Source organism: Micromys minutus (assembly GCF_963924665.1).
Source record: "Micromys minutus genome assembly, chromosome: 22".
Lineage (NCBI taxonomy): Eukaryota > Metazoa > Chordata > Mammalia > Rodentia > Muridae > Micromys > Micromys minutus.
In genome coordinates, this window is record NC_137957.1 from 34,174,494 (window position 1) to 34,246,582 (window position 72,089).

Genomic DNA, 72,089 nt, shown 5'->3' on the forward strand with positions numbered 1-72,089 from the left:
TTGGATATGATGTGTAAGAATTACAAAGAAACTCACAGTGCCTTCTAGATAGTCTGAGATAATACGCTTGTCTGCTCAGAAACGGTAAAATAGCAGGGAGGGTTCATATTTTGAAGTCATATTTTGTGGAGATCTCTGAGTAAACTGAACCTGAAGGCTCATCCCAAATAATGGGCACACCCCTTTTGATTAAAGCCAGGATTGAATTTTGTCTTATGATTGCTGACCAGAATACATCCAACTCTGCAGCAGAAACAGGCTATGCTCACTGGCTTTCCCAGGAGGTATATTACAAACACTCCAAGTCATAAATCCTTTAAGCTCTGCCGCCAACTCCTGACACATACTTAAACCTGAGTTGACAGCTATTTTGAAATCCAACTCAAATCTATTTTTTTTCCAAAAGCCAGTGGCTAACTAATGGAACAATCCATTCCTAATATATCAGTGCATGCAGAAATGTCTAGATAAACTGCCTGCTTGTATGTAGCTTTAGAGCTGGTATTAGTACTGGAATATGAATCAGCATACTAATAAGAGAGAATCGGCTTTGTGCTCTATAAGCCTAATCCTGGATATAAATAATACACATTGTCATTCTCACATGTAAATAACAATAGTAGAAATTGTGCTGAGAATTTGAAAAATAGATAATATTACTATCAACTGTCCACAAATTTCAAAAATACTTAGAATTAAACATTTACAAAATATCCATTTTGAATGCATTTTTAAATTTTATTTATTTCAATATGACAGGAAAATTTTACATGTTGAACTTATGTATTCAAATAAGGCTTTACCAATAATAGTACATGGCTAGAGTTCGGCCTTTGACTTTATGCCAAAGGAGTTAATTTAGCTCTATGAATTACAGTAAACTTTGTATTCTGCTCCTTTTAAAGCTTTACTAAGTGGCTGACATCTATGATTACACCACAATTGATACCTCAGTTCACATCTACAGAAAACTTTTAAAGTGATTCTGAATACTATAGGTAAAATATTTTTTATTGTAGACAATCATTCAATCTGCATATTTGTCTTGATACACAATAAGTCATGTGGAAAGGTGTCCACAGTATGCTTGAGTTTCCAGAATTCAGTATTATTTCTTTCTTTCTTTAATATTTTTTTTTCTTTTTAGCAATGATATTGACAGATTGGCTTTTGTTCCAGATTATAAACATGAGGCTGCTTGGGAGTTACTTGTAGTTTCCAAGCTGAATGGCAGCCCGCACATAGACACATCTGAAGGTGTTTGGAAAGATTTGCCAGTACCGGACAGGGTTGCTGTAAAGACTCACAGCAGAGTAGGAAGCCTTTCTAGAGGTGTATCCAGGTGGGCAGAAGTCATTCTGCCCAACGTCAGAGATGTTGTTGTTATGAAGGTAGACGACCTGCAACATGAAGTAGTGTGGGATGATTAATCTCCTTTTGTGTATTAAGGTTCTTCCTGTAAATACTATTTTAATTTGGACATTTTGCTATAAATGGGTGTCAATTATTTAAGTCAAATTCCATTTTCTGTCTTCCTTTCAAAAGTTGCTTTTCCTTCCTCCGTATGTCCTGTTTCTGTAAGCTGCATGTCAGTCACTCTAGATGTGCAAGCTAGAGACACCACACTTGCACTCCGCTTCCACACCACCCAGTTCTACCATCTTACCTTCAAAGTGCACACATGCAGTGCCCTCGCATCCCCATCCCTCCCTCATCCCAGACTAAGCCTCTGGGACCTCATCTTCAAGTATTGACATTGCCACCAGCTCTTCCTACTTTCTCCGTTGGTTTTCAAAGACACATTGTATCATTTTACATTCCAGAGAAATTCTGAGAAAAAAAAATATTTTTATAAGAAGGCCATGGCAAAGAGCAAATTGGAAAGAAGACTATCCATGTCACAGAGCCAGAAGCAGCTGAATCACACCTTGTCATTCCCCGCAGGAGATAAAATGCATCTGTACTAAGGGCCTTCAGGTCTTCCACTCTGTCTCCTTGCTTGGTCCTGTTTGCATACTATAACTGTGCAAGCCCACTCCACTGTCACATATAGGCCTCCTTACCTGCAGAAACTGCCCCAAGTCACCTGCAGGCTTGTTGCCTAGTTTCAGCATAACAAAAGAGCCTTCTCTTGTTTTCCCTTTCTGACACTCTTAATTCAGAATTATGTGTCTTTACCTATACTCACAGAAGTTATCACTATACAGTGCATTATGCATGCATTTGATTTCTTTCAGACACTGTATCTTGTTCACATTCTTGTCACCCCCTATCTTTTAGATTCTAGTTTTCTATAAGAATATGCAACCATACTCCAAACATCAGTGGATGGTTACCAGCAAATCTATCAGTGGATTGTTCATGAATATATGATCAGCTCAAATTGAACTCTGTGCTGTACACACACACACATACACACACACACACACTCATACTCACACACACACACTCACACTCACACACACACACACTCACACTCACACATATGGGTACAGGCAGGCAGACAGACAAATAGTGTGCAAAGAGCATATGATATTTGAGGGGATGAGGGTTGAGACATGGACACAGGGGCTTAGAGGGAGGGGGTGACATGGAAATATAATACATTTAGACAAAATACTTGGTCTTAGTGCACAAAATTCTCAATGAATTAAAACTATACAATGAAAATTAAAAGTAAATGTTTATAAGATTTACAAAATAATTGAACAAGAAGTAATACATGTGAAATCCTGAGGATCATGAAGGAAAGAAAAGGATGCAGGTTCTAAAAATTAGGAAGATGGAGCTCAGAAGGATTCTTTTTCAAATATGTGTTTCTGTGGCAATAATTTCCTTAAAACTCAACAGAGTTCAAAGCATCACACTTAATTGTCTTCTTCTGTGACTGACATAATAAAATAGGCTATCATGTGAAGCTGAGAGCCAAAATATATGAAGAAAATTATATGACATGCATCAAGAGTAAAAGTTATTTTCTACTGTGTTTTCTTCCTTGATGTGCCTGGTAAAGCAGTCCAATGCTCTCTGTGATGTGCACTCAGCTGATGAGAAAAACACGAATAGAAAAGGTAACAGTGGAGCCAAAACACAAACTAGCCTCAATGGAGACCTTAACAGCCCAAAAGGACAGCGAGTTTTGTTCAGTTTTCTAAGTTATTCTTTAAAAAAAATTAAAAAAACAGCAGCTAATTCTATTAATAAACCAACACTGCTAAGCACCCCTACTGGAAATAATCACCACCCAAGAAAACATGAAGGTTTTTGCTCACTTTCATGTCAAAAACTTGTCAAAGTCAGTTAATGTCACATTTGCTACCAGTTGAACTTGGAGTTTATACCACAACTAAACAACCATGAGAGAGAGATCAGTCCTTTGCTTTTAACATCACTGACAACAGAATAAAAAACAGTCCGTCTTGAGTCACCAACAACCCACAGATATTATGTGATTTTTACCTATAAAATGTCTCAAGATATTGTTTCTGAGACACAGTGATTGAACTTAACAACCATTTAAATGAAAGAAACTTTTAATTTTGTGTGTGTGTGTGTGTGTGTGTGTGTGTGTGTGTGTGTGTGTGACAGCTGAGTTTAACTGATTGAATTAAAATCCAATGCCTTCTACATGGCAAAATGCATTTGAATTATTTCTTAAGCTGACCTTTATTATTTATAATTTAAGGAATAAAAATCGTATTCATTGAATACTTTTTTTAAAAAAAAAGAATATTTTTTGCATTTACATTTTTTATTAGATACTCTGTATTTACATTTGAGATGTTATCCCTTTACCCTCCTCTGCCCCCATCTCCCCTCCCCCTCCAGTTGCCTTCACTAAGGTACACTCTCTTCTGATCTCTCTCTCCACCCCATTGCCTTGGCATTCCCCTACATTGAGAAAACCTACCCTCTGGAACAAAAGCCTCTTCTCACATTGATTCCAGACATTGCTATCTTCAGCTACATACGCAACTGGATCAATAGGTCTCTCAGAGTGCACACAGAGGAAAGGAGCTTTTTAATAGTGCAATGGCACATGCCTTTAAATCCCAGTACTTGGGCTGCAGAGGCCAGAGGACCTCTGAGCATTTGAGGTCAGCCTGGTCTACATACCAAGCTCCAAGATATCCATAACTACGTAATGAGATTCATTTCAAACATTCCCACACAAAACAAACCAAAATAAAAATAAAAAGTCTTAGCACACACACACACACACACACACACATGCAAGCATGCACACACACACACACACTACATAAATCCTCACTGAAAAATTATGGCGTAAACCCATTTAAAAGCACTGGATTTTTGTTGTGGTTTTATTCTTTTCCTAAGTGAGTAGCTTGAATAAACTTTTGTTTTTCAATTTTAATTTCTTAGAGCTGCACTGGAAATCTGTTATTATGCACAATTATTTTTGTCACTACTTAGTATTTTTTGTATATCTGTAGCACTATCAACCCAAAAGACCTGGTATTTCTATTTTTATCAATCTATGTCATTTGATAATTTATATAAAATTAACTCAGTGCATCGCTTTCTTTCAGCACTGCATTCGGCTTATTGTTAAACCTTGATTTCTCTACGTCACTGGTCACACTCTCAATGGTCATTGCCTTTTACAACAGGTACTTATGTGTTAAATTGATCAAAGACCTCAGATCAGGCTAACTGATGAGAAATATTCATTTTAGCGGTGGTTTTTATAAAATAATCCCAGTTGTCTTTATTTTTAAAATTAAAAAGTCAAACTTGTTTCCTGCAAAAGATTGTACATGTGACAATATTTAAAGTTCCTTTCTGTGCAATAGTTTGAGTTTTGTATCTTCCCAAGTTTATGTTTTAAAACTCTCAATAACAGGGATGCAGAATGGACCTATGGAAAGTGACCAGTCACAAATGGGATTGCTGCCCATAGAGGGAGGCACTTTCTACCATGTGACAATAAGAGGTAACATTAGGAGCTCAATATCAGGGAGACTCCCTCACCAGAAGCTTGCAATACTGCCATGCTGATCTCGGCCTATGAATGTTCTTCAAGCCCCTACCTCAGAGGATTTTGTTATAGTAGAGAGCCATGACATGGAAAACATTCTGTGGAAGGTTCCCTTCCTCTGAGAATCACACTGGGACTATTCTTCTCCAGATAGACCTCACAAGTAGGATCGGCTTTGCTTTACCTGGATATACTTATGCTGTGCCAGTCCGGCAGGCACCCTGAGGAGTTTGTTGTTGTCCAAGTGAAGTTCCCTCAGGTGAGGAACATTGGCCAGACTCCCATTTTCCACAACGGAGATGCTGTTGAAGCTCAACCCCAGCCTGCAGAGGAGAGAAGAAATTGGTGTGCACAGTAGTCAGGAATCTTTTTCTTATGGTCAGCAGGTATTTGAGCAACAAATACCACACTCATCAGCTCTGCATCAGCTGTGGCTATTCTGCATCAGAGCGTTTTTATTTCAACCTTTCTGGGCCTAGACAAAAGCCTGTGCTCCCTATGTGTGCATGAGCACGTACTCATGCAAATTGCTGTGTGTGTGTGTGTGTGTGTGTGTGTGTGTGTGTGTGTGTGTGTGTGTGTGTATGTTTAAGTAAAGGTCTGTTTGAGGGTACATGACAGATATATTGTGTGATATATTCTTTCGTCATTTCCCACTTTAAGTTTTGAGACAGTCTTCGCTGAACCCTGAGCCCATTAATTTGTCAAAAACTAGCTAGTCAGTAAGCTCCAGGGATTCTCTCATATTTTTCTTCCAGAATAAGTGCTGCCATGGCTAGGATTTGACAAAGGGAATCTGAACTCAGATAGTCATAACACTTCCTGACATAACCATAGCAATCGCTTTACTGACAGAAACATCTCTACCCACTACACACCCGACAGCCTGTTCTTAATTTTCAGTAAATGCTCTTCTGTAGCATCCTGAGAAGACCTTGGGGAATATAAAAGGCAGTGTCATGAATGGCTACTTGTATGTCTTTCCTTTGAAATATGTCTTGTAGCACATCCAGTCCTAGAATAGCATCACCATAGAATTTGACATATTTGACAAAAATTGATTTCTACACGTAATAAACATGCAGATTAGCTTATTAAAGGACATAAAGAAATAAAATTTTTTAGTCTCTTTGGAACTAGAGCAACTACCCATGTATCATACACATTTATTCATAGAAAATTGAACAATAACATTCTAAAACATTAATAAACCCACTCTCTACACTGACCCTTTGAAGGCATCAGCCTGGTGTGAGTTTTACTTCTTCCCTCTGAGACATCTGACTCATTTCTTTATGTGACATGTAGCTTAATTTTCTTGAGGTATTGATTTATATTTTTTAAATTAAAAGCACAATGAATGGGGATTCTGTTTTTAAATGGGATTCCAAGCCAGAAGCAGTTGGCTTGGAGACATGACTCATCCATTAAACACTAGGGATAAAAATCACCCAAAACAGAGAGATGGAAATACATAGTACAGGGAGCAGGAAGTGACAGAATAGTGAAAGAGATCGAACAGCTGCAAAGAGGCAGAATGTTTATCAAGCATCTTCACATGAAAAAAGAAAAGGTGGTCTGGAGATTGCAGAGTTGTTTCCCTAACCTTCAGGCAGGTCCAGGCTTCAACCCCTTAGAACATGGATACCAGCCTTACATAATTGAAGTCCTTATATACAGTCCTGCCTTTATTTTGAGATAATGATTAAAATGTGAAGATTTGGGGGCATAAATAGAATAATTAATTATTTTAACTATTGATTATGAATTTGACATCTTGCTGAGAACACTAGATTTTCCCTCCCTCTTAGATGTCTGTCTATTATTCATGGGCCTTACTTTTCTACTTCAGAATTGTGTCTCCTATACCTAGTGACATTCAAAATCTTTTTATTCTTTTCAATTTAGCAATGGGATATTTTTTAATTCTAAAATTACTAACATTTTCAAAATTAATGCTACTTTAAATGATTTCTTTATGTATTCAATCACCCAGTGTTTTTGAAGTTTTCTAACTCTCCATGGATTAAAGAAAACAGCAGCAAACCTCAAAAATCATGTCACCATTGCAAAATACTTTACATAATGAAGGACAAAATGATACACATGTATGTGTATGTCGTGTGTGTGTGTGTGTGTGTGTTAATATGTGTCCATGTATATTTTTGTGTCTCTGTGTATAACACCCATTTATATTTTATACAGAAAAGGAGTTAGTGGTATATTTTCCCAGTACAGTCCTGAAAATAAACAGAAACTTTGCCATGACAAAATGTTCTTGCTTTCCTTTCACAGGTTTAGATTTGTTTTTTTAAGTTTCAACACCAATACATTTATTGTGTTCAAACCACAGGAAGTGCAAAGATTTGATAGTTTAATCAAAAGTCTTTTCCCAGATTTTATTATGAAAGAAATATATTTGATAAACTCAAGTATTTAGTTGTTTGACACTACAGGTACAGAAATTATACGAAATTTAAAATGTGCTTAACAAGAAACCTGAATTTTTTGTCACTTTCATAATTTATTAGAAAGTTAAGCTCCTGCTAATAAGCATATGTCATCATTATTAGAGTTTAGAATGCCAGGATCTCTTTACTGCTTTTCATATGAGACAAATTTCTTTTCTAAGGAAATATATATATTACAAATATTGCCATTCCTGAAGCTTTAAAAATATCCCTCTTTATACTACTAATATTAATCATCATCAAATAATAACATGAATAATAAGATTGTAATGTCAAATGTGTATAACAAATAAGTCAATTTATCTGCCTCCTCTTGTCTGCAGCTAGAAGGAATTGTTTAATAAAGAAAAATAGGTGATATATGGTATAATGCTACTGTGAAGAAGAAGGTTTTTATATTAGAGTCTCTGGTTAAATTTTTCTACATGGAAACTTTCTTATTACTTGTCATACTGGGGAAGATATTTTTAGCTATAGTCAAAATGATATATTTATATTTTATCTTCATCATCTATGGTGTCATTGGGGCTTACACACAAAAACAGGGAAAGCTACCTCTTGTATTAACTTGGTCACTGACATTTCTCTACGATAAAGACATGTGCTTTGTGTATTCATTCATCGGCTATGTTGACTTGGCTTAATGCTACAGCAGAAACACTTCCTGTAAGAATATTCAGCTATATGCTTGTCAAGGACAGAGTATTTCTTGAAAACCACCAAACGAGCTCCTCCCATTGGCTTACTTTTTCTTATGTAATCAAGTTTTAAACACAGAAGGATGGAAAACAAATTAGAAAGCAGATATCTGGAAATATACAGAGAAAATGTAAGGTTAGGCTGGGTGACAGAAATTTTTCCCTTTAGTGTGCCTGAAGTAAATGTGCAACAGCATTTTCTGTTCAGCCATTAAGAGAATATGAATCAGAAAATTTTTTTTGCCATTACTCTCTAAGTAATATCTTGATGCCCATACAAATGCTGTTTGAATGCATTCTCAAGTTTGAGTCAAACTGTTTACAGTCTTAATTTTTTTTGGAACACATTGAATTAGAATATATTAAATGTACAATTGAAACCTGCTTTAACTGATCACCTGTATTAAAGAATGATGAGCAATACAATATTCACACAATATTCAAATCATATGACCAATTTTTTTGCTGTCTACAGTCATTATAATAGTTCATTGAAAAAAAACCAAGAAATCATCCGGTAGGCTGGAGTTTCAGTTAAAAAACAACAAAGTTGTAAGAGAGAGAGAGAAAAAAAGATAGAGCATTGTGTTTCCAAAGATGAATAACACCCTCCCCTTGCCATCCTCTGATAGACAATGATGCATTTCTTACTTAGACAAATTAACCAGTCCTTTCAGGCTGGGTGCATCAACCTTGGTGATCTTGTTGCCATCCAGATGCACTTCAGTGAGAGAAGTAGGCAGACCTGGAATAAGCATAAAACGATGCTGAATTGGCCAACAAACATTAGAAATACATAACACACTTCAGTGGCTAGACATGCTGTGAATTTCTAAACACCATCTCAAATAATTTTCATCTTCACCCTTTTCCTTCTTTCTTTTTATAAAATAATGTTCAATTTAAAGTGATGTGGTATTGATAAGGTTAAGAACTGTTTGCAGCATGTGATAGATTTTTGTGCTGTAACTGTAGAACCGAAGTCAAACACCGACCCTCATTGTTCTCGCCACTTGTGTCAGTGAGCTCACTGTGCTGTTATTATATAAAAAATTCATGATGTAAAAGCAGGAAATGAGGTTGACAGTGAAATTCTAGTGCACGTATTATATATCAGTGAATTAGTTAAGTCTATCTATAAATCCAAGCAGATATTTTATTTACGAGAATAATTCATCAGGAGTACTCGGTGTACTGTCCTGGTGTTAGCCCTTTGACAAGATGTCTTTGTGAGAGCATTTGATGTCTCTGTTACATGGCTTTGCAGCAATAGCTAAAACGTATGTGGACCTGTTAAATCCAGACTGTTTTCTCATAAGAGGGGGATGCCAAGCACTATAGTCAAGAAACCTGCCTGAGTAGAATACCTAGACAAATAATCCAAGCTCCAAAGGGCCCACTAAACTCTCAGCAATATTTCTTAAATGGTTGTGAAGTACAAAGATCTAGTAAAATAAATAGTAAGCAATATTTGAATTTTCAATTTCTTCCTGCCTTCTAAAGGACCATGTGGCTTCTAAAGGATGTATACGCCTGCCAATAGTTCTGTGTTCCACTTCGATGAGTAGCAATAGCTACAAGAAAATCGTGAATTGATATTCAACTAGATCTAGTACCTAGTTGATGTGAGTTTTGATTTAAATTATTTATGTTTGTAAAGACATAGAATTGGGAATTTACATATAACATTACTGTGAAGTTTACATTACTTCAAGCAAGTTATATTAATAATTTTATTTATTAACATATTTTTCTATGTTTGTCTTAAAATTACTATGTTTTTTTTTCAGGGAAATATGTTTTTAAATAGCTTGTTCTATGAAAACAAATAATAAATAACCAAATAGATAAGCTCCTATTTACCCTGTCTCTCAATTAAATTAATTTTTGTTTCAATGTGTAAAAAGATAAAAATCAACTCCCTTTCTTGGTAAGGAAACAGACTCAAAGATATACATTTGCTGATTTTAAACAGGAAGTGTACTATGCTCCCATCAAGAAAGGAGAGTATAAAATAGCATTCTCTAAGCAAAGAAAATTAAATAATTGAATTTTTCTCATGAATAAATATTAGAAAAATCACAACTGTGCTTGTAATGAAATAGTTAAGCCACTAGCTACTTCTGGACATAAATAAAGGAAAACTTAAAAGTCCTCTTGTAAGTGCTACAAGGGTTCATTTAATAAAGCAAATTCAAGATATAGTAAGTAGTTCTTCTCTACTCAATGAAGTGTTACTGTTGTTGTTGTTGCTGTTGCTGTTGTTGTTTTTGTTTTAAGCAGTGCTACTAAAATACCACTGTGTGGCTCTTCTATTACTGTTTCCTGCCCACTAAATGCTTCTCTTCTCTGTATCTCGGTTTTTCTGGAAGAATTTTGACTATAGGTGAAAATAAGCGACACTGATTCAGGATAGAGAACTTTAAACAATACTCTTCATCTTTCCCCACGCTGATATTTGGCCAAGGAGTCACTTCTCTAGTGATGTGGATTTTTTTTTTAACCTTGTCATTTTGGGGACAAAATGAAAGATCAGCTTGGTATAGAAATTTTATCTAAGGAGTGCACACCTTCTATTTATTAATCCATAGGGTAATGCTAAAATATACCTGCTATTAAAATTCCATTTGTAGTTGACTAAACTCATGTATTACAGATGTGAATATTTAATCTAAAGTCAAGGAATAACTACATGACTATGTTACACCCCTTACTGGATTGGTTTAACTCAAAACTACAACATTATAATCTCCACTACACCGAATTTACATTTCTGCAATTTATGAGAGAAAAGATAACCAGGCTCCCAGTGATGTGCAGTTGTTAGGTTTCCGGCCTAGTAATGATAGATTAGGGAAATACATGTATGTGTAAGGAAAAGAATGTCAGTCAAATAGTTGATCCTATGAACTCTGATGTTTCCCATCAAAAATCTCAGCCCCGACAATACTCATCTCTAAGACCCTGCTATTTACTTCAACATTCTAAGCCCTGCTTTTCTATAAATCAGGGACAGTACTGCTAGATAGGGACACCTAAATCTATAAAAGGTATTTGACACAAGACCTAGCACTTATGGGTGCTTAATTAATTATGTTTGTAATTTTCCTGTGATTAGGAGTAACTCAGTGAGAGCACACCTGAGGTGATAATAATTAATGCCCAGGATAGAGAGAAGAAATAAAAAGGGAAGGAAAACAGACACTTTATGATGAAATCTGTCACTGTGAGACATTTTGGGGGATTTCAAGGTCAAAGTTAAAATTTACAATTAATGCAAGTCACATGACAGCAGCCAGCACTAGGGAATTTTCAACTGATTCACTACCAAAACTTTCAGATGTTGTAGATATATTAGGTATTGTTCACAATATGCACACATAGTAGATAGATACATGGATACAGTGTTTGTAGATAAACAGTAAGTAAAGAAATGGTGAGAAATTCTGTATGCCCAAATATTCTGATGTTCAACCTTGTTGTATAAATAAAATATTTGCATCAAACTTATGTGTGTGTCTTTATTATCAAAATTACCTCAATATTATACATTTCATACACCTATAAAACCTTTTAAGTATTTTTGATCCACAGTTAATTGTATATATGAGGATATATACTGATTTTACCTTTACTTCATATAAAAAGATAATTAGTTGCATTAAAAAATAGATGTTCAAAATAGACATATCTTTTAAGTTCTGAATAAATATGTATTTACCTAGCTATCTCATTCTTTAATCGATTACATACATGCCTATGTATATATTATGAATATGTATGTGCCTTTGAAGAATGGTTTCTATGTTCTCATTACATTTAAGAGTAATTTTCTAAAAGCACAGGAGAAAAATAGCCAGTGTTTCTCATAAATGAGAATTTGCATCTAGTCCCAGCTTCAGAAAAAGACACCTGTACTTGGGGGGGGGGTCTGGGATGGGGACAGGGAGGAAATGATGGAGACACTTTTGTGAGACTGTACTTTGAGGTAGATAAAAACGGAAATTCAAGGCACTTTTTAAAAATGTTGTTGTTCACCTTCTATGGTTTACCAGAAACAGGCTTCCACATGGCCGAAAAAGCAGGTTTGGAACTGACAAGTTTGATCACCCTTAAATGGTTTGGCTATGGTGGACAGAAAACCAGACTCCTACGCACTCAAATTTCTCCAATGTACATTAGTTAAGCTTCAAACTTCAATACATTTTCAAATGAAATTAGGAGGCATTGTTAGTGCCCTACCTATATATAACACACATGTTTTGCTACTCAGTTTTGAGACTCTGAACCCTAAGAACCTCAGAGTCTTTGAACTCTCAAATTCAAGTGACAATTTGAATCCAAGATGTCGATGTCTACATTCTTTTTGATCACCATGACCAAGTAAGAAGTTAGGTCTTGTCATTGAGATGATGATGTTTTGCAGTGAGAAGAATTCTCTACAGGATTGGAAAATTAAGGTCACACTTGGCTTAATTTCAGAAATACTACCAGGAATTGTTTTATTTTTGTTTGTTTGTTTGTTTAAAGCATAGTAATAATGCACTTTCACTAAAGGTTGTCTTTTTTCTCTTTAAGAAACCATAAAGGCAGAATACAAATTTACTGTGTCTCAAGTTCTCTCTTAGAAAGGATTTTAGACTGAGTCTATGCATGCCTGCAAGACCGAACAGTCAACTAGGTTCTAAAAACACAATGCCAGGAATTGGGAATTCACTGATGTTAAGGTTTGCTACATGTGCGCCAATTTTAACCTCCACAACCATTTATTTAAAACGTATTTGAAAGCTGTTGTAACTTGATTTTTCAAAACATTTTGGAGAACTTTCTGTCACCTTGAGGAATAGCAGTTATGTTGGAGTCTGAGATGCGGATGTATGAGAGACCCTTCATCCCTTGGAAGGCTCCATTTTCGATTCCAGAGCTCTTGAGTGGGTTGCCGCCCAGTTCTACAAAGACAAAAGATGCAAAGCTTTTAGAGGGATTCTGAGATGTCATCCTGTTTCAGTGGAGATTTTAGGGGAAACAAAAGAACTTTAGCTTTGTGACTTCTTGAATGAGAAACCAGAAGCTTTCAGAGGAGCATCAAAACCAAGTAAAACTTTATCTTACTGAAACAAAACCTGGTGTTATGGAACAGACCATGAGCACATAACCCAACTCTGTCAGAGGCTCCCCATTCAAGGGCAGATTGAATCTCCTTTTCTGCATGAAACTGTGTATGAATGAAATAAGTGGTTAGCCAGTTACTTAAACAAATAATAAAAACAGTATGTATTTAAAAAACACACAAAAATTATTTTAACAAAAAACAGTTATGGCACTATTTGTAATTCTTCCAGAAGTCTAAGGATGTGATAATGCATAATACTTTATGTTAGAGATTTCTTAAGCAATTTTAAATGTTTCTAGTGAAAGCTATCAATTTGCAAAACGATTATAAAATTTCATTAAATAATATCCCCGTCGCTCTCAGTTGCCCTCTCTCTCTCTCTCTCTCTCTCTCTCTCTCTCTCTCTCTCTCTCTCTCACACACACACACACACACAGACAAACATATACCACACACTTAAACATTACTTTTAGAAGAGAAATAATCTACAGATGTGTTGTGCTCAGAACACAATAAAACTTTGCTATGAAAAGATTTCCCCAAATCTCTTTTAGGATGTAATGTGTATTCTATATCCTGTTCATCTAATCAGATATGGTCAGTCTTTCCTCCATGACAGATCATCAAGTGCAAAGAAAAAATAGTCTGGCACAGGTGACTTGTCTCCTTTCTTTGGGCCCTGAGACCAGTGGTCACACAGTCTTCTGACACATACAATTCACTTGGGCTCAACCCTTTCCTGCAGTTAACGATTCTTTGAAATCTCATGTGGCCTAGATCCCAATCCTTAAGCTATAATTCAGTCTGTACCTATGACAAGCATGCGGTTCAGTCCATTGAATACGGTTTTCCGTAGTTTTGTGATCTCATTATCATGGGCACGAAGTTCCTGGAGTGTTTTGGGCATTTTTTCAGGCAGTTCCTTTAGCTGGTTCTTAGACAGATAAAGTCTTTCCAACTTCACTAGAGGTTTAAATGCCTCTGGGTTGATCTTGCTGATCTTGTTGTTGACAAGGATCAAGGTCTGTAAAAATTGAAGAAATAATACCTGAAATCTGACAGCTTCCATACATATACACATGGCATACATGTAGCAAATTTATTCTTTTTGTGAAAGTAGTAAAAAAATTTGGGAAAAAATAGGAAGACATCCAGAAAAATATAGAATCAGATATTAACTATTGAACCTGGCTGAGAAAAATTTTGATGACAAAATTTAGGAACGACCATAAAAGGATAGCTAAGTATATAATTTTACTAAGTGTTCATAAAAACATAAAATTCCTTTGCTAGACAAACTTAGAATGTAAAAAATACAACTAAATATATAACATTTGAAAGAAATGGTATATATATATACTGGAGATGGTATCAGAAGATAGAAAGATCTCCCATGTTCATGGATTGGTAAGAATAATGCTATGAAATAGCCCTCCTACTCAAAACAATCTACAAGTCCAAAGGAATCCTCTCTTTCCTCATCAAAATTCCAACACCATTTTTCCCTAAAATTGAAAAACAATCTTTAAATCTATTTGAAATCACACACACACACACACACACACACACACACACACACACACACACACACACACACACAACAAGCAGGCAAGCCAACAAACAAAACAAACACAATAGCTGAAATAATTATGAGTTATAAAAGAACTCTTGGAGGTATCAGCCTCTCAGACATCAAGTTGTATTACAAAAGTATGAAATTCTTTTTGAAAAAAAACCTAATATTGGCATTAAAAACAGGCATATTAATCAACAGAAAAAAAAAAAAAAACTGAAGACCTAAGCATAAGGCTACATATCTACAGACACCTGGTTTTTTACAAAGAAACCAAAAATACACATAGGAAAGAGATACCATCTTCAGCAAATGGTGGTGGTCAGATTGGATGGTTGCATGTAGAAGAGGGAGAATAGAGCCATTTTTATGACCCTGTATTAAAAACTCAACTAAAAATGTGTCAACGTCCTCAACATAAGGCCAGATACATTGAATATAATAGAAGAAAAATTATGAATAAAGATTGAAAACATTGTCACAATAAAAGACATTCTAAACAGGACTCTTACCAGTCTTATTCAGGCATTAAGAAAATAATGGTACCTGATGATACTAAACACCCTCTGTAAAACAAAAGACACTATCATGTTGGACTTCAATAATCTGAGCATTATTAATTGGAATATACAAAGAATTTCTGAAAAACTAAACATGAAAAAAGCAAGTAATCCTATTTAAAATGGGATGTAGAGCTGGCCAAGGTGGTACATGCTTTTAATTCTAGAATCTATATGTTAACTAAAAACAGATCTCTAAATCAGAGGTCAACCTGGTGTACAGAGTGTGTTCCAGTACAGACAGAGCTACAGAGAGAAACCTTGGCTAAAATAAGCAAACACAAAAAAATGGGGTATAGAACTAAAGAAAGAATTTTTGAAAGCTGAAATACAATGGCTGAGAAGAACGTGAAAAGAGGTTCAGCATTCTTAGTCCTCAGGAAAATGCAAATTAAATCTTGAGATTTCATTTTACCCAAGTCAGAAGGTGCACGATTAATGAAAACAAATGAGAGCTTATGGTCTATAAGATGTGGGGAAAGGGAAAAGCTTATTACTTGTTGATGTGAGTGTGAATTATAAAATTTACTATGGTAAACTAGCAACAGACCTTCTGAAAGATTCAGCTATACCACTTTTAGGCATCCACCTGAAGGACTTTTCATCCTATTACACAGACTTACTGCCCAACTGTGTTTACTGCTGCTCTATAATATCCAGCCAGAAATTGGAAAAAACTAAGCTACCAAGTTCATCTGCCAATAAACAAGGGAAAAGATAAGAAAAATATAGCACATTTTTACAATGCAATATAAATAAGATGATCAGTAGGAATAAATATTTGCAGGTAAATAAATTAAATCACACTAGAAAAAAATCGCCATATCTGAAGTAACATACACACCAAAAGGCATATATGTTGTTTTGTTATGTACAGATGTCATGAGTTAGAGTCCAAGAAGCCAAATACCCCAGTCAAAAAGGGGGTTTAGAGCTAAACAAAGAATTCTCAAAAGAGGAATCTCAAATGTCTGAGAACCACTTAAAGAAATGTTCAACTTCCTTACTTATCAAGGAAATGCAAATCAAAATGACTCCAAGATTCCATTGTATACCTGCCAGAATGGCTGAGATGAAAAAATGCAAGCGACAGCAGATGCTGGTGAGGATGTGGAACGAGGGAAACACTTCTCCATTGCTGGTGGGAATGTGAACATATACAAACACTTTAGACATCAATTTGACAGGTCCTCAGAAAATAGGGAATAATTCTACCTCAAGACTCAGCTAAACCACTCCTGGGTATATACACAAAATATGCTCCACCCTACCATATGAACATGTTTTTCACTATGTTCATAGCAGCCTTATTTTTTAATAGCCAGAAGCTGTAACAACACCGATGAGTGGATACAGAAAATGGGCTATATTTACACAATAGAATACAAATTAGCTATTAAAGATGAGGACAGAATGAAATGTGCAGGTGAATGAATAGAACTAGAATATATCATTCTGAGTGAGGAAACACAGACCCAAAAGGATATTCATGGTATGTAATCACAGATAAGTGGATATTAGCCAAAAAATACAGAATAACCATTGATACACACCACAGACTCTACAAATTTAAATTATAAGGAAGACGCAAGCAAAAATGTCTCAATCCCACTTAGAAAGGAGAGCAAAATAATCATGGGAGGCAGAGGGAGAAAAAGAGAGACCTGGGTTGAAAGAGGGAGATGGAGAGGAAAAGTGGACAAGATCAAGTATGGTGGATATAGGAGAGAATCCCAGAGAGCCAGGAGAAGTATGAAAGTATACAACTGCTGGTGGTGGGGAGGTGGGTGGGGAGCCTCTAGCAAGTCCTAGGGATGTTGGATGTGGTACCTTCCCAGTACTCAATGTGATGACCTTAGTGCCGATGCCCAACAGTATGGAACCTAATGAGACGATCTCCAGTAGTTAGACAGGTTCCCAAGTAGAGGGACAAGGACACCAACCCACCTATGAGACTTTTGATCCAAAGTTGATCGTGTCTAAAAGAATGCAGGGAGAAAGATGGAAGAGATACTGAAAAAATGGCTGAACAAAGACCAGCCCAAGTTGAGACCCATCCCACAGGCAAGCACTAAGTCCTGACACAATTAGCAATGCTATGTTGTGCTTACAGACAAAGAAGCCCAGCATAGCTTCACTCTGAGAGGCTCTAACTAGCAGCTGACTGAGACAGATGCAGATAGCCACTGCCAAACATTGGATGGAGGACAGGGACCCCTATGGAAGATGTAGGAAAGGGTGGAAGACCTCACGGAAGACCAACAGTGTCAAATCATCTGGACTCCTGGGTGCTTCCAGAGACCGAGACAACAACCAAGGAGCATACACAAGCTATTCGAGGGCCCCAGGCCCATTAGTAGCAGAGGGCTTCCTTGTCTGGCCTCAGAGGAAAAGGATGCACACAATTCTACAGAGACCTAATGACCGGGTAGTGGGCAGTTACCCTGGGGGTACTACCCTCTTATAGACTAAGGGTAGTGTTGATGGGAGACAAGACTCTGCAAGAGGTAATTAGGAGGAATGCAGCAGTGTGGATGTAAATAAATAAAGAGAGAGAGAAAGAAAGAAGAGAGAGAGAGAGAGAGAGAGAGAGAGAGAGAGAGAGAGAGAGAGAGAGAGAGAGAGAGAGAGGGTGAGAGAGAAAGGAAAAGACTTTTTGGACAGTTATATGGAAATCTACTACAGTAGATGCTTCCTAAAATCCATACAAATAAGAAGAGGATTTAAATAGATTCACCATATAATATTGAAGAGCATGTTCCAACGAAATATCTTGTTACCAAGTTCAACTTTCTGTAACAAGAATTGTGTGAAATAATTGTTCAAAGGGGTCTTACAGATGCCCCCCAACATTACATATCTGTCAAAAAATATTGCCAAGCTCATTAGTTAACCTCTACAATGGTAAGTCTCTATTCCTGAAGACACCACTTACTATGTCATCAAACATGGAGAAAAAGTACTGGAGTTTAACTAGATTCGTTTCCTCCAATGACTACAATGCTATTGGAGGAAAAATGTACTCATCGGTGTCACCAGCTCTAAACCCTGTGACTTACAAAGACTTGCCCAAAAGAGCTCTTGGTGCAATAGCCATATATACAAGATTAATTTTAATCTTATTTAAAGTCCATTCCATAAGATGAACTCAACACCTGACACTGTTAAAATCCCCAACAACATGAGACTAAGGAAGTCAGTGAACCTAGGGGAAAATCTACTACTCTTTATCTGCTAAAGTATAATCACAATAAAATAAGACTTAATGACACATTGCTATACCCAAAGACCAGAGGTTTGTTCAACTTCATTCAGAGAAACTTCCTTTATAAGTATATGGTCATTAGCAGGGATAACAACAACTGAATAATGTATAGAAAGGGGAAGATTTTTAAGAATTAAGCCCTAATCAGGATGTCTTTATCAACCACAGCTATCCCCAGTACTCTAGGATCTATGTTTCAAAAAACGATGGAAAAGTTGCAAGAGCCAGAGGTAGTGAGTGACTCCAAGGACCAGCATCTTCCAGACACAGCAGAAATGACAGACAACTGGACTCAGACAGACTGTGATAGGTGGTACTCACAGGGGTGCACACATTCAAACCAGGCAAAGAACACAGAGAAATTGGAGTGAAGAAAAGCTTCTGCCCAGACTAAGAAGCAATTTGCTACTGATACCTGCTCGGGGAGGAAAAATTAGTTTTCTCCTATGAAGGGTCACTAGGTATAAAATTTATACTCTAGACAGGATCCATGCCCATGAGTACCTGGCCACCACAAAACGAATGTTCTATCTTCTGTTTTATTTCAGTACTGTTTTTCATATTGTTTTTTTTCTATTTATGTATTTTAACATCTGATTGGTTTTATTTTCATGGCAGGGGAGGGAGAGAGAGATGTGGAAGAAGAGACAGAGAGAGATCATGAAGTTGGATGAATAAGGAAATGGGTATGATCTGGGAGGAACTGTGGGAAAGTAAAAGAACATAGTCAAAACAATCTCACATATTTTAATTAAAGATTATATTTTAAAATTATCAGTGGTGTCTTGAGCCAGAAATGCAAACTGCAACACTTGCTGATATTAGAGATTGCAGAACCTTAATTTTAGATGAAACCCTTAAATTTAGAAATCCAGTTTCTGCAGCCTGAAATGCCAGCCATAGTAATGAAACCTTGTCATTGTTAGATGTATGAAAACCAGATTAAAAGACCTGGCTTACTTTGTTGAATGTTGAAATATGACTTTTACTACTGTATACATTTTCTCAAAAGAACTTTATGTAGGGCTTCTATATCCCAAGTATTGTTCCAAGAGTCTAATTGGACTCTATTTCACATCTATGATCCTGGCTTTCTATACTTAACTTCTTGCTCTTATGTTACTGTGTGACTATGAAATAGCAACTGATCCATCTCTGCCTGGGTTTCCTTATCCCTAGAGAGGGATAGTAAAATAACAATAGCCAGGAGAATTAAGTTAATTCTGGGATGGAACCCCACAGCTGGAATACTGTGTGTGCCACACAGATATTTGTTAGTTTTCAGTGGCTGACAAGGTTTGTTGACTATCATTATAAAACTTATTCTTTGCTATGTTTACAATGCCACAGTGTGAAACAAGCATATCCAATGTAGCTCTATTATTATGTAAAAGTTATCAATACATATACATCTATATGTATAAATGGTCTATAGACCTACTCAAGAAATAACCCACAGAGTTGTAAGTGAACATAAAAATTGGGTCATAAAGGACATCTCCCCTTTTAAACCTTTTCTATTTTAATCCTCACGAAACTTTTGTTTCTTTACTTCCTTGTCATTCCAGCACAGTTTTCCTAACCAAAATTATAATGCCTTTTTGCATAATAACAAGGAAGGAAGGAATAGAGAATGAAAGACTGAGGGATAAATAGCTGTTTGGCATCTCCTGCATGATCACAGACTCTAATGACCTCTCCTCTTCTTCCGATGGATACTTTGAAGTAGAAACAGAGGCTTGCCAAGATGACAAAGGCTTCACAAACTTACCAGAAGGAAACTTACAGAGAGAATGCCTGTCACCTATGGCAGATTTAAGGAGAGCCTTGCAGAAACCGGATGTCTTTCTACGAGTACCCCCTGGCACAACAGACTCAGGTTACACCTGAGTGTCTAAAACTGGTAACTTGTGGCAATGGAACTTTCCTTCCCTAAAATGGCAGATTTGGAAGAAAAGTGAGTTCATATTTTAAGCTGTGTCAGATCATTTCAGTGATACGAGGTATTCATTTTCACTTTGCTCAAACTGCTTTAGCAGCGACTGAGACAGTCAGAGACAGATATTGCGGATTTGGCCATCAACTCAGCCAGGAAGCCCTAAGAGGAAAGCAGTGAGCTGGGTGGGGTGTGGGGCTCACAGGCACCCTAGGAGGGGGGCTGCAGAGTACTCCCAACCCCCCCCCTGGCTCCAGCTCAGATAATTTCCTCACCCAGGCAACCCTGCAGCTTCCACTCAGTTTATGTGACATTTTATTACCATTTCATTTTACTGTCTTTTCTCTTACACAGTGAGACCTCTTTGCTATTCACCTTTCAATACTCTGCTGATTCTTTAACTCATTTTGTCAGACTTTTCCACAAAAACCTGTTAATTGGGTATACACTGGCATCTGATTTTTCTCACAACACCCACAACTTACATATTGTTTATGCTGGGACATATTCGCAAACTGACCTCACCCTTTTCATATATACTACCTAACCTAACTGGTACAGTTATTTGAATGGTAGCAATGTTTTTTTAAGTCTTTCAATTTGCATATTACTTAGCATCATCAATACAGAATCTATGGATTGAGAAAACTAGTCGATTTACTTTATAAGTCTAGTGTACTGGCTCATGGAAATGCATCACAACTGTCATCTCAGCTGTCAAGAATGTCACTATGAATCTCATCTTGATTACATTAATTTTATAATATTTTCAGACCAGCTTATTCTATTCTGCATTTCATCACCCTTTTTTCTATCTTCATTTCCTCTTCTAATATGTAGCAGCATTTTATCATATACTTCTGATTTTATTATGCATTTTCTTAATCATTTCAACTATGAGTATATCAAACAAATGTGAATTTGTCTGGGAATTCTTTTTAAATTCGATTTTAATATGGAATGCAAATGTGCCTCCCTGACATTTCTCTCCACTAGGAAAATTGTGTTTTCCCATTGTAGAAAGAAGCTACTGTAGTCACTCTTCCTTATTGTGATCTCTCAAATAAGATATGTCACCTGTCATTGAATGTAGATATTGATATCTCTATCGATTATGGCAAGAACACATGACACTCAGATCCTTTCTCCCATGACCATCCCCTTCTGAGTGTTCCTTAGGGCCATCTCAATAGTTTTATTTATTGAGGATCATACCCAGTACTTCAGGAGTGGTCCTACAGTGTAGTCCAGACATTGAGATGTTCATAGTGTAATGCACTTTAGACATTGATGCCTGGCTTACCTGTATTAAATGCTCACTGATATTTGGAAAGGTATTATATTTCTCCCAGAGGAATCAAACTGATAAAATGATACATCTTGTAGAGGTTCCATTGCTCCCTGCAGTCAGACTTCAAAGGTTTGCCTCAGAAAGCATGACACAATTTGAGTTGGTCTTGACACACTTCCCAAGACAATGACGTTCATACTTTGTTGTTTAGTATTACTTACTACTCTATGTCCAAAAAAGCTGAGCTCTGCTTCAACCTAGTGCCTTTATGACAATCTAAAAAGGTTCAGCAACATAGACCATAGAGTAAGACCTTCCAATGTTGTGCCTCATAGTTCTCTCACCTCCTTCTACCTTCAGATTTGAATGCCTTATGATGCCTTACAGCTGCTTTATGACACACGCTTATGAAAACTTTCTGAAAATGCCATCCCTTTGATGATATACTCTGGACATAAAGTATACATAAGTTAAAAACATATGTACATGTACATTGGACATAAAGTAGACATAAGTTAAACACACGCACACATATGCACACACACAAATTATCTAAATTACAAAGTAATAAAAGAATATATGTATAGAATTATATTTACTAAACAACATGTTCATGGACCTTATACTGTTGATAAGAAGAGAATTTCCAAGGCCATTCACAACACTCTTAGAGAATAAATCACAAAAAAAAATGAAGCAAAAGCATAAAAAAAAAAACACAAGAATTAAGTGGTTCTGTGTTTTAGTCTATAATTGAAATGCTGCCTCTTTGTGACAGACTCATGGGAACTCTGACAGAGATTAAGGTATAAAGACTTTTTCTTAAAGTAAATAATGAAGACACATGGGTTATATGTAGAAATCTTGGTGATGTTTCCTTGTCATTGGCTGCTTAGTAGTTTGTCCTGCTTACCTGTTGTTGCCGGGAAGAGAACTGATAAGCGCACAGCTATGTTCTATTTTATCACCACAGCCAGGTTTGATCTCACTGTAGGTTTCTTTGGAAAATGCCATTCGAGCCTGATCTTATAACAAATAGTAGGGTAAAATGATTCTTACATGCAAGTCCTTCAGGTTCTTGAAGTCCCCTTCTTTGATCTCTGTTATTTTGTTGTTCTGCAGGTCTAGCAATGTTGTGTCAGGTGGAAATTCCAAGGGCACTTTGTCCAAACCTAGCAGAGGAGAGACAAGAATGAACAGTCTAGAGAAGAAATACCAAACTCCAGCATCAGAAAGGATGGGAATTCTTTTCATCTTTGAGACAATGTTTAACTATGTAGGCTGTCCTTCCATTTGTAATCCTTCTAAGTTTATTAAGTACTGAGTACTGGGGTTATAACCATCTCCAACATATAATGTGTATGTTTGCAAGGAAATTAAGGTTTCAATTCACCTATAATGTGCCCCCCCCCAAGATTTGAATCAATTGTAGTTGAAGCTGCTTCTTTCATTTTTCCCAACCAAGTCGAGAAATTTTTTTCTTCATTATAACTGAAAATGTTTTATATACATTGCTTGTTATCACAGAGGAAATTACTAATACCTTTAGAATGAGGCTCTAATCTTTAGCTATGTGCTAAACCTTAACAAAAGTTTTGTAAATGTTGGCTTGAATTGTAAACCTGTACTACCCACATAAATACCTTATAAATAAGAGAGCTCCAACCAAGTTCACATCAACTTTTATAACTCTAACCTTGACATGGATTTACGGATGAAACTGAGAGTCTCTTGAACTTAAAACCAGGTTCTTGTTTGTACATTAAAATTTTAACCTTTTGAGAGAGTAATTCTTTTTATTTCAATAAGTGTTCCATGATTATATATAAGTTTTAATGGCTATTTTATAGCAAAAGGGGCTATAGTTCATTAGGATAAATTTGGTGGTATATATTCTGTGAATATATTAACATTGTAATGCCATATTTTAGAATGTAGATTTGCCGTATATTAAAACAGATGCAAAACAGCCAAGTGGTCCTTGATTGTCAAAAATACATTTTACTACACATTTAACCCATTGTGTTACGTAATTTTGTTTTTATTTTGGGGAATGTAGGAAGTAAAATAAAAACTGTATATTTGAGTTCAGAGACATGGTTCAGTGTTTATGAGTGGGTACTGTTTTTGCATGGGGATCTGCATTTGATTTCTACCTCCTTAGGCAGGAGCCCACAAATGCCTGTAAAGCCAGCTGCCAGGATTTAAGTTCCTCTTTGTCTTCACGGGCATTTATATCTGCACAGTGCAGATTTATACAAATAGGTGTGCACAAACACACACACACACACACACACACACACACACACACACCTTCTGCTTACACACACACAAATACACACACTCATTTTCTTAAATAAAACAACTTTGAAATTCTATTCTCACATAGTGTGTCAATCTCTATATTTTCGGATATTATAGCATAAATTAAAATTTTTAAATTTAGGGTAGGAACAAGTTTTCCATCATTATAAATCTTGAAATACTAAATACTCATCAGAAACTGTTTTGTTTCCTTGACTAGAGAGGCCACGTATGCAGTTGGAGCAAACAGACTTTCCCCATTTGAGAGTATAACTCATGTAAAATATAATTCTCAATTTTCGTTAAAACTAAAATCACAACAGAGTATAATAACTATATAGTGAAGACAGCAGCTACCCAGCTCTGAGGCTTTAGTGGACATGTACTTAGAAACCACATGGCAATCAGATTTCAAATCTCTTCATTCCTTCCATGATAATTACATAAATTTAAAAATCACTTATTTCTAAGAGGTCTTTCTTGTTGCTATTGTTGCTGGCCTTGTCCACAAACCGCAACTCCAATTATAGTGGTAGAAAGAAATTGCTCATAACAATGGCCAGTGTCTCAGTAAAGTTCAGTATCAAATGCAGGTGATACTCAACTGATGTCATATGCTCTGTAAACACAGAACTCATTACAGACGTGGTTCCCATGGAAATTGAAGACTGAAGTGTTTTCAGCACTGGGAAGTAGACTGTGGAACAGCTACCTTGTAGGAGGGTGAGTGAGGGTCCTCCACAGTCATAATCACAGCCATTTTCAAAAATGTCAATTTGCTAATTGCTTGCAATTAGAGGATGTAGCCTTTTGCCAAATCTGTGATAATTAGTGTGATGTAACCACGAAAAGACATGATTTCCTTTCTTTTGGAATGCTGTTCTATGTCTCATTAGTACGTGTTTTCTGGTTTCTGTCAGAGATTTAATTTCCTTTTATGTTTACTTTTGTATAATTATGAGATAAAACTCCAGAGGCTGATCTTAACACTTAAACAATGCCAAGATGATGTGAAATCTCACACAAGTAAGGAAGGAATTCTATCCCTGGAAGGCTGACCCGTCAGTTCAGGATGTCACCCTTGAAGTCTAGGACAAAAACTGCTCAAGCTAAGTTACATGTTTTATATCTGGAAATGCAGCATAACAGAAAAACACCCTCTCAGACCTGATTTTGGAAAATTAGCTCTTAGAGGTCCATTTTAATGATAAAAGTATAATGTTTGTGTATCTTCTCTGAATTACTCATAGATTTGTACTCATGTGGTGAACCTCATATAATGAAGTTCATCATGACTATGTTGAATTAGCTATAGAGATTATTTTCAGTTAAAGTGTTAATTCCCTCCACAACATTACTATGATAACTTATAAAACATTTCTGTAAAAGCTCTTTTTATGAACCTAATTCTCTTATTACTTATTTATTTATAATAGATATTTTATTTATTAACATTTTAAATGTTATTCCTTTCCTAGTTTCCCCTTCAGAAACCCATCTCCCTGCCCTGCTTCTGTGAGGGTGCTCCCCCACCCATTCACTGACACCCATCTTCATCCCCACCCTGGTGTTCCCCCTGCACTGAGTCACTGAGCCTTCACAAAAGCTCTTGGTTGAAGCAGAAATATAAGGCAGTGTGGTAACTTTCTTTACCCTGTGACTTTTAGAAAGGGTCTAATGATATAGCCAAAATTTCTGTTAGGAATAATGAACAAGTTTTAAAGATAAACCTCCAGGTTTTCAACATGATAGTTCATGTGTCAAGTGTATCTATATGCACCCCAAAAAATTGTTCTCATACCAGATTCACACCCCAAAATTCTATGCACTTTATATCTAAAATGTGTCACTGTAAAAGCATATTCAAAGATCTAGGTAAAGTATAATTGTTAAATTACCCATAGTATGAGTTCTTAGAACATCACAAAATGGAAGAGCCTTAAATGTCAGCTAGTCTATTGTTTCCTGTGTACTCTATGATGAGGTTGTTTAGCAGACTACATTAAAATAAAAAAATAGTATATAAGTTAATCTGAATACTTTTGATGTAAAATCTCTCTGTGTCTCTGTGTCTCTGTCTCTGCCTCTCTCTTTTTCTCTCACTCACACATATACACACACACATACACACATACACACACACACCTCACACATATTCTCTCTCTCTCTCTCTCTCTCTCTCTCTCTCCTTCTTTATTTATTTGCTTTTATTGCTTTTATATGTAAGCCCTTTTAAGCCCTTTGATATTGACTTGATAGCTTCTGGAAGATTTGTTATTTTGTTAAGCTTTATCTTAACCATGATTAGTGACATATTTGTTTTCAGCCAGTGCTACATTGTAAGTCCTTGTCTAAAACAGAAAGAAAAGTGTCCCAAAAACAAAGAGAGGTAATTTGTACTCTAAGTCAATCCTATTTCTTTATTTTTTACCTGACTAAAGAAGATCAGAGGAGTAAAATTTCCATAATAGATCCTAGCTAAAGTAGACCAATAACCAAGATGGTGTGAGTTCTCACTTCAGAAATTTTAGGTATTTATACATGTGAGCATCCCTTCATCATAAAACTCATGCTCATTCCTAGAGGTTCATTTTGGTTCATGACATGGGTGTTTTGTGAAAAACTACATCCAGCAATTTCTCTAACTCTATTACCCTCTAGAGATCACTCAAGGTTCTTCCTCTGCAAATACTCATCCACTCCACATGAAAAAGTGATAACTTAAGCCTACACATCTTAGAGACCACTGGCTTAGGACATGGACTCTCATTTCTGTAGAGTCTTTGATTGAGCACTTGCAAATTCAGAATAAATAGAGGAGTGGTTTATGTTCTTGGTTTATTTTGTTTTCCATTATGAAAGTTTTCTGGATGCTTTCTGCTCAGGTTTTTTTCTGGAACATTATTTTTTAAAACATCAAGCTGCCAAACTTTCAACCCCCACATTTGACATTGTCTACAAGAAATGCAGAGACTGACAGAATAATCAGCCAGTAACCAGTAAAATTTGAGACCCATCGCATTGGGCAAGCAACCAGTCTCCTCCATTATGCATGCAGACAGAAGCAAGGTGTCCTCTGAGAGATTCCATGCAGCAGCTAAGACAGATGCAGACTCCCATAGTCTAACAGTGGATGGAGCTTGGGGGTTCTTATGGAAGAATAGGAGGAAGGATTGCAGACCCCAGGGGGATAGGAACTCCACAGGAAGTCCAACAAAATCAACTAGCCTTGACTATTGTGGCTCTCAGATTCTGAACTCCCAACTAAAGAATATGCATGGACTGGACCTATACTTACAAAGCAGATGTGCAGCTTTGTCTTCATCTGGGTGCAGAACAACTGGAGTGGGGCTATCCCAAAAGCTCTTGCCTACATATAAGATATGTTCTTCTAGCTGGAATGTCTTGTTTGCCCTCAGTGGGAGAGGAAGTGCCTCGACTTGAATGAGGGGATGAAAAGAGTGATTCCCACCAGCTCAGAGAAAAAGAAGAGTGGGCATGAGGGAAGTATTGTAGAAGGGGGAGAGAGGGAAGAGTCAGTGCGTGGGATGTAAAGTAAATAAAGAAAAATAGAATAAATTTTATAAATCAGGCTACCTTGTAATCCTACACTGAATAGTTCATGACCATGCTTTTGATTTTTTTTGTTATAAAATCTCTCTGTATCCTTTTTTTTCTTGTATCCTATTTTTATTACCATTTTCTTTTTCCTCTAATGAATTATGACAAAACTGTCTTCATTTTAGTCCTAAGTTTTCAGTTAACAAATGAATTCGCCCATTATTTATTCCATATTCTTTGTTCACCTGTGAATTGTTCTCTCTTCTTTTACTGTGATATATTTGCATCTTTAGTAACATGTGTGACTGGGGAAAGCTTGTTCTCTGTGTTTTACATGACCCTTGGGTCTGAGTTAATAACTTTTTTACATGATATGCATTCATCTTGCAAAAGGATAAAGTATATGCTTCTAGATGAAGAAATAGATGAACATTCATGGAGAGATATTGACAAGGTTACACACAAATTAATTTTGAATTTGATTAGTAGATCTACACTTTCACTTGAAATGAGTCAAGATAATAATACAGATAATAATAAAGATAATAATAAAGTTGGAACCTCAACAGTGTCAAGAAATGACTTGGAAGGAACACAAAGGGAAATTTGTGTAAGTACAATTTAAAGATGACTGAGGAGATTCATAAAACTGGAGAGTGCTCCCAGTTCACAGATCCTTGCAAGAGTGCAAACATGCAAGACTCTAAATTCAGTCACTAGTGATACTACCCTTTCCTGGAACTGAGCAATGTAGGTATGACATGGCTTATAATATACATTAATTAATTAAGTATGGAATATGTACTTCAATGTTCACAGAATCATTGGTCATATACACATTAAGCTATTATTTTTAGAGTTTACTCATAATACATATTTTATTATTTATTTCATTATGTTTTATGAAATAAATAGGAATTTACCTGAAAGCTATTTGAGAGAGGGTGCATATAGTAATCAATGTATGAAATTATTTATTTCATTATGTATTATGAGATAAATAGGAATTTACCTGAAAGCTATTTGAGAGAGTGCATATAGTAATCAATGTAGTTCAATGATGTAGTTGAAGTTCTTCACTCAATTAAAAAATTCATCTTATTAAAAATTAATAATGATTTTATTTGTATGTATGTGAATTTTTGCCTACAGGTATATTTTTGTACTACATGTGTGCCTAAAGGTGATGAAAGTTCATCTACTGAGTGTTGGATATCTCTTGGACCTAGAATTACAGATGGTGGTAAACTACCATGTGCATGTTGAAATATTTATATAATTTCTCTCTTATTATTTTAATAATAATTTTTATCTTTTATATTATGGCCACAAAGTATCACTGTTTCTTAAAGCATATTTAAATGATACCTTTCAGAAGATACCCTTTATGAAAACTCAGTAAATTGTATTACAAATTAATTGTCTATCACAAGTAGAGCTGGTCTCAATTCCTATTATAATTTGTATCATTATGAAAAAGTTAACCTGCTTTTTGATGATTATAGTCTACATATCTCCATTTTTCTCTTCTCTACATTACAGTTATTAATAATACTTATCCTGGAAACTAAAATCTATTTTTTAGGTATGTGAAGCACAGATTTTTTTTATATATAAACATCTTTCCTTGAGTTGGTTCTTCTTCTGAGTAATGTCTAGTGCTGTGTGCATCTTTATTCCATGAAGTTCAGGACTTTCCAAGAGTTTGTCTACAAAGGTCCATGTGTGGATAGAAAGTCTTCATTCAATTAACAGATCCTGGAAAACAAATGATTTTGCCCAAATTTGCTCCTAATCGATTTTATTTAATTGAGACAGAGATTCCAGTTTTTGATAAATCAATAAAATATGAGATATGATAAGACTCCTTTTAGCCTCTGAGTGACTTGGCTTAAAATTAATCCATCTATGAATTAGAAAGGATTGAACGCCAAGTTCAAACACTTGATACTCTCTTTTCTCAGTTTCAAACACTGGGCTGGAAATACCTTAAGGCTAAAAATCATTTTGATGGCTGCTCTCTGTCAGTTTAAACTAAAATTAATCCTCAGTGTTTATAAAAGGAGGGGATAAGTTATGACAGCAGCGTGTCTTTATTTTTTATTTTGATAATATCTCCTTATTTTCCTAGGGTGACTTTTGAATTCTGTCTCTTTTTTTTTATCTGTCTCCTCTTCATTTCCCTGTCTTTCTCTTTCTCTTCCTCAGTCTTTCTCAGTTTCTATGTGTCTCTGATTCTGTCAGTCTCTCTCTGTCTCTGTGTTTCTATCTTTCTCTCTTTGTCTCTCTCTGTCTCTCTCTGTCTCTTCTGTCTCTCTCTTTCTCTCTCTGTCTCTCTCTCTCTGTCTCTCTGTCTCTCTGTCTCTGTCTCTGTCTCTCTGTCTCTCTGTCTCTCTCTCTCTCTCTCTCTCTCTCTCTCTCTCTCTCTCTCTCTCTCTCTCTCTCTCTCTCCCTCCCCCCCCCCCCGCCGCTCTCACCCAAACAAGCCTTGAACATGAACTTGGAACCCTCATCATAAATCTCCTAAGTAGCTGAGAATGTCGATTTTGCCTCTGCACCTGGCTTTGTATAGCTTCATGAGCCATGTGCATATAAGACAATCATTTTTTAAGAAAGAACACATGACATTAATTGCCTTGGGGTTTAGATGCTTAGCTATGAAATAGTGTCTGGAATATAAAAGTTATGGTTATAAAGTGTTTATGTATATATTTAGTTCTTGTCTAGCAATATAAAATGCATATCCATTCATTAAATGAGAAAAGAAGCTTCTGGAAATATCAAGTTCCATATAGGAAAAGGCAAAGTAGGATTGATTTCAAGGTTATTTATCCATATAGACAAAGCTCTTTCCACTTTTACATTGTTATTAAGACATTGAGATACCTTTCAAATATCAGTCATTATGTGCTTAATTAGAAAAAACTAATAAGACAATGATTGTGTATATTTGACTTTTCAGGACTCATTTATTTTACCTGTGAGATAAACATAATACCAAATCTTACTCCTTGGTGATCCCTAGCCTCAACACTAATAACTGAGCCAGGCTCTATAAGCAAGAAAAATTATCTTTCTCCAAGATACCAAGCACACAGAACAGAACATCTAATCAAGATCAAGATTAGACAACATTCAACATTTAGAAAGGAATAGGCTACATTCATCTCCGTATTTTCTGTTTGCAGTTCTTGGCTGTGAATAGTGTTCCTGCACACAAGTGTATGAAGATACTTCTCTGACAAGTACCCAGGAGTAGAACATCTGGATGTAAATGTGTTACTTTTAATACTCTGGGGACCCTCCATGCCATTATTTTAGTTCTTTCCCACATAGTTCAAGAACCCCCTTTTGTGACATCCTTCTAATAATTGGCTACTAGTATTAGTACTCCTGACAAAGTCATTTTTATGGCTGTCCAGTGATAAAGTTTCAAGAAGCATTTTCTTAATGATGAGTGATCTTTAGTGTATTATATTTCATGCTTTAAAGGGCCAGTTCTTAGAAATGTGTATTTAGGTCTATTGCTTATTTTGAAAATGTAACTGCTACCATTGACGAATGCCTGTTAAAGAAGGGAGCGTTTAAACATTTTCATTTATTTTATGACATAAAACAAGGAGTCTGGCTAGGGATCAGAAGGTTTATTTTCAATTAGGGTCTCTTATGCATTCATAACCAAATATTAATAGGGCCAAGGTTCATTAAAGTCTTGTCTGGACTGGATCCCCCAAGACTTACTCTTCTGTGCTGCTATGGCCTCTAAGCTGGGGCTATCAGGAGTACCTGAGATTGCCTTTTTAGGCACAGCCTTTCTCTCTCTCTCTCTCTCTCTCTCTCTCTCTCTCTCTCTCTCTCTCTCTCTCTCTCTCTCTGCCCCCCCTTACTCTGTGTCTCTCTCTCCATATATTTATTTCTAGATTTTGTTTATTGTTTTGCTAGTGGATTTTTGAGTTCCTCACATGTTCTGAAAAAAGGAAATGTTCATAGTTGTATAGTTAAAAATATGTTCTCCCAATGTACATCTCTCACCTATATTGTTCCATTTTCTAGACGAAAGCTCTGAAATTTGATACAGTACTATGATCTAGTATGTGTTAAGTGACAAATGGTTAGAGAAATTGTGGTATGTATGTACAAGTGACTACTGTTCACTAAAACTGTTAAATCCTGTCTTTTGCAACATGAGAGTGCTATGATAAGTTGATCAAGCAAGAAATAAAAAGACAGGCAATGTATGATCTCGCTGCTCTGTGGAGTACACACAAGTTGAGCATAGAATGGTGCTGTCCAAGGGTAGGTGGAAAGGGTTAATGAGGAAAAATCTGATAACCCAAGGTTACTAAATTCAGTTAGAGAATGATGGTTTTTGGTATATTACATAATCAGACAACTCTAGATAAGTAGCGTATACCAAATGTTTCAGAATGCTAGAGGAAGGGCTTTGGAAAGATCATTTTTGTAGATAACTGCTAAATATTTGAGATAATAAAGTATGTTTAACAGATGTAAACGTAACTCAATGTATATGTGTATCAGAATATTATATGTTACAAATAATATATCCAATGGATACAACAATCTCATATTTGTTAATACCAAATATTAAAGGAATGAATTGTCCTTTTATTTTAGTAACAACTAGACGTCTTAATTTGATCAAGACTACATTTGCTGCTTAGTTTTTCAAAAAGAATTCTTTATCTGATAAAGATAGAAGAGAAACTATGGGTCTCACACTGAATTCTGGTTTAAATCCCAAACTAAATTTTTATAAAACTATGCAGAAGTATTTTGCTAGTTATGATCTACATTAATTTCATGTTTACATTCTCAGTCCTCTATGAGCTAGATAAGCAGGTAATGATGCTATGCTAAAGATAGCTAGAGCCAAGCATCCCATGCATCTTCCAGAAGCTTCCACATTTCTTCTTAGACAAATGACAGAGCTTTAGCCCCTCAGTCTTCATTTATTCCATTTGAAAGTACTGTCTGAGGATCAATGCTGTTTGAAACCCTTAGAACAGTGGCCCTCAACCTGTGGGTTCTGACCCCTTTGTCAAACTTCTATCTCCAAAAGTATTTACATTACAATTCAAAAGAGTAGCAAAATTAGAGTTAGAAATTGGCAACAAGAAATAATTTTATGTTTGGAGGTCACCAAAACATGAAGGTTGAGGACCACTGCCTTAGAGGAAAGCACACTCTGGAATTTAAACGGAAAATCTTTACCTATTTTAACTACTATATAGTCAATATTGACAAAAGTTTGAATGTTGTATCTCTTTTATTTCATTAAAATCTCTGACAAGGATCACTTTAAGTTAATCAATAATAATGTATATTCCCACTAATAGAAAGCCATCAATCCATCACAGGGCAGAATGAACTTACCGGATCAATTAGTGATCAGAGAAACTGCCTGTGGCCTCCTAAAGGCATCTATGTCTATTCTCAGTGACGTTTTAAAGTGTAAACCTTGAAGACTGAGATAAATGTTTCTTGATTGTTGATGTTGAACAGTTTAGTTCTATGTTTGTCTGTGCTCCTTTGGATAGTGTACTCCTCTGGTTAACATTGCTAACCATTTCTCTGCAAAATATGACTAGCAAATTGGGGCTTCTCCAAGGAACATCTTCTCATCATGTGGTATTTCTTCTATAAGCAAGACATACAGCAAAATACTAGTTTTCCTTTACTATAAGAAAATATACAAGAGAAGGAGGCAAAGCAGCAGTCATAGAAACCAAGTGCATTAACCTTTGGTTCAGCTGCTGGACTGCCAGACTTTCTGAAGATTTGGCTTCTAGATGTGGCTCTTGGAATTCCAGGCCAAATTTTTTACTTTCAAAGGGATAATCCAGCTGTCTTTAGTGTATCAGGCTGAAGCTGCAGAATCTGAGACTATACCAGATATTTACATTATGCTTTGGTTATAAATACTACTTTTGGAAAGTTCAAAAGACCATGATCAGTTGTCAAAGAGAAGTGGGAGCCCAGACCAGGGATTGAGGGATTACATGTGTATCTTAAAGATAAATTTCTGTTGCACAATCCAGCTCATTTTGCTTCTGATAACTGTATTTTGCAAGTTTGTAATGTTTGTTCTCTGCTGCCTGGACCCTGTAAATAGTAAAGGGACTTTCCAAGTTTTCATAGTACCTTACATTTTATGAAAACAAATCAATAGTTTTTAAAAAGAAAAGAAACTGAAAATGAGAAAGAAGAAAAATTTCTCTAGAAACATGATATAGATGGCGCATTGTTAGACATTTTATTTACAGGAAGGGGGTCTATTCAAGTCATTTTTTTTTCAAGTGATTCACTGCAAACCTTTGTAGAGATGATTAAAAGGGGTTGAAGGTGGGGCAGTGCAGAAAGCCTGAAGTGTTCTAGCCCCAAAGTTAATCATTTTTCTCCTTGACTGTTTCTTCTACTCCTCTTTAAGGGGTGCTTCTCTCACCTTAGGAATTGTAGAAAAGAAACCTGAAAGGGCCACACACTCAAGAGAATTCAGTTCCACGAAGAAGAGGCTTAAGTTGGGCCAGACTCACTTACCCAGATCAGAACACTGCACAACTCGAAGATGGCATTGGCACCGGTAGGGGCACGTAGATATCGGGGGATTGTCGGAGTCATAAGGGATGATGCCAGAAGCCTCATCTTCTAGCATAAAGTCAAATAATCCTCTCTGTTCAAATGGTCCAGCCCAAGAGACTTGGGCCAGAAAGAATAAGATGAGAGTTGTCTTCATGATTGTCTCTTGTATTTTCACCACCTGGGAACCAAGGAAACAAAGCAAAGGGTTTCTGAGCAAGGATGCCACTTAATTTATATTCGATTTGTTACGTCATATCTCGTAGAAGAATGAGGACAGAGAAAATGTATAGAAAATAACATTTGTTATGAAGAAGTAAGTCATTCATAAAATGTCTTCGAAAGGCAGTAAAAGTGATAACAGACATAAGTAAACTATTTTCTTGTAAGTAGCAATTCGAACAGTGCTAAATAGCATATTTCATCTTGGGCTCTGGATTAAGATGATATGCCATATTCCTGGCCATGTGTCTTTGAATAAGAAACCCTGGTTGTATTTCCCATGCTGAATCAGTGCTGCCATATGACAGTCACACAAAACTGTGCCTATGTACTAAGAAATCTCCAGCTTCTACCAGAGACACTGCCTCAAGGCCTGTTCATCTCCAGATCCTCCTGTGTTTCCTCTGCTCTCCCCCACTATCCCATAGACAGTTGTAAAAGTTCCCAACTTGTTTCTGCTCTTAACATTTCTATTTTTCCAGATCATCTTTGATGTTGATGCCCAAGTCATTGTCTAACCTTTAAGATTCACCTTGGTCAAGTCTACTGACACCATTTGTTGACATCTTATGACCCGTTGATGATAACCATGTTTCCTCACTTGGATCTGATGCCAGTCATTACTTGATACCAATTGAAGCTACTGTTCTCTGCGTTTTCTCTATCACTTCAACCCCGACACTTTGATTACCTACCTTCAGAAAAAGTTTAAAGGTTATGTGAGATTCTTGGTTTCTCCCCTGTATTTCCTCACTCCTCCGAGCAGGATGTTGCTCGTCGCCTTTTCTGTGATCTGAAGCACGATATTCTGACCTCTTTTAATGAACTTATCACATGCTATAATGTGTTCTTTTGTGTGTTTACTCTGCCCCAGTGTTAGTGGATGTTCTCCCTCAGGGCGTGCCTTATTATTCCTTCTTCTGCAACCATGCCTTGCATAATATTTTGAACAAAAGTGACTCAGCTGCCCTCAGGTTATTAATAACACAGTGCATTCTGTTTTTCCGAGAAATCAAATAATTCTGGTGTCCTAAAGCCCAAAATTGTACATTTACAGCAAATATTTAGTTGTTTTGATACGAATTAAATAACTCACAACGAACAGTCTAAAGAGAGACCAAGCAACCGATTTTTGAATCGACGTTGCTTAAGATCCCTCTACAGCTCCTATAAGTAGTCCTCAAACATTGCAGGCATTACTTACAGACCCATGATCTCAAGAAGACCTGCAAAAACAATGACATGCTATTTTGGATTTACTAGCTACTATTTTTCTCTAGTAGTAAGTAAATAAAGAAAAGAAAACAACATCTTTGAACACACAACAGAATATATATCCTTGATGTTTTTCCAGATTCACTAGGAAACAAACCAACGTTATGCAATTAAAAAAAAATATCATCACCTTAATTTACATTTAATACTGAGTATTCCTAAAACAGAAACTTTGTACAGACTTATGATTTTTCAATTAAAAAAATATCATAAAGGTTGTGATTCACATAACTTTCCCAAGTTCAAGGACAACTGTCCTCTAGCAACCCTATCCCGCTCAGTTACTGTGTTTCTTTTAAAGGGCGCTTAGTGTTTAGGGTTGCTTATTTGGATTGTAGTAAAGAAAAAGCCTTCTATGTGTTTCACATTAAAATACAATGTTTATGGTTTACCACAAGTTTGCTGGCTTTGCATATTTAATGTCTTGTAACTTTCGGAGAAGAAAAATATGAAACACAAGAATAAGGAGCGTTTCTGCAGATGTCTCTTTGTAATCCACTCCCCAGAGCAGATGTGCCTGGTGGCTTCCCTATCAACCCTAAGAAGGAAATGTCCAGGGCACATACCCCAAGGAACACCATCATTATTTATATTTATTTACCTTGCTGAAATAGCATAAATTCTCTGCTCAATCTTCCTTTAGATTAAAAACTGATACAGCCAGACTTCATACCTCTGCAGTAACTATTCTTGCCTTCTCTCTCTCCCTCCACCCCCCTCTTTCTCTCACTTACTCACTCACTCTTTCTCTCTCATATGTGTGTATGTATATGTGTGCATGAATGTACAATGTGTGTGCATGTGTGCATATGTGCATGCACGTTTGTGAACTCAGCTATCCTAAAAAGCAGGTTTGTAAATTTTGTTCAAATTCTCCCATGAAATTCCTTTTAAAATATTTTTATAATACTCAAAGACCCAGCATGTTTAGAGCAATTAACATAAGAGAAATCTTAAGAGCCAATGGTCCTCAAGATTTCTTCAGTGTTTTTTTTTTTTTTTTTTTTTTTTGAGATAAATAACAACTAGAACAGTACAAAAGCATTTACAAAGAAAGTGGTTGTAACTGAAGAAATCCTTTTTATAGCTTGTGGAAATTGTGTCTCTCAAATATTTTAAAAGCCACTCTTCCATTCAGAATAGTTGTTTTGGTTCAGAACTGTCTCACTAAAAACAATCTATCTGGCCTTGAAACAACCTTCTTTTATTTAGTTAGCTGTTTCACCCAGGTTGACATTTGTATAAACATGCTTAGACCATTGTTAGGTGTTTCAGAGTTAAAACTTAACTCGTAAGTATCAAGAGAATCTGTAATACAGAACAAAATTAAATCTATCATTACAAGGTGAATTCAAAACTTCTGTAACAATAGAAATAGTTAAAATATAAGCAATGAAAATGCATTTGTCCATAAACAGGAGCTACAAAAAAAAAAAAAAAACAAACAAACAGACAAGCAAACAAAAGAAAGCATGTTTATTTTGGAGAGGTCTGCTAAAATAAACAGCTACAGGAAGAAAAAGCCACAGGCACAGAGATAGTGGAGCACACTTAACCAGTAGTTCTCTGCTTACTCTGATTTAAGTTAAAATAAGAATCAATCCCCATCCTCAGCTCACAGTGAATGTTGTGAATGCACCTCATAAGAAAGATTAATTTACACGGAAAATGTTGACAGGAACATTTATAGTCAAAGAGCTATGCAGCTGTATTATCTCAGATCTTTAACATAATAAATATTTCCAGTGTTTCTTTTCACCTTTCTGGCAATAATTCCAATTCATTTCTTATGCTTCACAAGTAGACATTATATTTCTATAGCCAGAGACTTGACTTGCTAAGGTTTTAAAGATTTGTGAAGTATGCAAACATCAGCAGGAGAAGAAACCCTTAAGTACCTAATCTAGGCACAAGTAACATACTAGTTACAAATGCTTTTCTGCTAACAGCTTAGAGAGAGCAAAACATTTCATCAGTACAAATGCGAAAATATCAATATAGACAGTCATGGTGTTAGGTTACAGATTTTTAATAAGCATATTTGCAAGAACAGAAGAGAGAGCCCAGAAGCAATGCATCCAACCAGTTTGCTTTTTTCTTTACCGACTACTTCTGTTTTCAAGCAATTCGTCTCTAATGTTGCATAAAGATCCTAAAAAGTTTAGCACAACTTCTTTCTCGTTCATTCCTTTTGCTCACCAGATATTTTCTTCTGCCCTCCACTTGAAAGAGGCTTTATTAGTCTGTAGCAGAGTTCAGGACAATTATCGAAAGCCATACCTTTTTAATCCGGGTATTTGCCACCGGAGCCCTCAAAGCTGCGATGTAATTAACACTAAGTATGCAGCCCAAGCAAAAAGAGTTTGCAGGTGTGGGAAGGAGGAGGGGGTGGTGCTGCTCAGTGACTGTCACTAGGTTGAAAACCTCCTGCTTCTACTCCATAGCACAGTTAAAAACTAAGGTTGTACTGAGCGAACACATCCCGCTGACACCCACATTAGATCATATGGTAATGATACGTCTCTTGTACTCTAGCCAGAAACTTTATCGGCCCCCTTGCCTTCTCCCCCTCCACGTTTGCTTTATTCCTTTCGCATCCGCCCAACATTCCAAACTGCTTTTGTAGTCTAGTGGAGAAACTTGATTTGAAATTTGCCTTTTTTTTTCCTCTAAAAGATTAGAAGTGAAGAGTTTCTTCTCTACCCCCCACCCCCAAAACCCATTCCAGTCTCCACCCTTTCCAGCCTTGTTTGTAAGTGGTATTTATTATCCTTCTGAAATGACATTTTTTTTTCTTGCTTTGGAGATGTGTGGGTCTAGAAAATGGAGTGACATTTATCCTCTAGCCATTTTAAATGTGGTCTGCAAAGACTGAGTAGGCTTCCCATAGAACTACTCCTGGGCTCTGAAGTTCAAGTGCTGTGCAGTTTGCTGTGCATTTTAAATGCATTTCTTGGTGTTCTGGGAAAAAGCCAGAATTTAATCTGGAAAATATGCTGTTTATTACTTTCATTACCCATGGCTTCAAAAACTTTCTTACTGCCTATCCTTTGTTGCTGTTAAATAAAACACATAGAAACTAGAAGCTGGTTAGAATATAATTTAATTTGTAGGTTAAATAAAAGAAGTTTTATAGACGGGTCACTTAAGTAATCAGGACATTCTGTGGCTCTTTTTAAGTGTCAGTAAATAGGAAGAAGAAGGAGAAGGAGGAGGAGGAGGTGGAGGAGGAGGAGGAGGAGGAGGAGGAGGAGGAAGAGGAAGAGGAGGAGGAGAAAGTGCAAATAGAGTAAGAGCTGCTTATTGAGTGAGGCAGTGGAGAAAGTTTTTGGAGATTTTATAATTCCATCTCTGGATGCTGTGGGTTGTTTTATGTTTTATGTTTGCCTTCCTAGATTCTGACTTGAATTTTTATGCTCAGGCCTCTAGGCTCTTATCAGGTGGGGACTTGAAATCACGATCTGTGAAAAAGTAGATCTCCCCCCTCCATTCTTCCTCTACCCATCTAATTACATGCTTTGACAGGAAATATTCTCTAGCTTTCTGAAGCTGAAAGGAATTAAATTCTTGAGAGGAAATCTGAAGGAGGGGGAGGAAGTAGCTAAACTTATTTTGACTTTTTCCCAAGTCTAACTGCCTGTCCTTTTCCAAGTTTTTACTGCTCATTCCACACACCCCCTTTTTGCACTGAGTAACAACATACAGGGTTATTCTGGTGGTTTAACAAAAGGCCAGTCCAAGTGTTAGTCGACATTGGTGTAATGACCATGACCTTTCTCCTAGCATTAATTTACTTTCTCCTACGAATGTTGCTTGTATTTATCTGCTTCTTCTGACCTATGATGTCTCTTTGCTCATATTACAATAATTTTGTCTTAGTTCCAAAAAGCATCCAGAGCCCCTCTAACATAGTTACAATGGACTGCACTATGGCCATTGTCATTTTATAATCACTAACTTTGTTTCTTAAAACTTAACTTCACTCTGGTGAATCAGGACAATGTATGACAGCAGTCATTGCCAAATGTAGACTAAGACAGGAAAGGAATAAGAAAGAGAAGTAGAATAAAGTTGGCAAGAGGAAAATATGCACATAAATTAGCTTGAATTTTTACTAGTGAGGCTATTAGGTTTAAAGTTTATATCCCGGTTCTTCCCTTTGATGACAGGTTTAGGAATTAAAGCAATGCCCCTACCCTCGCTGAGCTTCCATTTCTGCACCTGTGGAATGCATAGGAAACATAACTCAGTGGTTAGCCTTAGATAGAGCAGGTACGAAGACAATGTGTAGAAAAGAATTCTTTCAACTTACTTTCAGTATAATTTTCAAATAAACACTACTTTCTGTTATTTTCTGGTGTGTTATGTGTTTTTCTATTGAGCCAGCCAAGGAAAGGAGTTGCTGTTTCCATTCTGAAAATATAAAAATTGTGGACCAGGTACCTGTCCATACCCATGCAAGTAGGAAGAAGCAAAGCCAAAGACAACTCCCAGGGCTTCTCATTCTGAATCTAGGTTCCATAGCTGTGCTAATCATAAGGAGGATAAATGTAAATACACAGAGTTACTGGTGAAACTCCATGGTAATATGCATTCTCGTTCTCAAAACTGTGCTGAACTTTAATACTGGGGCCTGAGAGACCAGCTGAGAAGACAAAGGTACTTACAGCTCTTAGCCTGTCAATTTGTTGAATTTCTGGAAGCTAGGTAAAGGGGAAAGTAAAGAACCAGTGCTCCAACCACACACACACACACACATATTACACAAACACACATGCACATTCACACACACACGTTAGTCATCATTATTATCACCCAATTTTTAAAGTTTTACAAAGTTATAATAGTTCATAAGCTTTGTTTGTAGATATGTAGAACAGATGCTTTTGTTATGTCGTGCTTTGTTTTTAAATTAGGTGACAACATTTAAACTTCTACACATTCATCAAACTTCATCTTATGTAGGAAAACTGTTATATAAGTATTATATCAAATATACTGTTGTTTCTTTTTCTTTACTTTTTTTTTAGGTACAAGAACGTAGATCACAACACAGTCATATACAGTTATGTTAAAGCAAGATCAAGACACTATCAATGGGTTTCATATGTCAGTGTCTGCGGTGTAACAGAAAGACTGATTCAGAGGCTGGAGACAGTGCTTTTTGTAGAGATAGTCTAAGCCTCCCCATCCTGGTCTGCAGTGTTTGAGGGTTGGATTTCCTGAAATCCTGGGATTATAGATATGTGAAATATTTCAGTTCTGAGTGAGTACTACAGATGTGGCAAAGGCCACTCCCCCTGTGACTCCCACTGACAGCCCTCAGCAAGCCAAGATTGCAGTCACAATGCTGTTCAGGTCTATTTACTCCTTCTCACCAGAATCACACACAAGTGAGCAAACTCACACCCTAAACATTACAGAGCTGAAGAGAGCAAGACCCCAGCAACACCTCCAGACTGACTTTTCTTTTCTACAAGGTCCGGGAGCAGGTGACCCGATAACACTATTTTACTTTTACAGTGATTCTACAAAATGAAGTCTGGACTTAAGAGGATTTTGTCTTTATGGACCTTAGCAACAAAGACAGAGTTCTTTCTCAGCAAAGGATCATGGGTGCAGTGGGATGCAGGGAAGCCTGAGATATGTTACAAGCAAAATAAATGTGTGCATGGAATTGTTGCTTTGGCTCTCTTCTTCCTGTACATCTCCAACTCACAACCACCATTTTTGTTACACTTACACCTTGGAAAAGCTTAGCTTCACTCTTCATTCCCCAGGCATCGGACATTTAAGATGTGGGTAGACATTGTGCTGCCTCCTGGGTGAAGGCGAATAGGAAGACACTGAGACCTGTCAGACCCTTCCCCCAACAGTATTTATACATGTGGTCTTTCTTCTGTTGCTGTGGCCCTATGGGCATTGCTTTATAAGCTTTGCTTTAGATATCCGAGTTCAAAAGTGAAAAGTGTGCACCTCTGTAGTCCAACCACTCTTAGGGCTCACAACCCTCAAAGCACTGACATCATGTTCCAGTTGGAAGAATTTCTTCCTTAGGTTTACAGTTCAGTGAGCCTGGGTGGAGTAAAATATTCTACTTTGCTTTATTAATTACACAGCCTTCTTTATGCCTTTAACTGGGTCTTTGGAGATGCTAAGATACATTTATGGGTGTTATAAACCGTCACATACTGCTGGTTAAGAATCTTTATGTTGAGTCATGACACTGACACAGGAAAGCCCAGGACTGATGTAAACAGTGCCTAAGAAAAGGTATAAAGACCAGCCTTTTACTGTGTCATGTGCCATTATTTAACTGTATGACTTGTGGGTGTTTAAGAACATCTTTTTTTGTCAGTTTTGTCAAAACATTTAGTTTTCTTTCTACACTACTAATCAATCACTTAGACAACAAATCAACATTTATTGAATTGCTGGAGAAGTCTAGGCAAGACATACAAAAGAGGAAATGTCTAGTAACCCATCCACCAATCACTGAATAATCATTGGCTAAGGAGCAGCCATAGAAAAAAATAAACATCAATTTCAGGCCCATGAAGGGCACAAGGAATACAAAGAATCACCCAAAGGCCATGGCAACAAAGGATTTATACTCTATAGGGAAGTAAATAAAAACTACTTATTTTCGTAACAGCATCATAGTATTATCAAATCAGAAAAACCTATACATAGAGCACATTTCCTGGAAAAAATAAAATAAGATGTTGTTAACAATAACTATCTTCAGAGAAAGGAGAAGGTGGTGATCAATTAGGTAGCTAGATAACTGTTTAAGGAGAACAGTATAAGATTTGAGCTGAGTCCTGAGGGATTAAAAAGAGTCCATTTTGCAGGAAAGGAAGGAAATAGCTTTACTGAGGTCAGCAGACAAGTACTAATTAAACCTTAAATGCAGAAAAGGAAAGGATGGTATATAATTGAACAGAAGTCTAGTAGATGCTTTATTTTAAAAGCTGGAGTTCTTTCATGATCCCTTGAATGTTCAAAACATGTCTTGACCATCTTACAGTGTTGAAGAGATGAGTGTGGAGCTGCACTTCAGAAGGACCTTGAAAGTCTCCCATGAAGCACTTGTCCAAATAGTCATTCATTTCTTTAGCAAATATTCACTAAGTGATTAACATGCTCCAGATACTGTGGAGAAGGTAGATTTTTATCAAAGGCACATGAAGGACATAAGAACACAAGAAAAAACAAACATTATCTCAGCAATATCTAGCAAGTTGGAAGCTGATAAGAAGTGGTAAAGATTAATGCTTGTAGAGCCTATCATGTCAGGCCTTGTGGATTGTTTTTTAACAAAACTTAGCGCAATCATTGGGTTGAAGTTGGGGAGCCCTGTTGTTGAATTAGGGGAAGAATGGAAAATGCAGCAGAAGAAAGCAACTTCAATGGAAGACCAGCAGTGTCAAGTAACCTGGTAGCTCCTAGATACTCAAAATGCTAATGTGATAGTTTGGAGACAAAATTCTTGGTCTCAGAAGACTGTCCTTGCTTTTGATTTCTTCATCTGCTGGATAAATTTCCATCACATTGTGGATACTTGATTTCTTGACATTAACTTGTTAGCAAATGTTAGTCACAGTATAAAAGTACCTCTCTAGAAGGAAGGCAACCTCATAGGGATACCAGAAACCTCAACTAACCTGGACCCCTGTGATGTCTCAGACAATGAGCCACCAACCAGGCAGCACACATCAGCTTGTCCAAGGCCTGGAATACGTATACAGCAGAGGACTGCTTGGCCTCAGTGGGAGAAGATGCACTAAATCTTCAAGAGACTGGAGGCCCTCAAGAAGAAAGAGACTTGGTGATGGGGAAAGGAGGAGCACCCTCTCTCAGAGGCAAGAGAAAGGAGACATGGGATGAGGAACTGTGGGAAGGAGGGACCGAGAGGAGAGGAAACAGCTGGATTGTAAATTAATAAAATAATAACTGATAATAATAATTCCAATGGAAGCTTATGTTTAGTTTTAACAATAAAGAACTAATGTGTGGAGTGTAAGGAGTCCATATTCTTCAGGTGCTTTATCTCTCCTACTGCTTGTACCAGGCTATTGCTTGCCAAACAATGACTTCTGTGTGCGCATTGTCTTGAATGAGAACACTAAATGGTTCAACACTAACAAAAGAGAATGAGTGTGTTGGCTAAAGCTCTTGGTGCAAAAATTTTAGGAAATTAGCCAGTCTATTTGGGTTCAGTTCTTGGGGCAGTAAAAGCAATGTGTAGTCCCAATTGTGATGCTGGTTAGGCAGTGAGGTAATCGTTCAGCCTGAGATACAGAACAGAAAAAAAAAGAAGAAGAAGAAAGGATTAACATAGAATCTTCCTCCCTCTATTAAATCTATCTCTGGGAAGGAACTTCAGTTGAATGAGGATTTCTCTCACTAATTTGTGGAAATGCAGAGATTTCACAGATGAAACTGCCTTTGTAACCATAGGTATTAGAAATGTGTATAGCCTTTAATGGAAGGAGATAAAAGCCAGATATTACCTAGAGGATAATATCCTAGGCTCCTATCATACCTATTCATAGATGAACCTGTGCTCTGGAGATAGGCTCCTGCTCCTTTGAAAACAATGAAACCAATTAGCTCCATATAAAGACTAATCTTGAGGTTAAACATGGAAAACATGCAGTAGAGGAGTCTATAAAACCTGCCCAGAGAACAGTGCTCAGGGGATTACCTAGCCTATGCACAGCAACATGGGTTCAAAGCCCAATATGATCACTGAATTTTTAAATTATAATATATGATTATGAAAATAAGCCTTTAGCAAATATTTCTTCTTTGAATTATGCTATACACACTGAGCAGTATGACTTGGATGAGGACTCAGACTCTGAAGCCAGGTTGCTGGTGTTTCATTCTCTTCTGAACATGGTCATCTATGTAACTGTAAGAATCTTCTCCATGAGTGAGATAGACATGTTCATGTATGGATAAAAATGAGCTAATGGTGTAAAAAAAAAAAAAAAAAAAAAAAAAAAAGGGTCTAAAAGAGTTAACAAGTAATGTCAAGTAACTGGTTTTGGATCAGACCAAGGATTTAAGAAATTTCTGCCCACTCCTGGTCATCTTTTATACCTTCCCCTGAAAGCTCACATCATGTTGACTTTGGAGCATTCAGATGCAGGTCATGTCTGCAGTGAGTGTTTAATTCAGGGCACCAATTTGGTCTGTAAATATTCTCCATTTATTTCACACCATAGCCTAGGAAAAGCAAATGCCCCCATTGCCAAAGCAGCTTTCCAGAGTTTACAAAGGCAAATGAATGAAAAATTTTATTCTAAAGTCAGTACTGTAAAATCATGATTTCATTTAGGAGCTTTCTCTGAAGCCCCTGAAGAGAGCTCTCCCTGGGAATCAGTTTTGCTGCTGAGGGCAATCATGTGCGCCTTGTCATCTGCTTTATCGAGAGTCTTGCTTTAGTAATTTGTGAGTGAAAATCTTGATACAGATGGACAGTAACACAGCAACACAAAACAACTTCTCATTTAAGTTCAATATCTGTGTTTTAGTTTGGAGAAAATCCGGCACCTCGACTAAATCTGTTTCAAACACCTGAGCAGATATTAATTCTTGGAAATTATGTGCCCACTTATATAGAAGGCTGTATAAACGTATCATTTGTAAAGGCACTAAATCACCAACATACAAGCTTACTTTATAATTAGGAGCCTATGGGACAAGGAAAGAAACTTGGAGCACAATCACATTTGGCGTGGCTTTTCAGGGCTAAATCTCTCTGGCGTTTCCTTCATCAAAAGATTGGCTCCTCATGAAACATCTTTCTTCCTGGAGGCCAGTTTCAGTGACTTCTCTAGCATTACTAATGGTCTATGATAATAGAAAATCCAACTAGAAAGAGGGTGCTTAATTCTTCCCATAGGCCAAAACCCAAAGAAGTTTCTGCTCTCAAAACATTCTCCAGATAGGTGACTTGTTTGCTGTCTGGAAGATAAGACTGTTATTTGCCACAAGGTGAACACTGCTAAGAGAGTTTAGGAAATGGTGTTGACACTCATTTTGTTTTTAATTCCATTCCTTGTAGTCTCACATCTTCACCAGCTAGCAATTAAAATAGGATGGCACTAGTATTACGTCCACAAGCCTTTAACGGTGTGATTGAAGATCCAGTGACTTTGAAACTATGCTTTCTTTCTGTGTTGTTTGAGTTCCTTTTATGGTCGCAAAATATGCACAGCAGAAATATACTCGTTTTATGGTTGGAGAGGTTGTGCTTGCAGTAGAAAGCACATTTCCAGTGCTGTGTATCCACCATAGAGAGTGGTTTTCAGGGTTCTATTCTCCATCTTTGGAAACTGCTACCAACACACTTTCTTTTTTTTTTTTTAAATGACTTTATTTTACAAAACAAAGAGAAATGTACAGATTTTAAACATTTTTTGCTTAAAATTATACTTTTTTGTCAGTACTGTTTTTTCAGACATTAAAATAATTTTTCACATAAAACCATGTGAATATATTTTTTTTAGTCAGTACTTGATTTTTTTCAAGGGCCCGACAGTACGCATTGAAAACCCAATAGTTACAATAAGCGTAAAGTACATGCAAAACAAAACGCAACATGGAAACAGTCAAAGTCTTCTTGTTAGTAAATATACGTATATTTTTTTGTTTTCTTTATTTCTTGGACTTCATACAGTCTGTGAGTTGTTTCTGGGGGAGTGCAAGCCTCTGGGGTTAGCATCCCACTATCAGTGACTGCATATTATGTCTGTTCTTTTGTGACTGGGTTATCTCACTCAGGATGATATTCTCTAGATGCAGCCATTTTCTTAAGAATTTGGTTAAGTCATTGTTTCTGGTGGCAGAGTATTATTCCATTGTGCATATGTACCACAATTTTTGTATCCATTCGTCTTCTGAAGGACATCTGGGTTCCTTCCAGCTTCTGGCTATTATAAATAGAGCCGCTATGAACATTGTGGTGCATATATCTTTGTTGTGTATTAAAGTGTCTCTGGGGTATATGCCCAGAAGTGGAATAGCTGGGTCTTCAGGTAGTACTATATCCAATTTTCTGAGGTATCGCCAGACAGATTTCCAGAGTCCTCTCCCAGATGTTTGAAATCCCCGTTCTGCTTCCGGGTGGGTGCATTCACCTATTGAATGGCAAAAAACAAGATCCTAGACAACCTTTAATCTGGGGATAAAACAGGCTTTCAATTTTCTTAAGGGAGAAGCTAGATTTTCTTCTCAAAATTAACCGGGAAGACTATGTAACACAAAAGCGCTGTTCTGAAAAAAAAAAAAGAAAAAGAAAAAAGAAAAATGAGAAAGATGAGTTCACGTTCTACTGTTTCCTGGGCAGGGGAATTCAAAAGATATTCCTGAAGTCAACCAGGAATCCGCAAAGAACCAGAAGACCCAGGAGCTTGCTGTTCTCACAGCAAAGGTGGAATGGGAAATGCTTATCAATATTTATAAAAATAAATACCAAAACAAATGTAATAATCCCAATGTACATATTTTTCTGTAGAAAAAACCCTCCATCAAACCTTGCTGGCATCAAATGTGTGTTTATAAAAACGCCTGTCGTAGGCCAGCTGCTGCATACACAGGCCACTGCTGACTCTACTTGAGTCTCAGTTCTTTCCATGAAGATAGCAGAACTTCGGGGACGTAGCTTCAGTAACACCTGTCTTATTTCAACATATCTGTTAAAGAGGAAAAGAATGTATTGTATGACTAGGAAGAATAGCTACACAGAACAAAGTAAAAGCTTCAATCTTGGCACCACTAGAAAAACAATCTCTTCACAAATCAGCCATTTTATGAAAAAACATTACAGACTTCCGTTTTCCCAAGAAAATAACATCTGTTAAGGCTTTTATTTTTTTTTAATATGTCGAAATTGTAAACAGAACCCATAAATGTTTAATTCTAAATAGAAATAATTTAAGTATTTTATAAACTTGCTTAGAATAAAAGTCAGAGCCAGACAGAGTTGCTTTGGAAGAAAACAAATTACTTTTCATTTCATTATAAACATTTGCTTTTTATTTTTGTCCCTCTGTGCCTGTTTTGTTATGTGCACCAGGTGCCTGCAGATTTCTACAGAGGGTTCTCTAAATGGATACAAAGGATGTTTTGATCCACCCCAGGCAAATGCTAGAACCTAAACTACAGTCTTCTGCAAAGACAAAAAGTGTTCTTAACCTCGGACTCCACTTCATAGCTTCATTAGTCGCATTTTTAAAATCATAAGTTAGTTCACCACAAACTTGGTTATGGCTGGTATCTGAGAATGCGTTCTCTGTAAAGGTTGACTATTGTCTTTTCTGTTATGTATGGTATTTCCCCCTTCTATCAGGTCATGGCATGCAGTGAACTGGTAAGCTAAATGTTTCTTGCCTATTACCCTGTTTGACCTAAGGTTTTGCAAACCCAAGGCACTTGGCTCTTCCATGTTTCATCCTTCCAGCCTCTAAATGACAGTATTCATGGGCAGCTGCCTGGTCAGTTGGCATATCGTCAAGTTGAACTTTGATCCAAGCTGAATGTTGTTTCAGAATGTTAATTTTGGACATTCCAGCTCCGGTTTTCTTGTCCCATTCCAGAGCAGAATCTTCAGCATCCACAACTGCTCCAAATGACCCTTAAACAGCCCATTCAGCTACGTTGTAAAACTTCTCTGTCTGTTCTTTCTTTCCACCTCTCTATGACCAAACTGCATTTTCTCTATCACCACTACCATCTTGCCAAGAATTCGGTGAGGCTGGAAATATGATTCAGCAGTTATGAGAATCCTTGCTTTGTTCCCCAAATCCACATCTCGTAGTTCAGATCCATCTGTATCTTCAGCTCAAAGGGAACAGATGTCTTCAGGACTCCACACTGACCTGCCTCTAAATGTATATACCTCCACACAGACACACATTCACATAATTAAAAATAAAATAACATACACCATTAAACATTCAGTCTATTTATTATGAGATTTATCATATATTTCCTCCTTTTTACTTAGTATTTTTAAATTAAAAGTCTTTAAAATGTCATCTCGTGGCAGTTATATCTTCTGCCAAGCATGTTTTTGAGGTATGGGGTGAACCACTCAACTCAAAAATATTAACCCAGAATTGCTCCTGTCTAAAGGAAACACAGTGACTATGAGTAGAGCAGAGACTGAAAGAAAGGTCATCAAGAGACTGCGGCACCTGGAGATCCATCCCATATACAGGCACTATTGTTGATGCCGAGAACTGCATGCTGAAAGCAGGGTATAGCTGTCCCCTGACAGGCTCAGTCAGAGCCTGACAAATACAGATGCAGATGCTCCAAGCCAACCATTGGACAGAGCATAGGAATCCCAAGGAGGAGTTAGAGGAAGCACTAAAGAAGCTGAAGGAGTTTGCATTCCTATAAGAGGAACAATTATATCAACCAACCAGAAGCCCCGGACCCCCCAAGGACTAAACCACCAACCAAAGACTACACATAGAGAGACCTGTGGCTTCAGCTGCATGTGAAGCAGAGGATGCCTTTACCTTGCATTAATGGGAAGGGAGGCCCTTGGTACTATAAATGCTTGGTACTCTAAATAAATAAAATAAACAATAAAATAAGGAAAAGTACATAATTATTATAATTGCATCTAAATCACAGTTTCTAAAATCATCTTCCAAAATGATACTTAACTCATAAAAAATTCAGGCATGTAGATATATGGAAAAATTTCACCTGAAATACCTTTAATTGTTTGTTTGGCTCACATCAGGCACCATTCTCTACACTTGGGAGGTCATGTAAAACTGTATTTTAAATGTCCTAAAGCATTCACAGTGGTGTCAATTTGAAGGCTAGAGGAACTCCGCATCCTTTTTCATATCCTCTCTCTATCCTTAGATGATTGATCAGACTGACAGAGCAAAGTGAAGTTATTTCAAACACTGTTAAATGTATCCCACATCAGTGCATCCCTGGAAGCGTTCCTTATTTTGTGTAATGTCCTATTCTGAGAATCTCCGGTCTCATATTTTCCTTGGTGCATTAGGCTCTTAAGTGGACACAGACACAGGGATGGTGGGTTCACAGTGAGGCAGGCTCCATGATAATACTGTCTGATGAGAGGCCACCTGGAGAAAATTCAAATATAGTGCTAACTATGAGACAAGGAAAAATGGTGTCAGAAGGTACTGTACTCCATTGATGTCACTGAGCACCAACTGAAGCCAGAAGGCTTTGAAGTACAGTGGTATTTAGGGGTAACTTAAATGTAGAAGAGAAAATCATTCTTTATGCTCCATCAACCTGACATGTGTAAGTCATCCAGAAGAAAGGTTTAGTGACTTGCACAAGGAAACTCTCCTCATTCAAGGGACAAAGCTGTGAAATCCTCAAGGGGAAAGTTCTAGCATCTGGAAAACTGTCATGATATCAAAGACAGAATTAGATACTACATAAAGACATGTACCAGTAGGACCCCATGTGCTGTCATGTGGAAAACATGGAACCAAGCTTTCGCAAACATAACAGTCACAGTACTTCCTGTTGTTGTGAGAACATTCTTGTCATTCTTGGTTTCTTCAAATGCAGGCAGGGGAGAGGCAAGGGCCAGGCCTCCTAACAGGTTGTCTCTGACATCAGGAGTACAAGCTATACAGATACTCAACAATGGTTTGCAAAATGAACTAAAAGTAAGCGAACTTGTCAAAACTGAAAACTTGCCATTAGTATGACAGCTCTTAGTCAGTAGATGGTAATTTCTAGATATGACCATGTGCACATGCAATCCCAGCACTTGAGGGATGGAGACAGAAGGATAGTGAATCTGAGATGAGCATGATAGCATGAATGTAAAATGCACCACACTGAAAAGGACTTCGTTATGAAACATGCTTTATTTTCTAGTCAATGAAATTTGAACCATGATAGCACTTGAAAGAGATAGAAAAATTTTCTGAAAATTCATTAAAAACTTAGTAGCCTTCTTCTAACTTGAAGGATAACGAGGCTGAGAAAGAAATTAGGGAGACAATACCCTTCACAACAGTCACAAAGAATGTAATATACTCTAACCAAGCAAGTAAAGATCTGTATGACAAGAACTTCAAGCCGATGAAGAAAGAAATCTAAGAATATCAAAGAAGATAGAAAGATCCCTGTGCTGATGGATTAACAGGATTAATATAGTAAAAATGGCCATCTTGCCAAAAGCCATCTGCAGATACAATGCAATCCTCATCAAAATTCCAACTCAATTCTCCATAGAGTTAGAAAGAGCAATTTGTGAATTCATTTGGAATAACAAAAAACTCAAGATATCGAAAATGAGTCTCAAAAATAAAAAAACTTCTGGAGGAATAAATATTATTGATCTCAAGCTGTATTGCATAGCAATAGTGATAAAAATGCACGGTTTGAAGCACCAGTGTAGGTAAATGCTAGGGCCGGGAGGAGGGAGTGGGTGAATGGGTGGCAGTGCACTGTCATCAGAAGCAGGAAAAGGGAGGATGGGATAGGGAGATTTCCAGAGGGGAACCCAGAAAGGGAATACAATTTGAAATGTAAATAGATAAAATATCCAATTGAAAAGTTCTGTAGTCATTTCGTTATATACTTCTAAAAATAATAATACTCTGTCCTGATTAATTACATTTATAAGTTCACATCAGTAATTAAAATAATCTACCAAAATAGGTGTACTCTGTCAACTTTATAATGCAATTGCAAATAGATACAATTTTAAAAATGCTTCCTTTCCTAATATGAAACTGAGGCTGTTGGTTTTAAGTGTTTCTTTTCCTATATGTATGTATGCAGTACATTTACCATAGCCCCAATTTTACTACATTGTATGTGTTTTGGGGGTGGCTTATATGCTGTAAATGTTATTTGAAGTTATGTTGTCTAATTTCAAATATGTAGAATTAGCTATACTCCTGCTTTACTTCTATTTTACTTCTGTTGAGTCTTAAGGTGTTTTTAAATGTTGTCATACTTTTAGATTAGTTAAGGCTTTTTAGTGTGTCTGAATGTGGTCAGTTTTGCTAAATGTTCCATGGGGGTCCGAGAAGTTGTGTTATTGTTGGCTTTAATTTTCCATGCATGTGACTTTGATCAAACTGATTGATAGTAATGTAGATACTAAGTACAATATAATATTTTGCCAGATGTTCTACCAGTGACTACAAGAGAAATATGAAAACCATCAACTGCATAGTAGGTTATCTTTTACGCTTTCAGTTTGATTTTTATGCACTTCATGTTTATTCATGGCATTTTTAGGCCCTACTATGCACGTTAACGAGAAATTATAACTTACTCACAGATATGTAGCATATTATTTTTTCCATAGTGTTCCTGTTCCATGACCAAGGCAACTATTATAAAAGACAACATTTAGCTGGAGATTTGCTTATAGTTTTATAGATTCAGTTCATTATCTTCACAATAGGGAACACTAGTGGCATAATTCCATGGACCAGGGCAGTAGCTGAGAGCTTCTTCCAAATATTTCTCTACTCAGAAACAGAGAGAGTCCGAGCTTGGCATACTCTTTTGAAACATAAATACCCACGCTCCAGTGACATGTTTCCTCTAACAAGACAAACCTCTTAAGAAGCTCCAATATCTAATAAGGACACATGTTCTACCATGTTCATAGCCTTATTTATAATAGCCAGAATCTGGAAAGAACCAAGATGTCCTTCAGCAGAGGAATGAGTACAGAAATTGTGGTACATTTGCACAGTGGAGTACTATTCGGATATTTAAAAAAACATACAAACTTCATGAAATTCCTGGCAAGTGGATGGAACTTGAAGCTATTATCCTGAGTGAGTTAACCCAGTAATAAAAGAACACTCACGGTATGTACTTATCCCAAAAATCTCATAATAACCAAGAAACAATTCACACAGATTATGAAGCTCAAAGAGAAGGAAGGCCAGAAGGTAAATGCCTCAGTCCTCTTTAGAAGGGAGAACAAAACACTCATGGGAGGAAATAATGGGAAAAATAGAGGAACAGGGATTGGAGAATAGATCATTCAAAGACGGCTTCAGCTGGGGATCTATTGCATATGTGGCCACTAAACCCATGCACTATTTTGGTACCAAGTAGTGTTTACTGGCAGGAATCTGATATGGATGCCTTCTCAGAGGCTCTGCCAGAGCCATACTGATCAGAAGAGGATGCTTGCAGCTAACCATTGGACTGAACAGGAAGACCCAAATGAAGGAGCTAGAGAAAGAACTGAAAGAGTTAAAAGGTTCTGCAACCCCATGGGAAGAACAAAGAAAGTAAAGTAAACTTTACTTTTTCAACTATGTAAACCCATGACAGCTCCTAGGGACTAAAATACTAACCAATAAGTTGTTATGGAGAGATTCATGGCTCCAGATGCACATGCAGCAGAGGGTAACATTCTCTGGCATCAATGAGAGGAGAGGAGTTTGGTCCAAAAAAGTGTCCTTTTCCCAGTGTAGGGGAATGCTGAGGTAGGAGAGGGAGTTTGAGAGAGGGAGTACTTTCATGGAGGCAATGGGAGAGGGAAGGCAGATGGGATTGGTGGAAAGGGGATAACACCTGAATTGTAAATACAGAAAATATCCAAGAAGAAAGAAAAAAATGGCTGCTGTGGTAGTTTGAATATGTTCGGCACAGGGAGTGGCACAATTAGGAGGCATGGCCTTGTTGGAGTAGGTATGACATTGTGACAGGAAGTATATAACTATGAAGATGGGTAATGAGATCTCTCTCTGAACCACATAGGAGTCAGTCTTCTCACAGTAACCTTCAGATGAAGCTGTAGAACTCTCAGCTCCTCCTGTACCATGCCTGCCTGGACACTGCCTGGTTCATCTTATACTAACTCATCTTAGTTACTATTTTATTTCTGTGAACAGGTACTATGACCCAAGAAACGTATCTTTTGTGGCTCCTTAAATATTAATATATTTTAATATTTTTAAAACATATCATTTTCATAGAGATCAAACTGATAACACGATGTAATACATAGTTCTCTCCTTCTACCATGTGGGGTCCCAAGATCAAATTGAGACCTTAAGGTTTGTGAACAAGTGCTTTCTGTATCAACAGAATATGCAAACAATTTTTAGAGTTTTATTTAATAGATAAAATAGAGTTTTGATTCAGTCCATAAAAAGAAAATTGTTAAATTCTAGTATTTGACTCCCAGATCTTAGAATTTTTATATTCCTTCTTGACTCTCTTCTTATATATCACCTCCAACAAGTCCCTAAATCTTAGGGTGGGCACTTTGACAAAGATGTCCTCTTTATAGATGTGGCTCAGATATTATTTATTTATTTATTTATTTATTTATTTATTTATTTATTTATTTATTATTCATTTCCTTTATGTTCTGAGATTATGATAAAATTACATAATTTCTCTCTTCTTTTCATTCTTCCAATCCCCCATATATATTGCTTTGCCCTCACTCAAATTGATGGCCTCTTTTTTTATTAATTCAGACTGAGCTCAGGGCCCTGGTGGGAGGGAGAACGGATCGAAAGTCCGGAAGAGAAGAAGGGGCTTGCAACCCCATAGGAAGAACAACATTGGCTGGCTGGACCACCCAGTGCTCCCAGGGACTAGACCACTAACCAAGGAGTGTACAGGGAGTGTTTCATGGCACCAGATACATATATAACAGAAGATGGACTTGTCTGACAGCAATGGGAAAGATGTCCCTTGGTCCTGGGGAGGGCTTGATACACCAGCATTGGAGGATGCTGGAGCTGTGGTGCAGAAGAGGGTGATAGGTTATACAGGCAAAGGAGATTGAGGAAAGAACAGATGTGGGATGGGGGGTTGTGGAGGGGTAACTGGGAAGTGGGATGCCATCTGAGATGTAAACAAATAAAATGATTAATTTGAAATATTACTTTTATATGTTATACATTCATATATAGACACATTCATAAATGCATGGGTAAAACCCGCTAAGTCTGTATAAATTTACTTACTTTTTAGTTCTCTCCATTTGTTTGTGGATAAGCAATTCGTGTACTCATTTCTGGGGAAGACTATGTCTCTCACTCATAGCATGCATGCCTATATGCCTGTATAGTTTTGGGTGGAGGCTTAAAGCCTGCGGGCTTACCAAGTCTGTTTTATCACATTTATTAAACCATAATGATCTCAAATCTCTGTCCCCATATCCTACATAAATGTAGTCTTCTCTAATCATTAAGGAATCTACTCTTTAGAACAAATGGAAAATATTAGGAAAAAAAAAAAAAAAACTACACCCTATTGTAAGGCAGAGCAGTATAGCCCAGTCCCAACGGATACATTAACAAAACAATTACTGAAGAGGGAGGGGAAAAGACTGTGTGAGCCAAAAATCAGGGAGTTTGCTGTGAGATTGTGTCTTCTAGTGATGTGAGAAGCTACACCCATAAAGTCTTACCATGAATGCCTAAGCATGAGTTGAACATGGGAGACAAAGTAATCATCTAATTCCTTGATCAGTTGAAGATTTAACAAGGAACCGATAGTCATATAGCTTATTTAACTGAAAAAAATATTTTTGCTATTTAAACCTGTGTATCTTAACCTGTGTTTTTTCGCTTAAAAATATTACTAATCTGATCATTCAAATGAGCTTTAGAGTTCCCATTTTACAGAATCCACTCCTATTCAATGAGACTTCAGATGATGCCCTGTAGACTTGATGATTATACTTCCTGAGTGGTGGCCATTAGTCACGTATAGATACTGCGAGACTGAGATACAGCTCAGATGACTGTGGAAGTTAATGTTTATTACATTTAATAATAATAGTTAACATTTTTTACCTTCCAGAGCCACATATGTCTGTGATTACCTTCCTATACAAAATTAGAGCAAGATATATTACCTCAAATATGAGATTAATGTTACGTTCATGCTCAGGTCTTCATGATCTTCTTTAAATTTCTTCTTCCATGACTTTGGAAAACACCAGTCAATTGAACAATTTGGAATTCCAAAATATGTTGACCACGATGTTTTCTATCCCTTGGTTCATGCCTATAGTTAGTTTTCGATTAATGCATCTAATATACTTATATTTAATAAAATATATAATATTGTGCAGGGGTAGTGATAAAATTGAGATTTAAGATACTATAAATGTCAAACCTAGTGCCAAGTGGTTCTGCTACAGCCTGTCTCCATGACAACCCTGATTATCTTACCTTAACATAAATGCAGAAGGGAAAACAAAAACTGTGCAACAGCTAGTTTTGCTCTGGTTTTAACAAGATTTCTGTAGATAAACATAACAAAGGCTGGATTGAGAAAAGTTATTATATAATTCTGAATAATCAAAATTGTTAGTTCAATGTGTCCAAAATGTCTTAATGCTTGATTGCTGTCTTATGGTATCTGTATTCTTCATAATTAAAAATGGACTGAACCTGATTTATATTCTGAAGAAACTTATTCTTCCAGTTTGTGTGAGAAATATAGTTATGAATCATGGAGGTACATAATTTATGTATCCAGATGGATCAATGAATATGTGTATTTTACTTGCATTAAATTATTCCATGAAATTAATTGCAAATTTTATCTAACTACTTTTATTTGGTTGATATATAAACACAAAATTTTTTGATTTATAATGTGGGCAAATATTAAAATTCAGAAGTTATTTTTCATTGCAAAGAAGAGGAATATTGGCTTGAGAAAAGTGATTTATTTGCCTTATGGAAAAATTTTAAAAGATATAAAAATGCAATATACTCAAAACAGCTTCAACAATCAATTAAATGTTATTTTAAAAAATCATTTTTTTCTAAGCCTAATTATTCTCACAGTAATTATCCAAAGCAGAATCTGCTGATGGCTATTAATTTATAGTTTCTCTAATATGGGCACACAAACATAGAAATTTGGGTAAGATGACTTCCAGAGAAAAGAATGATTATATTTATGATTGTATTTATATTCAGTAAGGTATTTAGTGACCAATGATGTTTTGTTAACCATTCTTATTATGAATCACATATTCATCATTTCGTTTCTGAGAGACCATGAATAGTAACACAATGTGCTAAAACACTTTATTTTATTAATCATTTTTTCCAGCATCATAAAGAATATGAAGGGCTGAACAGTGGTGGTGCTTGTGATTGGGGGGGGGGGGGTCGAGGCAAGTGGATCTCTGTGAGTGCAAGGCCAGCCTGGTCTACAGAGTGAGTTCCGGGACAGCTTAAGCTGCACAGAGAAACGCCGAAATCCTACCTCCACAAAAAAATCAAAAACAGGAATGTGAATAGCTTTTAAATTGTATTTGCCATTTGCAATGAAACAGAATGCATCAAAACCATTCAAATCCCATTGTGCTACAACCCTCTCTGAGTAAAGGGTGCTTTTGTGTTGTATTTTGTGTGTTTGGTCTTATCACAACTCTATCCCAGTCTCAAAACCAATGTATCTGCTATGGGTATGCACAAGTGCACTAAGTTAGTGAGTCATTGACTATGAAACAGGGAATAAAAGGAAGAAGGGGGAATAGAGAGCTGGCTCAGCTGTTAAGAGCAATGGCTGTTCTTCCAGAGATCCTGAGTTCAAGTCCCAGCAACCAAATAGTACCTCACAAACATCAGTAATGGGATCCGATATCCTCTTATAATGTGTCTGAAGATAGCGACACTGCATTCAAATAATACAAATAAATAAATCATTTTTTTAAAGAGCATGAAGGAGACAGTTGGTATAGTTTTCTTATTTGAAACTGGCTAAAGGATGATGGTCCACTCAAAAAGGGGAACAAAGAAAAAGTGATTAAGGCAAAGGAGGGAACAAAATCAACAAAGTAATTATTCAGAACATGTGTTTTTGTCTTGACTATAAATTACAATGATGAGAACTTCACAGAGCTCCAAAGGTATAGTAGTGAGTGGCACTTATGTCTTGATAGTAACCAACCACTTTATAATGAGAATCAAGACCAGCCTAAGAGGATGATATCACCTCTGTATTAGAAACACGTCCCACTGTTAGTGAGGTCATAGAACTTATAGGAGAGCCTATGAACAGCACCTTCCTATCAGTATAATTTCTAACTATATTATAAATGCTTGTCCTTATATCAGTACAAAAGTGTAGATCTCATCCACTCATCCATCATCAAAGGAAATCTTTGTTTTCCCTGCTAGGAGTCTGTTACAGAAAGCCATAATGAGCTAAAATCTAGATAACAGCTGACTTTGGAGTGCCTAGCCCCAGTTAGAAATGCCTTAAGTACAACTCTTGCATCGAAAGTTCAAGGGACATTGCTGAAGAGCAAGAACAAAATTTGTTAGAGCCAGAGAACCCAGAAGTCTGTTGTCATACTGTGTGGCCTAGCTATGACAGGAAAGCTGAAACTACAGGATTCTCAACATGGCTGCCTAAACAATTCCAGTACCTATAGATTTTCTGAAGTGGTTTGTGTTTTGATCTTAATTCCATTTCCCCAAGAAGGGCTGCCTAGTCAGGTACTCATTCATCTGAACCTTCCCACTTTAATTAGTAAAGTAAAGGAGAGCCAGTGACTGGGAGGGGCAAGAGAAGTAGAGAGAGAGGGTCAGGGTGAGAGGACAGAAGAGGACAAGGAGAAAACTCCAAGATGGAGATCCAGATGAATGAATTAGACCCAGGTGGGCCTAATTGGTGTTAAATAGTTATTAACATTTAAGTATTTTATAGGTCAAATACATCAAATAGAAGGGCAGTTTGTATCATTCCTTATTTGATGAAATCTTGTTGTGGAGAGGGTTTGTGAATTGAGAATTAAATATATAAACTTATATGAAAAGCTGTTCGGCCATAGAGTTGTATTTGTGTTGAGTTTTGGGGTAAAGAAATACTCTCTGACGGAAGCAGTAACAAGCAAAGTAAAACCGCAAGGGGAAGGGAGTTACAGGTCTCTGTAGTTCAGTCCCAGCCGCCTCATGATCTCATTTTGTCTACGAGACTCATCATAATGCACATAGTGGAAGTCTCACTGAACCTTGCTTCTAGATTATGAACTACAAACAATTAATGGCAGAAAGAGGGAGAATTAGCCTTCCTTTAGGATTGTTTATTCAAATACCATGAGGACTGCCCTAGAAACATAAATGCAAGCAACACTGAAAAGACTCATCAGGTTGTAATTGTTTAGTCATGTGAGTGTGTATGTGAGTTTGTGTGTGTGTGTGTGTGTGTGTGTGTTGTGTAATAACAAAGAAATGACTGAATATGGAAGAGATCAGGAGAGGTAGAAATGGAGGGGTAGAAGGAAGGAAAGGGGAAAATGATATAATTCTATTTTAATTAAGTAAATTTTAAAAATATGTACCTGTTTCCTGAATAGAACTTGAAGACTGCATTTTTCAGTGTTTCTAAAATGTCTTGTAAGCAGTGGAGTTAGTGACTGGTTGGAAGGAAGAGAATATATATATATGAACAGATTCTACTGACATAGAAGAAAATATTTTGTTAAGAGATTTAACATAGGAAATCCATGACAGAATACTTGGGAATCTCTATGACCTGAATGAGGCTTTCCCAAGCCAAAAATCCACGCTCACATTTCACCTCATGAGGCAGTGTTTGCTAAATACCACCCTTACTTTTACAGGAAAAATTTTGTTGCTGTTTTCTGCTTTCCTGGGTGATGATTCAAAATCCTGAACCAGGTTGGTGAACACATATATAAAATATTTATACCCGACATAGGTCCTTTTTCTGGGGGAATTAACATTTCATTAAAGACTGTTTTTGAAACATATGCTCTAAGGTACTTTTGCTAGAATTATAGTAAGGAAAGAAATGTGTGTCCAGTGCAGATGTTATATCTCCATGTCATGATCCGCAGCATCTGCAGTAGTTTTATGGGGCTGAAACCCTTCGGAATGCTCTTCAAATTCTAGCCTCTGAGCACTAAAGAAAGACCAGGACTATAGGAATAAGTAAGTCAAGAAACGCAATGTGTTCTGAGGATTCCAGAAGCTTGGGTCGAATAGCACATTTTTCACAAAATGGCTATTACAGAACAAGAGAAAAGCGTTGCAAGGAAAATTTATAGGCATATTTTTCATGAAGATGTGCAAAGGGCACAAATATTATTTATAGCATTCTAGTGCTGACCTAGTTAATATCCAGAGCACCAATGGCCTCTGGTTATGACTTCTTCCTTTCCTACATTAGGTCACAAATAAAACATCAAGGTTTGGCTAACTGGATTGGGCACAAAGCAGATCCACTCAAAAGTGCAGCCTGTGTTCCCAAGGCCTTAATTCACCAAAAGTACTAATAGCCATTTTTACTAGTTCCTGAAATAGTATAAGTCAACCTTCATGGTGATATTTTTTTCCTCACAAGATGCTTTGGTTAAGAGTTAGATTAAAAGGGATGGTTAAGTGCACATGATTCATTGTTTCAGGGTTCCTTAGCTTTGGCGTAATCTATATTTTTGTAACCGGTTTTTACTGATGGAGCCACAGAATGACAGTGTGGTTTTAAACTGCTGAGAAAGCACAATGTGTTCATGAAAGCCTGCCATAGAAAAGCTCTGTCTTTGCCATCTTACCCCGTGTTACCCCACACTAGGCAGTTTCCTGAGGTAAGGAAGCATTTTCAGCAATCTATTCTCAAGGTCTTTATATATGATGTTTTTGAAGGATATTTGTGGCAAAGAACCCATCCATCTGACAGCCACCAGGTATACCAGATGTCCCTCAGCTGTGGCTTCTCACAAAGTCTTTGATTCAACCTTTACAACCTGGCTGTTGGCACTGAGGGGGATTTTTGTAGTCTAGATTAGTCTCATATTCTTGCTGAAATTATCTTGTTTCCTCAAAATTCAATAAATTGACCTAAGATTTAGTATCTTGAAACAACATAAACTTATTTTATAGTCAGATCCTACCATTAAGATTCCAAACAGATCTGGCTCCATTAAGAGAAAGAGGAAGGCAGGACTGCATTTGTTTATGGAGAATCTGATGTGGAATCTATCTTCTCTCTACTCCAGTATATCCAGGATGCCTATGCCTTGTGACTGATAGCTGACTTCCATCTTCAAATCAAAGAGGGCTAGCCTAGATTTTCATCAACACATCACTGTACTATTACCTCCATTCTTCCTCAGTTGATGACCCTTGTGATTACATCAGGAACATCTGGTCATCCTTAGAGAAACTCCATATTTTGAGGTCAGATAATTGCAACACTAATTCCCATTCCTGAGGGAATGTATTTTCAGGACATGGGTCTCTTTGAGGGATCTTCTGCTTGCCATAGATTCTGACCCAAGTTCAGACTTCTCTGATATGCAGACATGTAGTATCATTAACTCTAACTTTATAAGTAGAAAAGTAGGGCATTATGCCCTGTTGCTGGAATAGCTACAATGAAATTAGCACTATACTCCTGGCACTGTGTTCTGTCAAATGGAATTAAGTACTCTCAACTTAGTAAAAATGGAACATTTTTCTGTTCAATTTATTTGCCTTTGTTTCATACAGTTGTGAGCTACAGTAAGTACAACAACAACAAAAATGTTTGACATCCACAGACCCTGAATTTCCTCTACTGTGCTTCACATATGTATAAAGTGGAAATGGATGAATATAAAAGTTAAAGCATTTTCAGATACTTCAACCCATAGCCACATACATCCTTTAGTATAATTTATATTGACAATAAAGTTGATGACAATGAATCATCTAAGTCCAAAATAAATTACGATGCCTACCATGTAACACTCTTTCTCTACAGAAATATTGGGTCCATTTAGTACCCAGCAGGAACTGACACAAACTTGACACCAAGGTTTTGATCTTATCTGTTCATCAATTTTGCCAGTGTGTTTCCATTTTGCTAAAATTGGAATGACTTTGTAAGTCTGGGTTGATCACTTTGCATTGCTGTGCTAAAATAGAAGACATAAGAATATCAAAGTAGAAAAGTGGGGTCCTTAATGGAGGAGTTAGAGACAGAACTGAAGAAGTTGATGGGGTTTGCAACCCCATAAGAACAACAATACCAACCAATCAGAGTTCACTGGGATTAAACCACTATCCAAAGAGTACACATGGATGGACCCATGGATCCAGCTGCATATGTAGCAGAGGATGGCCTTGTTGGACATCAATGGGAGAAGAGTCCCTTGGTCCTCCCAAGGCTCGATGCTGCAATGTACGGGAATGTCAGGACTGGGAAGCAGAAGGGGGTGGGTGGGTGGGTGAACAGCTTCAGAAACAGGGGCAGGGGTGATGGGATAGGGGATATTGAGGGGAATTAGGCAAAGAGGATAACATCTGAAATGTAAATAAAATATAGCCAATGAAAAAAGAAAGAAAGAAAGAAAAGAAGGGAGGAAGGAAGAAGAAAGAAAGGAAGAAAGAAAGAAAGCAAAAAGAACATCAAAGTAGCAAAGCTATTTTGGATCACAGAGTCAGGGGTTTTGGTCTACAGTCTCTTGGATCTCTGTTTCCAAACATCTGCAGAGACAGTCCATCATGATTAATAACACACTGTCCTTAAGAAGAGTAAAAAGCAGGGGTAGAGGACAGGTATTCCTGTAAGAAGTAATCTTACAACAACTAACCACTGACCATTTGCAACCTCCTACTCTGTCCACTAGGGTACGCATTCGTTGGTGAAGATAAGACATTCATTATTTCATAGCCTCTAGGAAATCTCACTAGCTGTAAACTAAGCCCAGGTGATATGAGACTTGGAGAAGCATTTTTAGAGGCAGTCTATAATATAGTCAGTGTCCTATATATCATCGATATTCATGAACTATATATTGCTTTTTAATTTACCACGAATAAAAATGTACTAAATAGGTGATTTGAAGTAGCATGTGGTGATCTACTGCCATAGGCCCAGCAATTGGGGGATTAACATAGAATAACTGCATGTTATAAGCCAGCCAGGGCTACAGAGGGGAACCTGCCTTAGAAAACAGCAATTCAATATTTTAACTAGTCATGTGAAACAATTTGATAAATTAGCTCTCAAACTTTTGGAAAATATATTGAGCCTGGTAAGAGATGGACTTGTGTACGTGCTTCTTGATCCCTTGAGATTCCCAGTTCTGTCTACTTTATGGAGGGAACAGGAGGTGCAATGGGAGTGGCCGAATCTAGCTCTCAGCTCATCATCTGCATTCCAATAGTGATACAGAAGAGCTGACTTCAACCCTCTCCCCATGCTTGTCAAAGCTGATATGTCTTTTCTCTTTTATCTGATATGAAAATAATATAAAGGAGATGAAGTCCTTTGATCTATATAAAAATAAATAGGCTGATTCAACTTTATAGCCACAGTAATCACGTCATTAGCTCGACCGTGAAATGTCATGTCATTTCAGCTTAATGCTAGTAGGCACTGTTTTATTATTACATCTCCTGTAGTAAGAGACCGTAAAGCTTTAGGTAAAATTTTGAAAGGTACCCACTAGCCTTACTAGTGTTTCTTAGAGAAGCTGAGGACAAACCATGCTTTTCTCTGTCACAGGTGGTTTTAAGTTTTGCAGATCACAGGGTCTTCTCGGGACATCAAATGTGAGATGCAATCAGTGATCCCAGGCGATGAGTGTGCATAGCTGGTTCCTGTTTCCCCTGGAAATTACTGACAGATGGCTTTGTCATTCACTTTCCTGATCCTGGGCAGATTTCATCAAGTCATTATACTACCATGCTGCTAATGTCAAACCCAGAATCTCCACATGTAAAATTCTCTACTGTTAGTTTAAGAAGTATCAACACCTGCCATGTCACTTTATATCGAAGTAGACAAGAGTGATATAAAAAATTATGCCCTTCTTAAAATCAAATTTGATTTTTTTCCAACAACAAATTTCTTCTTAGGGATTTTTAAATGTGGATTTATTTAATATTTGACCTCGAGTGTTGTACGATTTTTAAATAAGTACATATAATAATTGAAACATTTAAATTTTACAGTTATGTGTTGAATTTGAACTTTGGTAAATTTATTTAAGATGCATTAGCAAAGTAAGGGATTGAATTTTCTGAAAACATTAGAATATTTATTTCTCAAAGTGTTTAACAAACTTCAGAGAGTGTCATGAGCAGTTGCAAGAAAGGTTTTCTACCTTCTTAATAGAACCCTGATCACATGATACATTTTTGCTATATAACAGGTCTTATTTGCTATTTTTGCTACTGTATATGAGTTAAAGTTTGAAAAGAACCAGACAGCACCTCTGAACTGAAGAGGCTTTGGAGAAGAACATGTGCAATGATTTGATCAGGCAGTAACCAAACTAAAATAAAATAGTTAATTACCTGGGAATCCATGGTAGAGCAATCAATGACCATCCCTGCAGGAGAAAAAAAAAAAAGAAAGACACCTGCAATAAGAGTCCAGGAAATACCATGCCACTGAGTATCAGCTCTTTAATACATGTGTGTGCAGGTGCAGAGGAGACAGTAACTCAACTTCAGTTGTGAAAAAAAAATAGTGTGCATCTAAGCTCTCAGGATTCTAGATGTGTAGCCAATCACAGAGAGTAACACAACTGTCACAATTAGGAAAAGGAGTCTGTGATCAGTATACTCAACCTTCTACACTCACTAGCTCCCCTTCTATAGATTTAACCATATACTAGAAATATTGAAAAATGTTTCTGCGATGAACTCAACTATGAAAATATTATCTAACTATCTTTAAGAGAGAGTGGGGCATTCAGATTTTAGTATTCATGTGAGGGCTAGAACCAGTCATCTACAGATTTTTACAGTTGGCTGAATTCTCCTTTTTCTGAGTTGCTCATGGTACATCTGACTCCTTTAACTTCATGGAAACCAGAGACAAAGAAAGCTCTGTGGTAAAGCCTGAAATTACCACAGTAAAGTACAATATGTGACAGTGACAGCTGAGCTGTAATGAGCAAGGCAAGGGAAGAAAACTCTGTAAGATGTGCAACTGAATAGCATTCCCCTGAAGTTGCTAAGTTGTTTCAAGTACTTTGATTGACAAGGGCGGATGATGTTACAAAATGATATTAGTGGAACTTTGAACCATCTTTTTCCTCACCAGGGAACAAAGAATGATACAATAGATCCTGGTGGAAATCCATTATTATTCAGGTCTGCAAATATAATAGTGCTGCAGTAAGAAGCAGCTGTGCTCAGGGCTTAGCAGACTCCAGTCTTGACATCATTTACACAACTTATTTTCCCAGTGGAGATTTCTCATGCCCAGAGACAAGGTCCATCAAGTTCAAATATTTTTCATGGATACTAGAATTGTTTTTTAGTGGGAAGAATTTACATGAGTAGGCACCACTTAGTATGTACCATTTTTTTATTCTTCCTAAGAGAAATACAGCAACTGGGGATATTCAACAGGCTCATGTAGATCTGCCACATTTTGAGGGTTTTTTTTTCTGATTTTCTTTTATTATTGAGGTTATAATCACATTATTTTCCTCTTTCCTTTCTTCCCTGCAATCCTTCCCATATAACCTTTGTTGCTCTCTTTCAAAGTCATGGCCTCTTTATTCATTCATTCTTATGACATACATGCATATTCCTACATACAAGCTGCTCAGTCTACATAATATTGCTTGTATGTGCACTTATAAGGCTGATTACTTAGTATTGGATAGCCAATTGGTGGACTTTTTCATTGAGAAGACTATTTTCCCTTCCTCCAGCGTTCTCTGGTTGCCTATAGTTCTGTATGTAGGGTTGAAGACTCATGAATTTGGCTGTTTTCCCAATAACCATACCTTTTATTGTTGTTCTTGTTCAGCTCATGTTGAGGTCGTCACAGTGAGACTTTAGAAATATAGTTTTTGACATTCCTAGAGGACACAGTCTTACTGCAAACTCCCTGAACCTTCCATGCCCCAACCCCAACTCCTTTCTACTTCCCTGGTTCTTAAGTACAGAAGTTAGTTTTTGGATGTATCTGTTGGAATTGGGCTCTAAGACTCTGAAAATAAATGTGGCACATTCTAATAAGGCTAAAATTGGCTCCATGTCTTTAAACATCTATCAAGTGCTATTGATACATGGTACTCAAAGGCATAAGATTGTCTGTGTGCACAGACTCTAGGCACATGTATATGCATGTAGGCTTTTTAGATTTATTTATTTATTTATCTTGAGTGTTTTGCCTTTATTTTTCTATGTTTTTCTTAGGACCGCCCAGATATCAGAGGAGGGCATCAGATTTCCTGAAACTGTAATTATGTATACTTGTGCACCTCCATTTGGGTGCTGGGAATCAAACTGGTTCCTTTGCAAGAGCAACAATTGTTCTTAGTGCTCCAAACTGCAGATTCCTGTTTACAAACCTATTCACATGTGTTTGTGGGTGTTAAATTCCAAATATGATCATTGCTGGAAGATAGAACATTGAGATAAGGAATATTCACATTTTCATAGCTGCTCAGAAAATCTGTGGCTAGAGGTTCTGTAACATTTACTATTTCACACCCTCTTGAAACATCCTGAAAAGAGCTCCATGCTTTAAGTATGAGTTCACGGACAGATTCTTCCAGTGATATTTTTGAGGCCTCAGGGACAGTCATTACACTTTCAGGTGTTGTTTCCAAAGTGAATAAAGAGATGGAAAAAATATACTCAAACCACACAAATTGTGAAAGATACTGCAATTTTCCTAAATAAATTTGTACAGGACTTAATTTTTAAACATTTTCATTAATTAGTATGGTTTAAGTTCACAGACAAAAAGGTATTTTTTATTTCTATTTATTTTGTCTTTTATTGCATGTATTGACAACTTTGGAGTTTTGTTTTCTCTGAAAGGCATAACAATATTATGGGAATGCTTGTTTTCATTTTGATACCAGGTATAAAGATATGGGATTGTTCAAACTGACCATAGCTATGATAGACTATGATTTACCTCGTGCTCTAGCAAGGACATGATTTTGCCAGCTATGGATAGTTTCTGGAATTGTGTGATGTTTGGAATTATGGAGACTTTTCAGGGGTACATAAATGTTAAGGTTCTGAGAGGCAGTGGAGGTTGTTCATTAGTTGGATGGTTGTTGCTGGTTGCTTTTAGTAACAGTTTGTTCAATGGTAGGCATGAGCGAAGAATAAACAATGAAAAGGTGAAATTAGATCTCTTCATGAATAAGTTGAAACTTGCACTGAGGAACTCTTTATTCCTAATCAGCAGGAAAAAGTCTAAGGATAACTTCCTGCTTTTCAAACTCTTGAGTTTATTCAGGGATATCTTTCCTCTCTCTGCTCTAACCTTTTTCTCTACCATCTAGCGTTAAGGGGTTGAAAAGGTAGGAAAACAGTGGAAAAGGGTAGAATAAAGAACAATCCACAAAGTAGCTAAAGATAAAATGCAATTTACTCTAGCTTTAATGAATGAATTGGTCACATTTCAACACAACATATCCTGCAAATAGTATTAACTCCCAAAGTATTCTGTGATAGGTAAACCACTCTAACTATAGGTCTGCTTCCAACCACTTACCTTTGCAACCCTTGATCTTTTTAATGTCTGAGGTCTTCTATTTTTCAGTTTCTTATATAATTGCAACTATATGGTACACAGCCTCATTAGAATGTTTCTTTTCTTTAGCAGAATGTGCTTAAGGTTCTTTTTGGGTTTGATGTTTAAAAACTAATTTCTGTTTATTGTCATGTGATATTCAATGTATAAATACATTCATTTTATATGTTATCCTCTTAACAGACATGTTACTGTTCCAAATGTTTGTTAGTTATGGATAAAACTCTGTGAAAAGAAGATCACAACCCTTCTCAGTAAGTACCTAGAAGCATTTTTATTACTTTTTGTGTTGATCTTCTCTTTAACTATGTAAAGAACTACCAAAACATAATATGAAGTTGGCAAGCAACTTTTTATTAAAATCAGCAATGAATGATTCTTACGAACAACTGTCTTATGTTAAGAAATACTTCCTAAATTAAATCAATCTAAATGTATTTTGACCTTCAGCAATATAATCAATTTACATCAATTAACCTTCACTTCATACCATGACTTCTTTCAACAACAAAAACATTTGATATATAACCAGTTTTGTGATTTAAAAAATTTTAATTATACATTAATATATATATATGGTATATTGTACCTACATGAAAAACTGTTTTATCATAAGATCCTTTAAGATTATTGCTATGTGTAGTATGCTACATTCTGATATATTTTATTTTCATTTATATTACTGCAAAATACCTTTACTATAGGTGAATCAGGCATATTTCATTTGTGATATAATAATGAATTGAAATGATGTTATTTAATGTCTGTACTTGGCACCTACTTAATATTAATATTATATGGTTATCACATATTTTTAAGGGAGGATAGAATTTTTTACTTGAGTATTATATTTATATCATTTACTCTCTCCAACTCCTCCCAGCCCCTCTATTCCCTATATTGTTATATATATATATACACATATGAATATGTATATGATATATACGTATTTGTTTGTGTATATGATTATGTATATGGGTCTGTATATATATAAAAACTATTGAATTCATTTAATATTGTTTGTACTTGTGTTTAGGGCTGGATGCTTGGAATTAGATAACCCACCAGAGGGTTCATTCCTGAAAAAGATAAATTTCTCCTTTTCCAGGATTCATTGCTTACATATCTTCATCAAGAAATGGAGAATCATGAAATTTTCCTATACCCACTGGCTTGTTTTATTCAATTTTATTGAATATTTTCTATATTTACATTTCAAATGTTATACTTTTCCTCCTAACCCCCATTCTCCTTACTCCTTTCCCTCAACTTGCTTCCATAAAGGTGCTTCCTCTCCCAATGACCCTCTCTACCTCAGTGCTTTGGCTAGTAGATGATGTTGTTCTTCCAATGAAGTGGCAAACCTTTCAGCTCTTTCAGTCCTTTCTCTACTCTTTCATTGGGGTCCCAGTGTTCAGTCTGAGGTTTAGCTGCAAGCATCCTCATCTGTATCTATATGACTCTGGGAGAGCATCTGAGGAGACATCCATATCTGGTCCCAGCCAATAAACACTTCTTAGCATCAGCAATAGTGCTTGTGTTTGGTGGCTGCATATGGAGTGGTTCTCCAGGTGAGGCAGTCTCTGTAGATCTTTTCTTTAGTCCCTGATCCTCTATTTTACCTTGTATTTCCTCTCCTGTTTTGTTCTCCCTTCTAAGAAGGATTGAGGCATCCATATTCTGATCTTCCTTCTTTTTGAGCTTCATAAGTTCTGTGGATGGTTTATTGGGTATTTTGAGCTTTTTCTCCGGAGGGAGGAAGAGCTAGTATCTGCTTATAAGTGAGTGCATACCATGAGTGTTCTTTTGTGACTGGATTACCTCACTCAGGATGATAGCTTCAAGTTCCATCCATTTGCCTAGGAATTTCATGAACTCATTGTTTTTAATAGCTGAGTAGCATTCCATTATATAAATGTACCACAATTTCTGTATTCATTCCTATGTTGAAGGATATCAAGGTTCTTTCCAGCTCCTGGCTATTATAAATAAGGCTGCTATGAACATTATTGAGCACGAATTTTTGTTATCTGTTGGAGCATCTCTGGGGTATATGCCCAGGAGTGGTATAGCTGGGTGCTCAGGTAGTACTATGTCCAATTTTCTGAGGAACCGTCAGACTGATTTCCAGGGTGGCTGTTCTATTTTAACTAGTCTATCCTTGTGTAAGTCTTTGTTAACTACCATATTGTAGCTATTTCATGGGTTTAGATTCTATGTCATAAACAGAAGACAATTTCTCAGCAGAATCTTGGCCCTTCACTCATACAATCTCTGTGCTCTCCCTTTGCAATTTTCCCTGAACTTTATGGGTAAGAGTTGTGTGCATATCTTTGTGAAATATAAGATTCTAATACACACAACCAAATTTTATAAATAGTATATTTTCAAACTAAAAATCTTAAATTATAAAATAATATTATTTTTAAAATACAATCCCTGTTCATTCTTCACATTATTAATTATCCTAATTTCTCACATTCAGTGCTCCAGGAATGGAGACGAAATGGGCCATTGAAAATACTTGCTATAATACTCCCTACAACCTCTGCAAGCCCACATGACAGGAAGAGGTGAATAGTAAATTGGGTGTGAATCCTGGAGTGAACATGATTCTATGGGTTTCTAAATCTGCAACTCCTTTGGTATTTGAAATTGGATGAATTATTTATCTTTTATTTAGCTTAAAATTTCCCACTGATAAAAGATTATTTCACAAAGTAGTAGTAGAGATTAAATGAGAGGTTATGTCAAGATATCATATTGTGCTGTTAGCACAACAGCAGGATAGTGCATAATGAATTTTCACAAGTATTATCGGTAATAGCATATAGTCTCTGCTTTGGAATAGCAACTCTTTCTTCAGCACTCACATTTACAAATGTCACCTAGGTACCATCTCTAGTGTGAAACTTCCTGCAAAGGAACTGCACCCAGCTCATCCATCTGTAGGAATGTTCTTCTGCCTCTCATTGATCAAAACACTCCATAGCTTGTTTCTTCACACTGGGCAGCTTATCTAAGGTACTCTTTTTGGAAAATTAGAAAGCTCTTCCCTGGGGGCCCTGTTAAAATGGCATTACTCCTGTTTAACACCTGGCTGAGTCACACTCGCAGGTCCTTGGTGGGCAGGAGCATGAGAATCACCTGGGTATACCTGGAGCCAGAGAACAATTTCTTCTATTTACAGGAGCTCTGAAAAAAAGGAATAATCTGGAATAAAATTAGAATTATTATTATTGCATTCAGAAAAGAGAAGTGTAATCTGCAAAATGCCAAACAACAACAAAACCCAAATTTCTCTTTTTCCTCAATGACACAAAAGCAAACTTGAAAATATCTCAAGACCTTGTAGGACATGACTCATGTGACTGTCACCAACTCCCCTTCGACCTCTTTGAAACAAATTTTCAGTTATGCTGTTAGGGTTTACCGTTAAATATAAGTATCTATTTTATATAGTGCTCAGTTTTAGCAAGTTCATAAAAGCAGGTCTATAGATAATCTTACTTATTGTTAAATCCCTAAGTTATAAACAGCATCTGGCATATAGTGTTTACATAATAAGCTTTAATATAACGGTCATGAGAAGAGTATGAGACTTCATCATGGTAAGACATAAAAATTTGGGTTTAAAACAAAACAAAAGCCTCACATGTGTTCTATTTTAAATATCAGGAATTTTTACAGTACCTTCTAATGATAAATTTGCATGTCATTAGGAAATAAAGCGCTAATGAAAACCATGTGCCCTAAAGAACTCGCTCACATCATGTCAGCACAAGTCTCATGAGTGTGAGCATGTGTCATACGTTGCCTAGCGACTAATGCATTTAATTGTCGACACTGAGTTTTGTCTCTTCCATAAGAATGCAGGTTCCTCAAAGAGGAAAACTGCATTTCTCTCACTGATACTGTGAGTTCAATGAACAGAAGTTAATACTTATAGTAGTTTTATACATATTTATTAAATAGATGAGCTCATGTATTATGTATTTATTCAAATCAGTAGAATAAAAACTGAATGTCTTCAGTTGTTCACATGGTATTAATACATGGAATTATGTAAATATTTTAGTTATTCACATGCAATTACCAAGGCTTTCTCCTATGAAAAAGCCTTGCCATCAAACAAAATGTATCGAGTTTATGAAGTTTTCTGATTTACATCTTACATTTTAATGAAATAAAATTAAATTTATACAGCATTTTACTTCAGACACAATTTAAGTATCTGATCATTTGACCAAGTTTCAGATATACACAATTTTGAGATGATTAATTTCTCCATAATTGTTGAAGTTGAAACTAGATTTTTTTCAAAGAAACAAAAGCCCTGTGTCTTCAGCTGGAAAATGGAAATTTCATAAGAAATTACAATTTTTCATTTTAACTGTTAGTCAATAAATAATCCTACCTTTAATAGAATATTAGCTGCACAGATATTAATGATGCCTGATGCTCTTTTCTTCTCTGAAGAGAATATTTTCTCTAAATTTATTAGTAAGTTGATCTTTCTTAGAAGCTGGTCCACTGTCTTACTTAACAGTGGCCATTTGACACCTGTTGGATTTTCATGCCTTGAGGATGTTGGGCATTTTGTTTTTCAAAGTTATTTTTGAGTTCTATCTACTGCCATCAAAGAAGAGAGGATGGAGATAAAGGATAATGACTGAACTTTTAGATATCTACCT

The 72,089-nt window shown here is 36.6% G+C and overlaps 1 protein-coding gene across 3 annotated transcripts; it reads right to left on the reverse strand.

The window, feature by feature from the left end:
- Window positions 1–728: 728 nt before the first annotated feature.
- Window positions 729–38,361, reverse strand: DCN (decorin). Of its 3 annotated transcripts, none has more exons than XM_080935339.1 (8): window positions 38,149–38,361; window positions 34,333–34,552; window positions 22,969–23,081; window positions 14,095–14,308; window positions 13,007–13,120; window positions 8,823–8,916; window positions 5,187–5,325; window positions 729–1,400 (listed from the first exon to the last, which is right to left on the reverse strand). In XM_080935339.1, the coding sequence occupies exons 2-8, from the start codon at window positions 34,526–34,528 to the stop codon at window positions 1,206–1,208; spliced, it is 1,065 nt and encodes a 354-aa protein (XP_080791465.1). In that variant the 5' UTR covers window positions 34,529–34,552; window positions 38,149–38,361; the 3' UTR covers window positions 729–1,205. The 3 variants fall into 3 exon arrangements, with proteins under 3 accessions (XP_080791465.1, XP_080791467.1, XP_080791466.1); XM_080935341.1 differs by lacking the exon at window positions 38,149–38,361 and adding an exon at window positions 38,068–38,087; XM_080935340.1 differs by lacking the exon at window positions 38,149–38,361 and adding an exon at window positions 35,289–35,442.
- Between the last annotated feature and the right edge of the window lie 33,728 nt (window positions 38,362–72,089).

Coding starts and splice junctions, on each gene's coding strand:
- DCN (XM_080935339.1), bottom strand. CDS start 34,528: ATGAAGACAACTCTCATCTTATTCTTTCTGGCCCAAGTCTCTTGGGCT. Junction 23,082..34,332: donor TGTGCAGTGTTCTGATCTGG/GTAAGTGAGTCT, acceptor CTCCTCTGCTAG/GTTTGGACAAAGTGCCCTTG. Junction 5,326..8,822: donor GGACTGGTTAATTTGTCTAA/GTAAGAAATGCA, acceptor TCTCCTCTGCAG/GCTGGGGTTGAGCTTCAACA.